General features: G+C 34.0%; 3 protein-coding genes and 3 long non-coding RNA genes across 7 annotated transcripts; 5 read left to right on the plus strand and 1 right to left on the minus strand.

The window, feature by feature from the left end:
• The first annotated feature begins 11,702 nt into the window (after window positions 1-11,702).
• LOC112776693 (uncharacterized) lies at window positions 11,703-15,915 on the plus strand. The gene is made up of 5 exons (XM_025820919.3): window positions 11,703-12,093; window positions 12,667-12,827; window positions 13,959-13,989; window positions 14,684-14,786; window positions 15,450-15,915. Exons 1-5 carry the CDS (start codon window positions 11,773-11,775, stop codon window positions 15,587-15,589), a joined length of 756 nt encoding a protein of 251 aa, XP_025676704.1. The 5' UTR covers window positions 11,703-11,772; the 3' UTR covers window positions 15,590-15,915.
• Window positions 15,916-18,225: 2,310 nt separating this feature from the next.
• On the plus strand, window positions 18,226-22,753 carry LOC112777303 (protein PEP-RELATED DEVELOPMENT ARRESTED 1, chloroplastic). The gene is made up of 9 exons (XM_025821645.2): window positions 18,226-18,665; window positions 19,139-19,294; window positions 19,817-19,885; window positions 19,991-20,161; window positions 20,882-21,025; window positions 21,222-21,353; window positions 21,740-21,805; window positions 22,026-22,085; window positions 22,541-22,753. The coding sequence occupies exons 1-9, from the start codon at window positions 18,378-18,380 to the stop codon at window positions 22,586-22,588; spliced, it is 1,134 nt and encodes a 377-aa protein (XP_025677430.1). The 5' UTR covers window positions 18,226-18,377; the 3' UTR covers window positions 22,589-22,753.
• Window positions 22,754-24,126: 1,373 nt separating this feature from the next.
• LOC112777316 (gamma-tubulin complex component 2) lies at window positions 24,127-32,370 on the minus strand. Of its 2 annotated transcripts, XM_025821661.2 has the most exons (20): window positions 31,975-32,312; window positions 31,740-31,814; window positions 31,248-31,382; window positions 30,374-30,505; window positions 29,963-30,046; window positions 29,783-29,881; window positions 29,549-29,640; window positions 28,766-28,838; window positions 28,525-28,677; window positions 28,276-28,395; window positions 28,106-28,159; window positions 26,522-26,605; window positions 26,282-26,356; window positions 26,067-26,198; window positions 25,845-25,970; window positions 25,641-25,748; window positions 25,238-25,300; window positions 25,052-25,126; window positions 24,579-24,763; window positions 24,127-24,485 (listed from the first exon to the last, which is right to left on the minus strand). In XM_025821661.2, exons 3-20 carry the CDS (start codon window positions 31,347-31,349, stop codon window positions 24,350-24,352), a joined length of 1,893 nt encoding a protein of 630 aa, XP_025677446.1. In that variant the 5' UTR covers window positions 31,350-31,382; window positions 31,740-31,814; window positions 31,975-32,312; the 3' UTR covers window positions 24,127-24,349. The 2 variants fall into 2 exon arrangements, with proteins under 2 accessions (XP_025677446.1, XP_025677445.1); XM_025821660.2 differs by lacking the exon at window positions 31,740-31,814 and having other exon boundaries at window positions 31,975-32,370.
• A 2,783-nt stretch (window positions 32,371-35,153) lies between these two features.
• On the plus strand, window positions 35,154-37,686 carry LOC112777437 (uncharacterized). Its single transcript, XR_003190427.2, has 3 exons — window positions 35,154-35,365; window positions 36,220-36,549; window positions 37,464-37,686. It is a non-coding gene; the product is annotated as an uncharacterized lncRNA (long non-coding RNA).
• A 26,906-nt stretch (window positions 37,687-64,592) lies between these two features.
• LOC112777236 (uncharacterized) lies at window positions 64,593-65,993 on the plus strand. The gene is made up of 2 exons (XR_011877427.1): window positions 64,593-64,830; window positions 65,006-65,993. It is a non-coding gene; the product is annotated as an uncharacterized lncRNA (long non-coding RNA).
• A 2,583-nt stretch (window positions 65,994-68,576) lies between these two features.
• On the plus strand, window positions 68,577-70,035 carry LOC112777284 (uncharacterized). The gene is made up of 2 exons (XR_003190366.2): window positions 68,577-68,889; window positions 69,640-70,035. It is a non-coding gene; the product is annotated as an uncharacterized lncRNA (long non-coding RNA).
• The last annotated feature ends 2,054 nt before the right edge of the window (window positions 70,036-72,089 follow it).

Raw genomic sequence — 72,089 nt, forward strand, 5'->3', positions numbered from 1 at the left:
ATAAAATTAAAATTAGTGTATAAAATAAATTAAGAGTTTTAAATTTATAAAAAAAATGAGAACAAACTGATAAAGGGACTAATTTGGTGCACGATATTCAATTTTAATGACTAACATGAGTCATTTGATGTAAAGTAAGGGACCAATTTGGTGCATATGTAATGATGACATAGTAAATGACATGTGGACAAATAACATTATGGCACGTGACAATATAGCATTGTTACACGTAGCATAACTATCCATATCAGTATGCCACGTGTTGCTGATCGACACGTCATCATACCGTTAGACGTGGCCAAATCATGAGGTGACACATGTCACCAAAGATCCACGTCATTAAGCCACGTCAGTGCGCTATTAACAAAAAATGGGTTAAAGATTAATATGGTGCAATTTTTTTTAATTTCAAAGACGTAATTGATGCCATTTAAATTTTAAAGACAATTTTAACGCACAAAGTGAGTATCAAGAACCATTTTAAACATTTACTCTACCAAAATGTTAACATATCATAAGCTTGATACTTGATATGACTGGATATGCCCAATATGCTTCCCTCCCACCAAAATTTTCTTTTGGGCTGCTATGTTCCTGGCTGGTAGTTAGGACTCAACATTAATTTAGTGTGTCAATTTTGTAATATTGGAATTGGTGCTCTAAGAGGTTTCTATATCATGTTAAAAGTTGCTCTAAAAATATATATATATAATCAAAGAAAGACTTCTTAAGTCTTTAAATAATTTAAATAATAATAAATAGAAAATTTCCCTAACATGGAAATCTATTTCATTTTTATGGAATGTTCGGGCAGAAATAGACCCCTTTTTATTAGAAAACAAAAAAGCTATCGAATGAATCGTTGTACATTTCAAATTTGAATTAAGAATTCGGCGTTCTTTTAATGGTTTCAGTACCCGCGGAAAAAAGATGTTAGTGAAAATACAAGATTTACTGGAAGAAAAAAAAATAATTTTTAGATCATCAAAAAAAAAAATTGGAATTCGAGTTAGAGACTCGAAATCAAGCAAAAGCGGAAGACACGAGTGGGGTGGATTTGGAATCATCTCTTTCAACCCAAGAAAAAGATATTGAAGTAGAGTCTACAGCATCAGGATTGGCCAGGAAAGAGGAAAAAAAAATACAAGAACAGAATGGAGGTCGAAATAAATCTCTTATTAACAAAGTTTTTTATTTTTCAATTGAATTGGAAGGGTTCCTTAAATCACAGAATAATGAATAATATCAAAATTTATTGTCTCCTGATTAGGTTGAAAAATAATATAAAAGAGATTGCTATAAGCTCTATTCAAAGAGGAGAACTCAATCTAGATCTTATGGCAAATCAAAAGAGTTTAAGTCTTACAGGATGATCAGCCACACTGGGACTGAGACACGGCCCAGACTCCTACGGGAGGCAGCAGTGGGGAATTTTTCGCCCTGACGGAGCAATGCCGCGTGGAGGTAGAAGGCCTACGGGTCGTGAACTTCTTTTCCCGGAGAAGAAGCAATGACGGTATCCGGGGAATAAGCATCGGCTAACTCTGTGCCAGCAGCCGCGGTAAGACAGAGGATGCAAGCGTTATCCGGAATGATTGGGCGTAAAGCGTCTGTAGGTGGCTTTTTAAGTTCGCCGTCAAATCCCAGGGCTCAACCCTGGATAGGCGGTGGAAACTACCAAGCTGGACTACGGTAGGGGCAGAGAGAATTTCCGGTGGAGCGGTGAAATGCGTAGAGATCGGAAAGAACACCAACGGCGAAAGCACTCTGCTGGGCCGACACTGACACTGAGAGACGAAAGCTAGGGGAGCGAATGGGATTAGACCCATTATTGGGTTATTTACACAGAGGGATGGAAAAAATTGCGGAAAATCGAACAATTATACAATATCTGCCTGGTCACTGCGACCCCCTTTGTGAGGGGGAACCCCTTCTCCCGAAGTTACGGAGCTATTTTGCCGAGTTCCTTAGAGAGAGTTGTCTCGCGCCCCTAGGTATTCTCTACCTACCCACCGGTGTCGATTTCGGGTACCTCAAGTTTCAAATTTTTATTCAGTTTACCTTTTAATAACTCATAATCAAATCTCGATGAATAAAAATTTGAAACTTGACAAGTTATATATATATATAGAAAACTTTTGAAATTTTGAATGTATTTAATGTAGCGTTTAAGTTGGATGAATTGACACTATTTTTATTTTTTTGGATGATTATTATTCATATAGTCAATATAAAAATTAATTATTTTTATTGATATAATATTATGTAATTAAATGTACATGTAAAATTATTTTATATTAACAGTGTATTAAATTAAATTCTTTAATGTATTGTACAAATATAAAAAATTTATTTTTTCAATAATTTTAATGAGATTTTTTCTTTTATAGCCTTTTCAAAAGCAATTTTAGTGTATTAACTAGCAAATTCTAAATTTATTATTCATGATTAAATTTATTATTTTAATAATTTTAGTGAATTTTTTTCTTTTACAGTGTTTTGAGGAATATCACTAGGACATTACCCTTTTTTTTTTAAATTAAATACCTCTTTTTTTTGTGTGCTCTTATTAAAACTATTAAATTTTATTGACTATCTACTAATTCAAAGAAGAAAAGATAAAAATATTTTTGTTTCGAAACGTACCTGAAACGATAAAATGATTGAGTCTTGAGTAATGAGATCAAAGATGATGGTAAAGGTATTTAAGATAGTTTTACGTCAATTTTAAATTTTTTAAGGTATATAAGTCAAATCTTAATCCGTGTAGTTTTAGTCACAAAAAAAAATTCGTATAATTTTTATTGGGTCAAGGCTCTATTTAAGAATTTGTCGTTGAGTAATGGGTTGCTGCATATGCAAGGTGAGATTCGAACTCCCAAATCTCAATACTTGTTTAAACAAATGAGTGAACTGACCATTCGATCAACATAAGTTAATTGACAGAACAAGGCTTTAATTGTCAATACTTGACTTGGTTTCTCACATTTGAAGAGAAAATTGTTGAGTAAAAAATGAGTGAAAAAAAATTAGTCCTATATAGTACATACATCATAAATAATTAAAAAAATAAAGGATATATAAAATAAAATACTTAGATTTAATATTTTAAGGTCTTGATTTAAACATAGTTTTTTTAAAATCATTGTATCTCCATCCGTATTTATTATTTCTCCACCAATATTATTACCACCACCATCACGGTCACAATTACACACATTGTCAACGATGGCATGGTGGTTGTTGATTTTTAAGGCGGTTGTTAGAGAAATATAGAAGACGAAATGATGGTGGTGGAAGATTGGAACGGTTAACGTGGGTGACAAAGAAAAAGGTTAGGGTGGCAGACTGGCAGTAGTGGGTGGAGTTGCAAAATAGGAATGGTAATAGGGAAATGGATCCTCTCTATTGAAAAAAATACTTGAGAGAATAAAGTGTGATCTTTCACTTTTAATTTTATAAGTGGGACCAAAATTAAATAAGAGAGAAAAAATAATGAAAGATTAGATTCAACACTTGACAATATCTAGTTTTTTTTTTTTCACTGGAGAGGATTCACTCCCATAGTGGATAGTGATGAAGTGTGGATGTGGGTCAGTGGGTAGCATGATCTATAGTACACAATAGAGCTGGTTAAAAACACCGCTTTTTAATTTCTATATGGAAGCTTGGCTGGTGTTGCACCCGGTTATGGGAAGGAGGAGGGCTGCACATTGGTGTGGTGTCAAGTGTTGAAGGAAATCGGACCGTGCGACATCCAAGTTGCAACACGAACGGTCCGAGAAGTAGCTACCAAAACGGACGATCCGTTTTGTGGCATGCTGGACACGCGTCACGCAAAGCTCACTCCCCAAATGGTGCCCTAAATACCAACATTGACCATGCAATAAGGACTCTCACCATCCGGGATATCACTCTCAGCATTTACTCTCAACCTCAAAACTCCATTCTTCTTCTTCATTCCTCTGCTGCTAGTGGGTGTGCATGGTGAAAAAAAAAAGAAAAATGCCAAAGAAATATAAAATTAAAGATGTTGATCGCCCTGAGTTTCATATTATACATTATCTCAGTCATTCTGATTATGTAAGTTTATTTTAATTTTTTTTAATTTTTATAATTATAATTATTATTGTTAAAAATTTAGTTGTTCTTATTGTTGTTAGGATCTGAACTTAAAAATATACATAAAATAGTTAGGACTATTCTTCAACGTTTTTAATTTTTTTTTTTCTGAAATTTTTTCACTATTTTTTTATAAAAAATATTATTGTTAGGGGGTTAATTATTATTATTGTTGTTAGACATTGAATCTAAAAATGTAAATAGAATGATGTTATATTTATGTAAAAAACGTAATATTTTTTTTTAAATTTGCTTAATATTTTTTATTATAATTATTAGTGTTAGGAAGTGAATTATTAATATTCAGAAAATTAATTATAAAATGTAAACCGAATTATTATTAATTTTTTTATACCACGTTTAGTTTTTTTGAAATCTTTTTTAAATTTTTAGTTATAATTGTTAGGAAATTAAATATTATTGTTGTGGTTGTGAGTAATTGAATTTAGGAATAAAAACTGAATGGTTAGTATTAATTTTTAAAAGTACGTTAGTTTATTTTTGTTAATTATAATTATCATTGTTAGGAAGTTAATTATTATTGTTATTAGAAAACGAATTTAGGAAGATAATGAGAATGATTATTAGTATTTTTTAAAATTTAGAAATATGTGTTTAATTTTACTTAAGTAATAGTTAATAGATAATTAATATTACAAATTATAATGTTATATATTAGAAAAAATTTTTCTACCGCAAATAAATAAACAGCATCTCTAATGTTGTAACATTTTTTAGAATTGATTAGGAATGTATGTATTAGTTAATGTTATTAATAGTTAGTTTTAAAAAATTTTAAGGATTAATAATTCATTTCATTTTAGAAGTTATAATTATTTGTTTTAGTTGGATTTAGTCAAATAATTTATGACAGTTGTGTTATTTCAAGTAATATGTGTTGTTGAGTTAATTGTGCAAATTTTGTTAATGAGTTGCTGTAGTTAAAAAATTTTTGCCTTTTAGTAGTAAGTTAGTAATAGTTAATGAATGAGTTGACTAATAATTTATTATATTTTTTTGTAGAAATTAAGAATGTTGACATGTGACCATCCAATTCCTCCGGATCGGTACAATGATAGCGTGGAGGAGCATTTACGAGTTACTGAATTTTATCATGCATCTCAGATTGGTGTAGTACAATGTCAGAAAGTACTGGTGAATGCTCTAATCGAACGGTGGCACCCAGATACACATACGTTTCACCTTCCCATTGGTGAATGTGTCGTGACTCTTGAAGATGTGGCTCTAATTCTTGGTCTTCCGACAGATGGTCTTCCAGTCACAGGGATGACAATGAGTAGTTTTGAAGCCTTGGAGGCAGAGTGTTTGCTTCAATTTAGAGTTGCACCGCGTAAGTCGGACTGTAGAGGTAGTTGCATAAAATTGACCTGGCTGCGGGATCTAAAAGAAAATTTAGAGTTGACTGATGAAACAGTATACAGAGGTATGTGAGGTGCCACATTATGTTGCTGATCGGGACGATTTTGTTTGGGGATAAGTCTGGGGCAGGTATGCACTAGAAATTTCTACTCTTACTTCGTGATTTTGTTAGTATTGGACAGTATAGCTGGGGATCGGCATGCCTAGCACACCTCTACAGCGCGTTATGCAGGGCATCTCGTTTTGATTGTAAGAAAATAGATAGTCCACTAACACTTCTACTCGGTTGGGCTTGGATCTGACTGCCATATCTATTGCCGCTTCCTAGGGAACCCCACAGTTTTTCACTAGCAAACAGGTAATATTATGTTACAATGTACCCGTATCTTGATATTTAAGATTCAGTTGAGCTAATTGAATATATCATATTAGGTGGCGTAACTGGGAGCGTAGTGACCAACGATATAGATATCTGAATCTAGCTCACTTTAGGAAGGCCTTTGATGAACTTTAGGAAGGCCAAGTGTGTTTTAATTAAAGAAGTATTAGTTTCGGGTTTAGGGTCTGGGACAAAATTATGAAGCATTGTTATTGTTATTGGTATTGTGGGTTGTAATCATGAGTTTCCTTTATTTTTTTCAGTTTGTGTGGGTTGCTTATGCTGTGGATCGCGTAGATCCGAGCATAATTCCTGCTGAAATCTACATGCAGTCGGTTGTCTGGAGCGCTACAGTTCCGTTGGTTTCATTTGAATGTATTGAGTGGCATGCTACCGATAGGTTTAGGCGACAGTTTGGTTTCGTTTAGGGAGTACCTAATCAGGAGCGGAATATGGACAAGGCGCATGGAGAAGACCTGACTGGTCCTAAGAATCTTAACTGGGCCACGGCATCGAGTCATTCGATTTGGGTGATGCATTGGACAAACAGGTATAACTACATTCTTTTTGAGCTTCCCATTCCTTCACAGCATCCATTGGATAGTTACATGTACTGGTACCGATCAAAATTTGGGGACCACTTGAACTTGTCGAATCTTGTGGGTCAAGAGAATGATGAAGGTAATCAGGATATGGATGAGGGTAATCAGGATACCGATGAGGGTAGTCAGGATATGGATGACGACAATGAAGAACAGGAGCCACATTCGCCGCATATATCACCTCCAAATCCGCTTCCACATGAACAACCTCAGTTCTCAAGCCAGTATGTACCTCAGACACATAAATTGTGTCTCTGTTTGGTTTTTCATAAATGATGTGGTATCTATGTTGGTTTGATTACCTAATGTGCTACATTTAATTGTTTTTTTAAATTGTATACAGATCAGGCACGCACTCCGAATGACAAAGCCAAATGTTACAATATGAGGATTGATCCGCCACATCGTAGCGCTAATCGCTACACTCCATCTGTCTTAAAAAAGGCAGCCAAGAAATGCAAGAACTTTGTGAAAGATATAAAGTGGGCAATCAGAAAGTAGTTATGGTGTAATGTATTTATTTAGGTATTAATGATGTGGACTATGATTAGAGTACTTTGTATCTGTTGGACATTATGTATTAATGACCTGGACTATGGTAAGTTTACTTTATATGTTTAGAGTATTTATGTATTAATGAACTTATTCATGTATTAACGATCTGGACTATTTATTAATGTTTCATAAAATCTTAATATATTGCTACAGATATCATATCAATATACCTCATTTAGACAATTGATGTCATATTATATAATGCTACAGATATCTTATAATACTAGCTTGTCATAATTTATAATGCTACATATATCAGGTCATGTTAACTCAATATGAGAATTCATGTCATATTATACAATGTTAGATATATCAGGTCATATTAACTCAAATGGACAACTCATGCCATACTATATAAAGCTACATATATAATATCATCTTCGACTGTGAACCTATTGAGCATCTCTGTCGGCATTTACACCAGCTGACTGGCGGCATCTGCTACGACTGTGTCCCTCAGCCCCACATAGCCCACATCGCCTAGGACGACGTAACATTCGCGTGTCCATCTCATTCAAGAAGTGTGTCATCCTGGGGCGACCTTTCATGACGCGTCTCAGGTACAGATTCGGTACGAACCGAGGTCCGTTGTAAGCAGGCCATGTAGTAGGATTACCTAGTGGCCTAAACCTTGCTCGGTACACCCGCCGAAATTGGTCCATCTTATACACATCATGCACATACAGTTGTCAATCCAGTCGCTGGTTGGCACAACATGCGAACACATGTCTACAGGGGATCCGGTCCACCTGGAACTCACCACAGTCACATCGAAGGCCACGTAGATCGACTGCAAACTCCAGTCCGCTTGGCATCTCACGCACCTCAAAGACCTCATTTTGCCGGTCAAAGCAACTAACCTGAATGTTTCCTGATGCAAGTTGGTTTGCATGAAACTTCGAGGTCACGACATCAGAAAACACATGGCCAGCATTAATCCGGGCTTCCGCCTCCGCTCTTTTTTCGGGTGAACAACTCGTTTAACCTGTAGAATGTGGCCTTCACAAGAGGAGTAATGGGGAGATTGCGTGCACCCTTCAATACTGAATTGATGCATTCCACTAGATTCGTCGTCATGTGACCCCATCGGTATCCACCATCAAATGCCAATGCGTACTGTTCGCGAGAAATTCGGTTTAACCAGTTTGTATACGCCTCGCCCCGTTCCCGTAAACGCTGGTAACACACTTCGTACTCCCGCACCATCCTCGAATATCCTGGAGGATAACAACATAAAAAAGAAAAATAATAGAGGTCAAAACAAATATTGAAGGTAACTCTGTTAAATAACTTACTTAAATTTACTGAATGGTTACCAATGTTGACGACCAATTTTTGGAGGTACGGTGCCTTGAACTTTCTCAGAAAATTCAACTATATATGCCTGATGCAAAACATATGAAAAGCTCTAGGAGGTGACCAAGCTACGTTACTGCGTTCCACAGCAACATTGATGGATTCGTGTCGGTCGGATATTAGACCCACACCATCCCGAGTGACAACATGTTGACGTAGGTTACTAAGGAAAAAGTGCCATGCATCAGAAGTCTCTCCCTCCACAATAGCAAACACAATTGGGACGATATTGTTGTTGCCATCCTGTGAAACCGCCACTAGTAGACAACCCTTATACTTTCCGTACAAGTGAGTCCCATCCACCTGGAAAATTGGCTTACAATGTCTGAATGCCCTAATACAGGGGTAATAACTCCAAAATACTCGATGCAGGACCCGAATATCACCCACCAAGTCATCGCCTTGATATGTAGGCATAGTCTCAAAATGGACAACAGCTGCTGGCTCCTTATGACACATGGCCTCAAACCACATAGGCAACGCTTCGTACGATGCTTCCCAACCTCCAAATATTTTTTCTACTACCCTTTGCTTAGCCAACCATGCTTTCCGATAACTAACGGTGTAGTTGAACTTCAATTGCACTTCTGCTATAACCGATTTTACCATTAAAGAGGGGTCAGCCTCAACCACTGGCTTTATTGCTTCTGCGATTGTGATAGAATCTAGCTTCGAATGATCCTATGAAATGGTGGCTCTGTTACAGGTGTGACTACCATTATACCTTCTTATAATCCAACAGTACTTCCTGCTGATCAAGCTAACCCTGATAAGCCAATCACACCCTGACCCATACTGTGTACACTTGGCATAAAATGTCAACGGCTCAGACTCATACATCCGGTAGTCTACGCTTCGTCGTATGATATACTCTTTTATCGCCTTAATAACAGCTTCCCTGGAACTGAACTCCATACCAACTGCAAATTCACCATCTGCGACAATAGGAATTTCTGCTGGGACAACCACCATAGGAAAAATTAAATTAATACACAGATATTTCAAATTCGATAATAAAGGTAAATCAATATTCACTGCATGTAGTATGATATAAATCCAAACCTTACATCATGTTATTATGTCACTCTAAACAAAATAAGAACATCAGCATCAGATGTAAAAATCGGACTGAACCGGTCGATTCGACCGTCAAACCCAATGAACCGGATCCTAACCGGTCCGGTTCATTGAGTTTGAACCGTACAAGGCATCGAACCAGTGCGAATAATAATTACAAACTCACGTAATTTTTAATAATCATATTGTAGAGAATTTTATTATTATTTTTTAATAAATACTTGTAGTATATAACAGTAAAAAAAATAAAATATTTATTGTTCATGTTCCATATTGGTTTAAAATAACTTCATATTTTTAAAATGTTAGCAAAGACATACATTTTGAAGTTTCTTATTTAACATTCTTACTATTTTTTATTTTTTATTTACATAGGACCGGATCAACCGGTTCAATCACTTATCCAGCGGTTGAACCAGTGACCCAGTCACCTAAACCGTTCGAGCACCGGTTCGATCCTGACAACTTGCACATCAACGCATGATTGAATAATGGTAAATAAATACTAATTTATTCATAACTAAATCAATAACTAACTAAAAAAAACTAATACGACGAATTACGTACCTGCAGTCATATATTCCGGAAACTCCGGAACATGCATGGTATCCAAGTCCAAAACTCGCATGAATGATGGCTCCTCAAACGGCACTTCGTTTGCGAGCGCATTTGCCACCTCTGTCACATCTGGAGCCATAGTTCTGTCACCGTGATCTTCATCTCCATATGGACCAACAAATTCGTAGTTGCTTTCGAACTCTTTTTCACTGTCACTATTATAATCTTCCCGTAGAATATTCCGGTCGGCCTCAGATTGTTCAAACTCAACATACAACTCGATGAACGAGATCTGAGCCCGGTTTTCAATATACATTGAAAACATCTCTTGCATGCTCGCTTCGTCCGTCACATATTTAGTTTGATACTGGACGAATCCACCAAACACCGGTATGGGATATCTGTATAGAATACAGGATATTTTTCTTGTCCTCTCAGAATCAATCTTTTCACAGATCACGCCTTTGAGCTCTTCAAATGAGATGATAAAAGAAATAACAACATCTAGCGGATTTTCACAAATAAATTTTACTCCTTCAGACGTTTGTAACAAAATCTGACCAAAATAATACACTTTTAGTAACACTCTGTCACTCATTTCTCTCAATCACAAAAAAAAGCATAACTTTAGCTACTAGATTTTCAGGTTCAAAACAATCAAAGAAGAAACCAAAAAGAAGAAATAGAAGAAGCAGCCGTTCAAGAAGCGAAAGAAGACGCAAGTAAGCTACCACCAGTTCACTTCACACTTTTATATAGGCCTCTTTAAATAACTCGCACCCTTCGACTAGGTTAACCTGATTAAAAAAAATATTAAAAAATAAAATCGGACCATGCGATTTCATGTACCAGTTCATATAAAAAATTGCCAAGCTCATGCAAAACGGAGGGTCCGAGTTCAATCTTCCCAAATTCAAATTCTTAGCATGGAACTCGGACCATGCGATTTGATGCCCCATTTCATATTAAAAAACCAAGCTTAAGCAACACGGAGGGTCCGATTTCAACCTTCCAAAATTTAAATTCTCTTAATATACAAATCGGACCGTGCGTTTTGTTATGCAAAAGTTTAAAACCAAAGAACTCGCACGGTCCGAGTTCTTCTACCTCACACTGCCAAAAAGCTGTCCCACATATATGTCTAGTCCTCATGAATCCATATCGAAGAATAGCACACATATGCCTTTCATTTCCATAAAATTGAGCCTAAAAACACTCCCTTAGCAAATCAAAATTTACTTGATGATTAATTAGACTAGTAATATTTGGGAGGTAATAGAAATTAGTCTAAATAGTCTAAAATTATCTAATTTAATATTTATTAATTATGTCTGAAATAAATATATAATTTTAGATGTTATATGCACATAATTATAGAATTTTAATTTTAATATACTATCAATATAAAATAATTTTACATGTGCATCTAATTAGTAATATTACATAAAAAAAAATTATTTTTATATTAACATAAATAATCATCCGAAAAAAGGATGAAATTGCATATCAAAATTAAACTCATAATAAATTATTATCTCAGATTTATCAGTCATGCTCAATTTTTTCAAAATATTACATTTGTTTCAATATTTCATGAGTATTTTTATTAGCATTCAAATATTTTATGATTAAAAAATAATTTTTATTATTATCTTATTCAAAATTTTCAAACCCAGTTAAAATTTCAAAATAATAGTTGATTAGGGGAAACAAGTTGAAGAGAGTGCTACAGTGAGCGTGTCCATGCTCTCTCTCACGAAGCGGCTACAAGCGCTTACGCCGTACCTCCTTCGCGGCCCTTGCCAGCTCCGCTATGCCCGAACCGACACCACTGCCGGCAGAAGCGGCGGCCACAGAAGGCGCCCGAAGTCGCCGCCACTTGTGCTGAGGAAGGTTGATGAGCGCTCCGAGTGGTGGGCGGTGGACGGCGAGATGCACGAGGTGGGCGATCACGTGCCGCCACGTGAGCGGTTCGTTATTCCGAGAGACAACATCCCTAACAAACGCCGCAAGCAGCTCAGGGAACAGTTCATGCGCAGGACTCGCCTTCTTCTCAAGGAATCTGTTAGTTCCTAATTTCTTTTCCCTTTTTTTTTTTGAAAAAAAATAATTCTCTAATTTCTGTTTGGTTTCATGATTAGTCTTCACATTTCACAAAAAAATTTTCATTGTAGGCATCAAATTTAAATGATTATGCTGTGATTTTGCTCTGCTGTTTGTTAATTCTCTTGAAATTGATGTATAAAACTAGAACGGTGTATCTTTATGATTTGCTAGCTCGTTGATAGATTAACATTGTGGTAATTGGAGTCCTCTATGTGCCGATTGAGTTTGCTTTTGACTCATAAGTTTATTTTATTTTTTGACTATTCTGTAATTTGATATTTCCCGTGTACAAAAGAGGACTTTTGTTGATATCATAGAGACAATAGGGGCACATTGTATTTTATCATTTCTTTACGGCTTAAGTAATCAATTTTCTTATTACCATGATAAATCTGATGGATCAACGTGAATCATGTGTTATTTGATTTGCTTGCTGGAGTAATGGAGCTGTTAACTTGTAATGCTTTTATGGTTGAGTGTGAAGTTCAAAACATGATTGTAGTCCTGAAATAGTTTTAATTGTAATGAAAGGAGCATGAGCCTTGGTGCAAGAAATATATGGAACTATATAATGAACTTAGAGAAAACTGGGAGCGGCTTTATTGGGATGAGGGCTACTCTAAGAAGCTTGCTCAGGATCATGCAAAGTATGAGTCTGCTGAAGAAGACGATGAAGACTTTTCCCCATACAGGTTTGCCTCCTTCACCGTTTCTTTCCCTCTATGCTAGTTGCTTTGACTGCGAAAAAATATTATTCTTAGGTATATTTTAGGGAAAGAAGGTTTCGTGCTAGTGGATTAATGAATCCTGTGTAGGCAAGGTGGGAAGTTGGACCTAATTTATAAACATGCGAAACATGTGGCATTTATTAAGGTGGGAAGGTGGATTAAACCATAAGAGGGGAAGTGAACATAAAGCATGATTTTATTTTTTTTTTCCCAAAAAAAGGGTGTCTAAGGTTGTGCATGGTAAGTGTTTCAGGACAAAAAATTATAGAGAAAAGAAAGAAAAGCTGTATATTTGTTCCCTATCATATTGTCCCTTGCTTTTGGGTAGATAGACAATTCGGCAAATTTTGTCCTAGGTCAAAGACTTTTTCTCTCTTTCTGTATGTTGCATCCTCTAAACGAATTTGTGTCTCTAATAACTCTGGATTTTTGTCCTAAGACAATTAGTTAATGGGGTTGGAGAGAATAGAGATGATGTCTTGAATGCCTTCAGTCATCCTTATTTCTCCCTTTTCTGCATACCATTTTCTAAATAAATATGTACATTCTGCTACTATATCACACTGATATCAGCTGCAGAGGATAAATAATACAGTATACTAGCATTTCATTGAGTAATCTGATGATTCTGATCCAATCTCTATCAGTCTATCTGATACATCTTTTTATTCACCTGCGAGTTTAACAGCTAAAGTACTTCATGATGGTCATTCAGATGGGTCTTATTCAAATAGATATTCTTCAATTTCTCTTTGGCTCTAGCTCTCCCTATATATAGTGCCGAAAAGTTCTGTTTAAAAGTTTGTGCTGGTCTTTAATTGACGTGTTGAGAGATTGAAAAGCTATGCTTTATACATAAATCTTTTGTTTGTTTTTCTTGTGTAGAGGAACTCTCATAATATTATTGTTCTTGTCATCTTAATGAAATTCTTCTTTTAACCACCCTCCCCCCCAACAAAAAAAAAAGGAATATATCAATTTAAAAATATTACGTTTGGATTAATCTGATTAATGGCTTGAACTGCTTCAGTGATTAAGTTATGGAGGTCATGGAGTTGGACTCTAATTTTGGTGTTGTCTATTATGACATTTCAGGAATAGAAGGTCCCAGATGGAGCATAATAAGGTACATTTAAGTGATTCAAATATAATGGGGACCTTTTTTTTTCTTTCCGGTATTGTCCCGTTTGTGTATCATGCAACTTTTATCCATCACTTCATGAGCCATCCAGAATAAAGTGCCAAAAGAAATGCATCATCTTGTAGAATGCATTTGCACTTGGCCATGGATAATTATAGTTCGAATGTTGTAATTCAAATTCAAGTTGTGCTATTCTTCTCTGAGAGGGGATAGACCTCAGCTATGCCAACTATAATGGAAAATAAATTATTAGAGGTTTAGCATCTATTTGGTCATTTAGTGGAAAGCTCATAATCTTTTTTGAGGGATTTCTCTTCCAGATTTTAAGAGATTGGGTAGCTTCGTTTTGTTGATGATTTTTTAAAACTTGTATGAGTATAGAGGATCTCTTCATTTTTTTCCCGCTCTTAATAAAATGTTATATAATTAAAGAGTTTTAACCATAAGAAACGTCATTCTATGGGGATAATGTGTAACTAAAACTTCTTCCTTTGGAAAACTCAAATTCTGCTTCTGTCACTTATACTGTTATAGCCTTTCTTTTTTTCATATTGTTACTAGTTGGCTCCAAAACTTGGATCTAATAGTGTGAGATTGTTGGAATCTATAACATTTGCAATATTGTTCACTATCTTTTTTTCTCTACCAATCCTATCTCTGACAATTTAATTCAATGCAGGAGCATAATTTTGTGAGAAACAACCAGTCTGATACATGGGAGAAAGTCAGCCTTATTCGGGATAAATTTGAGTATGACAGAGAGAAAAGAATGAGAGAAAAAGGTTAGTTAAGTTTCTAGCTGGTTATACTCTAATTCATGCAACCCCTCAAATTCTAGTAGTCACTGCATACAACTTTTCTCATTGGACATTCTTGGCGAAATTCTTCAAAATGGCCAATGCACTTCATAACAGCTGGAGTTTCAAGGCACTTAAATTTTTTAAAACCAAGAACCAAGTTAGAGCCATACTTAAGTTGATTGTAGTAGAAGTAACTCGTAAGCAAACAGGCTCCGTTAGTTAACAGTTGAATGCTTGATTGTATTTTATAGCATTCTTAGAAAGCAAAAAGAATTTATAAATTTCAATATCTTAAAGCAGTAGAGTTAACTTATTGAGATTATGTGGTAAGGGAGCTTTAAGTCAACATCAATGTCAAGATATATAATTCACCTGTTCACTGTGACTTCAGTTTCTGCTTATAAGTTCACTTCCTACTAACTCAAGCCTTAAACTTTTTGATCCAGGCATTGACATAAAAGAAGAGTTTATTGTTATTCACTTGTTTTATGAGTTGCATGAAGCTTATGTTCAAGAACATCTCTGAATCATACTGCGCTCTGTTTTAATGAGTGATTTTGTTCTGCGTGCTCGACTAACTATTTTTGTTCTTCAACAAAACTAATTCAGTCAGTTTTCATTGATCCCATTGACTTCTTTTTGCAGCATTTGCTCCCATGCATGGGGCTGGAACCATGTCTGACTTCCGCGATTCACATTCCTGGAACAAACATGATTCAGACTCCTGGAACCAACCACTAAACACTGATCGATATTTTGGCCAAACAGAAAGAAGAGAAGAATAAATGAAAATTCATTCGCCATCAAGGCACGAAACCGGATATTTTTTCCATGCATTCCCCCTCGGTGTTAATAGCTGTATCTGCTGCCAATATGACTACACCCAGTGATTCCATGAGAAATAGTTAAAAATGCCTTAACAGGAGGAGAATGTATCACATGGATGTTTATTTATGGTTTAAAACTCCATTGCTATGGCAGGAGCTTGTTTTTCTGAACCGAGGATATCATCATGTATCAATTACTTTTTCCCTGACCCTAATATTGCCCTTTGGACTGATGAGATATTGTATCTTACCAACTTTTTGATCTGTATATATCTTTATTTTCATGTGGTGTGATGGTTTTAATTGATGTCATCTTAGTAGCATCATGCGTCTTCAGCAACGTCAGAAACTTGTTAGTCAGCCCTCTCATTAGTTGGAAGAATGGATACGGACGAAGGTGGTTGGTATTGGAAATTTAAGAGACTTATTTGATTGATTGATAAGTTAAGCGACCAATTTAACAATCAAGTATTCAAGTGAAATTTGAGCCGTTATTTTGACAATTTACTACAAAAAAAATATGGGATTACATTAACAAAACTGTTTTTTTACGGGTAGAGTGAATACCAAAAAAAAGCTAAAAAAATTTGGAATTGTTAATCGGTAAAATAATGTTTGTCTTTATGTAAAATGAATGTTCAATATATTCACTGGTTTTTTTATTATGATTTTCCTTGACAGTTGTGATGTGTATGTTTTTTGGATTTTGGTAGGCTATGATCTTTTTCAGGTACATTAAAAAACACTTTGAGAGTTAAACTTCACAATAGGAAGATAGAAAGGTTCACAATCGAAAGATAAGAAGGAGGTGTACAAGAAATGCTTGGTGTGTTTTTTTGCAATTATCTAAAAAGTCTTAATGAAAATGAATAGAAAGATATTCCAAAACAAGGATATCCAAAAACAAGGTTGAAAATATATATTAATATTAATATTTCAGAACAAGGATATTTTACGAGTAATTATCCAAATTAGTCCTGAAGTTTTTGAAATCGAACACTTTAGTTTCTCAAGTTTTAAAATACACAACAATTCTCAACGTTACTTCTATTAGACAATATAATTCTTAGTCACTAATGATAACTGCTGATTTGGAACGTTCACTCATATACGTGGTCATTAAGTGTCCACGTGTGCAAATTAGACCGTTCTCAATGTGAAGTACAAAGTAGTTCCCGAAAAAATTGAAAAATATCAAAACAGTCCCTTAAAAAATTTTAAAAATTTTAAAATAGTCTCTTCGAATATTTTTAATCTTTTTCAAAAGTCGATGTTTAATAATATTTTTATTAATCAGAATAATAAAATATTATTTAAAATATATATAATAAATAAAAATACAAAAAATAACAAAATATAAACTAAAAGATAATTTTATTCACTAACACTAAAATGTCATAAGAAATAACATTATTTAATAACTAATATATGATACCTACATCGAAGTGATGTAAAAATAATAATAATAATAACTAAAAGGTCATTGCATTATAAAATGGATTTGATCAAATTTTACTCTTTAAAGTGAAATTCAAAATTTAGAAGATTCCTTATAAAATATACCTAACTTTTAAGATATTGACATCAAATAAACTTAGAAAAATATCTATAAGTAAAAAAATTTATTTTTTCTTGATATAACTATTAATTGTAGTAGCACAAATAGCTTTAACTGTAAGTCTAGTGTATGCAACTTTACAATCATGAATCCCAAAACTTAAAAAAAAAAAAAACATGAACAAAATATTTAAATTTGTCAAGACATTTCTTCTTCAATTATTACAAAATATTAGGACTTAGGAGTTTTCACATTGCATGCAAGTTTTAAAGTATTACCTTCATAAGTATTTGCACAAATATTCTCAATTATTTATGTAAATTTTTTTATGTTAAATGAAAATTCTCTACTAATAGGAGTTTTCACATTACATGCAAATTTTAAAGTATTACTTTCATAAGTATTTGCATAAATATTTTTAATTATTTATGTAAAATTTTTTATGTTAAATAAAAATCCTCCACTAGCTCATTTTTTTTTTCATCATTAAAAAATCACCATAGAATATGATACTTGTAAATTAAATTAATATTTTACATGATCAAAAATAAATAAGTTTATTTAATTATTTTAAATTAATTATTTTAAAAAACTTCAAAATTAATTTATAATATAGGATTTGAAATGCATAATTTTTTTTATATATGAATAATCAAATTAGAGATAAATAGAACAAAAATTTTAGAAATTAAAATTTATCAATTTAAAAATAATTATATATAAATAATTCAAAGAGACTATTTTAAATTTTTTAAAATTTCATAAGGACTGTTTTGAAATTTTTAAAATTTTTTGGAGACTATTTTTAGTGTTTTGTATTTCATTTTCGAGATTGAATTGTTCGCATAAGTGAATATTTAATAATTATGTGTGTGAGTCAACGTTTTATGTCAGTAATCACCGTTGATAATTAATAGAAAAAATTATATTATCTAATAAAAATAATATTAAAAATTATTTTATATATTTTAAAATTTGAGAAATTAAAATATTTAATTTTAATATTATTGTATATTTTAACGTGTATTTTATATTTATGTTAATTGCTGACCGTACTTTAAATTTCCTTATTTCTATCCAATCCAACATGTCGCTAAAACCCATGGCAGGAGTGTGAGACTTCACTTGAGAAAAAGAAAACCCCCACAGAATGAAGTGAAGCGGAAAGAGAGTAAGAGAGAGAGCGAAATGGTTGTGGCGTGTTCGTTCATCACAGCTTGCAGTCTCTTCCGATTGTACGGTCCAGCAGCATCAACTTCCTCACAGCAGCAATTTCTTCAGTTGCAGTTGAAGAATCCCAAGAGAAAGACCCAACTCTTCCTTTCGGGAACCAGCAGCGCAAGTTACGAAGTAGGTAACGGATACCCTAAAGAGGAGAATAATGATGATAACGGTTTTTCTTCGGAACAAGAACGCAAAGCACTTCTCAGAGGAGGGGAACAAGTCATCTCTGTTCTCGAAGAAATGGTCACCCTTGTAAGCTCCAACATTACACTTTCACTTCTCAGATTTCAAATTATTGCTAGCTTGATGATAATAATAATTCATGTGTGGATGCTCTCTTAATCTGTGTGCAGAGAATTCATGTGTGCGTGCATCTGTGCAAAAACAGATAGAATGAAAAAAAAAAAAAATATTTAATGTGTTGATCAACCTTTGGCCAAAACGTTGTTGGGAAATACTTAAAATCCAAATGTATACTTAAAGAAAAGTAATTTTATGTAATTGAAAATGCTGAAAACTTAAGAGAAAAAAAAAAGATCTCAAAGTGATTTTCTTTTTAAACACTCGCTTCATAATTATGTTGCCTCCTTGGCGTTGATAACTAATCCTGAGTTGTTATTGTTAAGACATTTATATGCAGCGTGCAATTGTTTGCTCATTAGTCATTTATATGTACTTCCTTCAGCCTTTGAATGACACTGTTCGATGTGTATGTTTGGCTTCAGTTGGAAGATATGAATATGGATGAAGAATCTGAAAAAGTGGCAGTGGAATTGGCTGCACAAGGAGTAATTGGAAAGAGGGTTGATGAGATGGAATCAGATTTTATGATGGCCCTCGATTACATGATCCAGCTCGCTGAGAAGGACGAAGATGATAAGGTATTGTTAATTCGGAACTTGTCTACTTATATTTGGATTTTAGAAAGGTACATGCTTATAGATTTTATTTTAGTGGCTGAATCTTTTTTGAACACGTACAAGTGCAAATTATTGGTCCTTCTCATAATTGGAAAAGTGAGAGAAAATTTGTCTTTCATTCGTCATCAATCATCATCCCTCAAATGTGTCAGATGAAGAGTAGTCCAATGTTTAAAGGTAGAGCTAAATTAATTGCAGTCATTAAGGTGTACTTAATTTTAAACGTCTAGTCATCAAATATGGTTAATGATAGATATTATATCGTCGATTGATCTATATATAGCTGATCTCCACCAAGTAGATAGTTTACTTGTTCTTCTTTTTATTCCTCAACCTCTTTTTCCCATTAAACTTTAACTTGAAAGGTTGATTAGTTAGTTAGTAGTATTCGATGCCACTATAACGTTACTTTATATCCTGTTGAGCATAGTTACTGCATGAAGTAAAGATTTTGACTTAACTGCGTTTGTATTTTCCATTTAGCGCAAGTCACTGTTGGAAGTTATCAAGGAGACTGTATTATCACATCTGACAAAAAAGTGTCCGCCACATGTAAGGAACCTTATTTTTGCCACTTCTTTATCAATACTCTGGCTGAAGCAATGTTCCACCTTTTATATTGGATATCAATGTGCGTTTTTCTCCTTTATATTGTAGGTTCAAATTATTGGTCTTCTATGTAGAACTCCCCAAAAAGAAAGTAGACATGAATTATTACGCCGTGTTGCAGCTGGTGGTGGTGTATTCAAAGGAAAAGATGAATTAAAGATTCATATCCCAGCGGCAAATCTAAATGACATAGCTAACCAAGCTGATGACATATTAGAGGTAATCATAGTAACTTCTAACATTCTATGAATTACCAGGCAATTATTGCAGCCTCTTAAAGTAATATCAATGACCGTCATATGTAACTAGATCAAAATAATAAGTATGGAAAAAGCTGAATCATATTTCCACCCCTACGATACTGATATCGGACAGAATATCAGTAATGGCGGAGCTAAACTGTGTAAGATGGATGGATAAGAGTAGAAAAATACAGATGGCTCAGGCCATTTACAGAGTGCCTGATTATCTTTATCACTAAACCTCACATCTCTTCCTCTCCTTAACACAGTCTCTCTTCTCTACATACCCCTCTAATGTAACTGAATTCCATAACACCCTGTGACATAGGCTATCTGAAGTAGCAATGTAGCCTTGCTGCCTTGGGGCTTAGATATATCATTCAACTTTGAAAACAAAAATTGAATTGTTCTTTAAAATATATACCTATATAGTTATATAGTTTATATAGATCAGTCATTTGACAAAATATGGAGTCATCTTCTGTGTCCTCTCTTTCTTTTATAGTTAAGATTGAAATTTACTTTTCCTTTTGACTTGCTCTTCTTTTTTATTAATTTTTTAGAAGCAAAAGAATATTGTCTTTCAACTTCAAGTATAGCTATTAAACATTCCTTGACTCTTGACTTGGAACCTTAATATACTCTAATACTACTTTGTTAATTATAACTTATAAGGTGATTATCAATATGTTTGCAGACAATGGAAACTCGTCCTGTTGTCCCCGATCGAAAACTTCTTGCAAGGCTTGTTTTAATTAGAGAAGAAGCACGGGATATGATGGGAGGGGGAATTTTGGATGAAAGAAATAATCGTGGATTATATACTCTTCCTGAGCCGGAGGTGTGCTTGATATGTAGTTTATGTATTTTGATTTTGCCATGGTGCTCATTTGAAGGGAAATATTATTTAAAAATACTCCTTTTGTCTTATTTTATCTATACATAATGTAGAGACCTAAAAGTGTACTACATTTTATTTGTCATTGTTTAAAAAAAAAAACTTTATATATGCATTTTTAAAACTTCTGTCAGTGCAGGTGAACTTCTTAGCCAAACTAGTGGCTTTAAAACCCGGAGATACTGTGCTTGGCATGATAAGAAATGTAATGCAAGGAAAAGATGAAGGTGCCGACAACGCTGGTAATGATTATGAAGGAAATGCTGAAAGGGTAAGTTGAATTGGCAAATGTATTACTTAACTGGAGTATGCTAAGTGTGAGTAGTAAGAAGTAAAAATTAGAAATGGGGTAGAAAAGCCTAAGATAGAGGAGAATGCACTGTGTTATGCAAATGTTAGGCAATAAATATATTACACGCAGCATATCAATGTGAGCTTTTTCTTCTGTCATTTAGTTGTTAGGGGGGTCTTTAGCGAATTCTTTAGGAAAATAAATCATCTCTTTTCCTGCATGAGAACTTATTTAAAATTGTATGCACAAATCTCATCTATGAAACATTCTCCCTCATCTTTATTCTGTTAGCATACTCACCCTAAGTTTTATGCATGAATGCAAATTATAGCGACATAACATGTATAACTTTCCATTATAATCAGGTGAATGCGACAGGAAGGAAGTCGCATCCAGTACGTCCTGGCATGTTTCTTGAGACTGTCTCCAAGGTAATGTCAAAGTCATGCTTGTTACATTGCATTCTTTGGTATGAAGCAAACTAGACCAAGATGATATATTTTATACACTCTTTTGGGGGGTTTCTTCACCTTTGCAGTGATATTTTCCCCATAGGCAGTTCTATATAATTGATTTAAACATGCTGATCTGATCACTACTCCACTACACATTAGATGTAAATTATCTTTTTCTGCATTATGGTTCTACCAGGTCTTAGCTGGTATATATACTGGAACTGAGTCTGGCATCACTGCACAGCATCTTGAATGGGTAAATTCTTTGCTTCTCTATCGACTAATTAGCATTATGTTTATTTATATAGTATAAATTAGTTTACACCTAAACTTCTATTGAATCTTCTTGTTATCCGTGTACGCTTTTTTCATATATCGGGTAGACAATTCCAATTGGAGAGTTTGATAATCATCTTTTATTTATGAAAAGGAGGGACTGTTGATAATGTAGAAAGTAGAAACCTACATATGCTAAGTGAAATGGTTGGACTAATCAAGTTTAACATTAAATTTTATGTTTGAGCATGCATTATGCATAAGTTCATTTCCGAATTATTAAATATCTTGTTTGAGAATCCTAAAGAATGGTTAAACCTTAGATATCACTCCCAAGGAGTAGGTTGGATAATCTCCAATACTAACTAGAAGCATAGTAACCTTTATGCTTCGCTGAATGATGTGGTTTCTCTTGCTCATTTTCCTTGCTTCCAGGTTCATAGAAAGACACTTCAAGTTCTTCAAGAGATAGCATTTAATTAGTAGTACCTTTATTTTTATAAGATCGCCAACTTTGTAGCCTTATGTAAAGACATGGTAGGTTGTCTATATGATAGCTCAGGAACCTTTGTAAAGTGGTAAGTTCATCAATTTTTGTGTGCTTTGGAATCTTTGGTTCATCTAATGATCAATATTAACTTTGCATAATTTATGCTACCCAGTTTACAATATATTGAATCTCTTCAGTCAGGTGTCTCGGTGTTCTTCCAGGTTGTATTTGAATTATGTCTCAGATATAAATACAGAAACAAAAAGCCAAAGAAATGAAAACTGATATTTTGTTCCTTAAAGACTGAAAGATTGTGTCTATATTTGTGTCTTCACAACTAAATAAGTTTATGTAACTACTATTTCTGTACTTTTGTCTTATAGATAATATGTAAATACAATCTTAAAAGTTGGATGATATATACTAGTTAATTTATTATGCTTACAAAAGTTAGCATTACATTTTATAAAATAATATGTTATGGATAATATCTTTTAAATCTCGAGAGAAATCAAGGAATTATATATTATTCTTAGCCTTACAAGTTAATGTAACTAACCTTGATTCTTGAATCAATTTATCTAAACGGTAAAGAAGATGAAATGCGTCGTTTATCATGGATCATCAAATGAGTAAATATTGCTGTAGTTCCAAATCTTTCGTGAGCTAATACAGCAAAAGCTGTCGTTATAGTTAAGATACTACAAAAACATGGTCTTCAATAATTTTGAATGATGAGTAAAGTATTGTTTTTGTCCCAAACGTTTGGGGTAAGTCCTATTTGTGTTCCTAACGTTTAAATCGTCCTATTTGTATCCTTAACGTTTATAAAAGTGATTCAATGTTATCCTACTACCAATTATACTAACAAATCAGATTATATTTTTCAATTATTCTCACTTGGATGTATTCATTCTCAATTAGGTCTCAGTTAGATGTGGTTGATTTTAATATTATACCCACTATTTGTGTTTAGATTCAATTATGTCTTTAGAAAAGTGAATTATGTAAATGTTGTAGGAATTAGTTTCAACATTTGATGAGCTATTTTTCGGAGTAGATAATCGATTCTATCCCAGACATTTATATTCTAACTTCAAAAATAGATTTTTAAAACTCAAACTAAAGCGCTCATGATGTGTAATTGACGGCAGGATAACATTGAATCACTTTTACAAACGTTAAGGATACAAATAGGATGATTTAAACGTTAGGGACACAAATAGAATTTACCCCAAACGTTGAAGACAAAAACGATACTTTACTCTTGAATGATCGTTCGATTCAATTGATACGCACATATACAATAGCTAACCACGTTATAGTCACAGTTAAGGGAGGTTCTGATTGAAGTCGTGATTTTGAATAATTGCTATTACTAATACTTTTTTAGATGTCCTTACGTAAAACATTCCTCTATTTGGTGCAAAGAATGTCGTTAAATAAAATTATAAAAAAAAAAAATTCCCCATCTACGTTTCTTGAAGAATAGAATTCACAATGCAAAAGCCCAAAGATAAACTCTACATTGTTTTAGTGCAAATTGAGAAAAGATCTTATATCATTTGAGGAATCAAATATTGACTTGGCGGGACAAATTTTAGCATCTCAACAAAAATACCATTCTTAAATATTCATTTGTTGCTAAGAAACGTGAAGACAAGCATTAGTAAGAATGACACAATCACACAGCCCATACTCGAAAATTACAATCACGTATTGAAAGCTTGCATTACTTTTTACAGAAAACCCATTTAAAAACCATTCTGTTCGCTTTTAACACCAAGGATCAATTGTGCAAGATGAGCCAAATATGGCTCTGCCTGGGAACTACTACTCAACATTGATCCAAGACTCTGTAGCTCAGCATTGAATTCCTTTTCAAATTTGCTGCAATTGTTCATTTTGGTTAGAATACCGAGTTGAGAGGAAATACAAGCGCATAGAAATAATGTTTGGTAAATGTAGTGTTTTTGGACATACAGAATGGACTCGGTGACTGCCACATTTCTGGTGGTTGACTTTAGAACCTGGCCAGATTTCCGTTGCTTGGCTTTCGTCGAGGATTCAGTTGGTTCGTCTGGATTGTGTAATACTATAGAAGATGATATAAGCCACTGAGTTGCTGCTGCATATTGTAGGCACATGGATTCAAGTTTCTGCACCTTCTGCAATTGGGAACATAAACCAATAACCAATCTTGAGAGTCACAAACCTATATGACATAATGGGAATGATCCATCTTGAAAGAAAGGAATCAATAAAACATGTTTCTGAATAAATTTATTCTACACATCACAAAGGGTATATAACAACTACTTTGACTTGCATATATTTCTTTCACTTGTTAAGGGAAGATGATATTTATTATTTTCTAAAAAACACTGAAAAACCATTGAGAAATAACAACAAAGAAAAAAAAAAACTTATCTGGAGAAGTGAAAATAGAAACTAACCTTGAGCAGCTCAGGTAAAAGAAGCAAACATTCTCTCAAACATTTATCGAGGAAAAAATCATGATGCTGTATAACCTGTTTCAAAGAGAAAGCATCAGAATCTATCAAGCAACCCCACCACAGAAGTAAACAGAATTGGATGCAAAAAGTAAACATGTTAGAAAATTTATGCGGACAATAACTTACCTCATCTATGCTATTTGCTGATTGAAGTCTGTCATGCATCACATGCCAATTGGGTTCAATAACCTAATAAATATAGTCATACAACAGGGACCCACCAAACTGCTTAGATAAGTAAACAAAATTTAAGGAAAATAATGAAGCAAATGAAATGTATTATGCAATCCTATAAACTCTGACAGGCCTAGTAATGATTTATCCTTTTGAAGTTTGTAATAAGAAAAAATAATATATCTGAACTCAAATATCTGGACCTTTTCAAATTAAATGCAGGAGAAGAGATAAAAATATAAAAAATAAATTTAAAAAATTCCATAATAAAATAACAAACAAAAAGAGGCTAGTTCCTGAGAAATTTAAAGGTCCAAAAAGGTTAGCAGAGAAATCAAAGGAAAGTAAAACCTGCCTCAAATGTCAGATAGTGTAAAAGGCTATTGATGAATTTAAGCATACTACGGCAAAGAAGGGATGATCTGGAGAGAGCAGTTCCACGTGTATTGAGAGCTTTAACACCCTACATGGGACCACGGATAAAGGTCAATGGAGATAAATACAATCCGATGAATGGAGATTAGCACAATCAGATTAAGTGAATCGTATAAAGCCATACTTGATGTACTTGCCATGCTCCACACAGTTGACGCTCAACATGTTTACAATGGAAAAGAAATCGAAAAATTAACTGGTATCTTGTAAGGGCTTTTCGTGATAATACTATAGACAATGGCCATTGCACCTGAAAACAGAAAATAATAATAATAAATAATAAAAGAACTTCTGAAAATGATGCAATAATTAGCTCTTCCAAATACTTAAAAGGGTATACAAAGACCTTATAACTAAGTGAAAATGTTTCAAGGCTAGTGATGCTAACTGGCTCCTCCAGGTCATTGTCACCCGAACTTCGCTGGCTAAGTTCAAGATCTTTGAATGTGCTCGACCTTTTCAGCAAAGATGACCTTTCCTGGAAAAGTAATTTTTTTATCATTCATAAACATTGAAAATTAGATCCAAAGAATTTTCATAAAAACTGAGTCAGTTACTTGCCACAACACAGGTTACGCCTTCATGAAGAGGATCTGCTGCAGCTGCTGTAGTACGCAAAGCAAGGTCTAGAAGAGACTAAACCATGCCAAAGAAGAGAGATAGAGAACAAAACAAACAAGAGAAAAGAACATAATAAGAACCAAGGTCTCTTTTAAAAATTAAAATAGGCAAACTCTGATCTGATACAAATTTACTAGGACAAAAAAAGTTTTAAGTGTGAAAAAAAATCCATTACTATACCTGCAACTTCTCAACTGAGACTTCATCAGGCTTTTTGGCTAGCTCGTCTCGAGCAATATCCATAAAATGTACCAAGAAATCACCCTATGTGATCATAACACTACGATGTCAGCCAGAATCGACAGTGAGAGTTTACTTCCAATAGAAAGAAAATCACTCTTCCATAAGCACATGCATAAGCACAACTACATGACCCATGTATGTCAAACCAGCTTAACATTTTCTTAAATGTAGACACTTGGGCAGAATACAAAGCAGCAAATAGACTAAATTATGCAAATTATATAATAGCAATAGGTTCAGAAAACTATGGCAATGTAAGTACTGTATGTAGACTAATTTTGAAAGAACAATCTGCACAAGCGATGTACAGCTTAAAATTAGCCTCGTGCACCTGTGCACACACACATTTTTATATCCTTAATGAGATGAACAGATGATGAGCTTACAGCAAATAAACTAAATTATGCAAATTATATAATAGCAATAGGTTCAGAAAACTATGGCAATGTAACTACTCTATGTAGACTTATTTTGAAAGAACAATCTGCACAAGCAATGTAAAGCTTAAAATTAGCCTCGTGCACCTGTGCACACACACATTTTTATATCCTTAATGAGATGAACAGATGATGAGCTTATTTGATAGCAGAAGGATAATGACTTGCAAATCATTTCTGATTCTTCCAAATCAACCCCACATAACTCCATGATTATGAACAAAATCAGGTCCTTTTCTGGATAAAAGCTAAAACTCTTCTACTTCCAAGCATTGGATATCAAGAGCTTTGCTTTAATTTAATATAGCATAGAGCAAACCAGAATATCAACTATTCTTGCAAGAGTATAATAACCACAAAGATGGTAGGACACAGATGGCAATTTTTTGCCTATTATATATAAGATAGAAGACTGACTAGTGAAAGAAATATCTAAGCTTCCCTTGAAGGATAATAAAAGTTGTAGTGGAAGAGGCAAAATATACCAGGAGAACTTTTTTCTTTTCTTTTTTTTTTTTTTTTTTGTAACACACAAGTAAAAAGACTAACTTTGAAACAAATCTTTTGACAATTTTGGAGGGAACCGAACTGAGTTTGTCACAAGGACCCACATCAGCTTCTTAGTAAATTCAAGAAAGGCTGAAATTCTTTAGCAATCTTCAGTTTTTGTTACTAATGCAGTGTTTTTGCACAAGTAATATTCCTTGTTTCTAGAAAATAAAAATTCTTTGAATCACTATGCCAACAGCAACACAAAAGCACAAATCAATTGAATTACTTAGTCTCATCAAAATTAAGTATCATGATACAGAGGAAACACAAATCATTGCAATCAAACAAGATTTTTAGCTTGTCCAATCTGTTCAATAAACACAAATACAAGGAACAGAAAATTATATTAGCAATCGCTACATTATTAGTTTGTTCCATCCAAAACCATCCTAGGATCTCTAGACTCAACACTGGAAGGAAGAAGAGAGATGATACTCAAGTCATCTTTAAATTTGAGCATTTAACAATTTAAGCTTTTCCAGCAAGACATGTGTCTCGAAATTTAAATAATATAAGATGATCAAGATCATACCTGATCAAGAAGAAGGTAGTGCTTTATAGATCGCAGCTTTCCCATTAGATCATACTAGATAAAGAAAATAGTTCAGCATTAGAACTTAAGATTTTTTTTAATAGTAATTATTGCAGAAACACAAGAATGTAAGCTGAGAATTCTATCACCTTATGTGAATGCAATCTTACCTTTTCCTTAATGAGATTCAACAGTTCACGACTAGCAAAGTTATAGGCAGCCTTAATACATTCAAGATAATGATGATTTGAACCAGAGCTCATTAGTTTTGAATTTTCTGATTGAGGGACCTAAAGAAAAAGTAGCCACTAGTTACAAAGTAACCACTCGTGAAGAAATAACATATGCATGCAGCAAGAAACATAAAGAGTTGCAAATTATTAATCTATTCAACATTCAAAGCATAATAGCCACAATACCTGAACGTTGTGCCCACATTCTCTCATGACATTTAGATATTTTCCAGTGGTCAAAATTGTCTGAGCAATATTTGCTAGAAAACTAGGAATTCCATCTTTGAGGCTGTAACGCTGTCCCCAATACTTGGCATCATAATCTTGAGTGAGGCTCTCCTATAGAGATTTTGAAACTACAACCATGTTAAAAACAAATTTCAATATTCATTTTGGGCCATGTTAAGCACAGAAATATTTCATTGACCTTCTGAAAAGATTTGTCCTCTGCAATGAAAAATTCTCCGTATGGATCGTCAATAACTCCTTCATAGACCCATCTAAAATGGTTAAATTCCCAAAAAGACAAGATAAGTGAACACAAATCGGAGTCAACTAAAGCTTTATAATAAGAGCACACAAGACAATGGCAATGTTTTGCAATAAGTGCTAATTGGCAAATACTGTTAACTTTATGCATTAGAATAGTGTATTATAATGCATCGATATTATTCCTCAAATATGTGTTTGCTAAATGATATCCTTTTATTAAATCAAGTTGACTAATCTTCCTTTTTCGTTTTTTTTCTTTTCAAATATGGGATGTTAAGACCGGGTAAGAAGATGGGGAAGGATTGTATTGTAAAAAGGACTAAGCTTCTAAGTGTAAGCATTAAGACTATGCTCAGCTAGATGAAATGGAAGGAGGACAAATGTGGTGAAATGAAAATCAAACTTTCCTTTTGTTTTGACACATCAAAGAAATCAGGGGAAGAAAATGAATTTTGAACTTTGAAGTTATCCTCCAAAACCATCCCTTATTGTATTTGCAGTGAAAATATGTATGATCCCCCAAGTTCAGAAAATTACAGACATGTCAAAGGGAGAAACATTTTCTGAACCCCTCAGTTTCTTCCATTCCTTTGTTTTCCAATTTTTCCTTTAATTTCTTCCATTACTTTCTCCTTATAACATCCATACATACTATAAAACTCAAAGGAGATGGAACCTGAGACCAAGTGCTTATGGAAGGAGGGAGAAAAGAACCAACCTTTCCAATATGCTCATGTAGGCATTGCTCGCACATTGTGTCATTTTCTCAAGCAATAACCTGACAGCATTGTCTCCAGCCATAGCCTTTGCCTACACAAAGCAGAAGCCATAGTGGGAAGAATTCAATGCTTAAGAAACTGGTTGATGAAATTAAAAATGAATCTTTTAAGACATACAAGGTAGTGTCAGTTAGAATCACTGAGAAATGTGGAAACCTTAATATAAAGTTTACCTGGCTCTGCAGTAAGTTAAGAACAGCAGATCCAGAAAAATTGTTGGATGCAGCCTTCTGAATAACAATGGATAATGCTTGCATTGACCCCATCATGGGCTGAAACACATAACCAAAAGTGACAACATCAAGTAACTGACAAATTTTTATGTTAACTGAACACCCAAGACCAATCCATACCTGACAATAGAACCACAATCCTTGAAGGGAAAGTCTACCAAGCCGAAATTGGTGTTCGAGCTGTGCTACCATGGCTTGGTAATCCTGAAAACATATCCTATAATGGTAAAGGTAGGTTCTTATTCACATTGTATATTTTAATAAAAAATAATAGAATCTATATAGAACTCCAATAGAGCAAAAGAGAGTCTGAAATCACATATCTAGACTGAAATTTCCAACTCAAAGGAACAAGAATGTACCGAACAGGATGGCATTCAACAGTAGTAACTAGTAACTGCCCACTATGCCCATTATATCAAACAGTATACGTTATTTGTAGGAGTAAAAGACGTCTGGTAAAACTATGGCACATGAAAGTTTATGTATCTCTCTGTTAGAACTCATTTAGGCATGTTCAGAAAAACCTACAAGAAGAAGAGCCCTCAGAGCAGCAGAGAAAGCATGATTAACAAGGCCATTCTGGAACTGAGACCTTGACTCCACAAACTGGTTGATCAACAAAAAGCTCCTACAAAGAGGGAATATCCGTTTTGCCAATTCCTGCAAAAGCAAAAAATAAGACAGTAACATCGTAACACTATATGCTTTATACATACATCTTTTGTTTTCTGTTGCTTTTGTTATCCTTCTCCTCATCTTAATGAAATTCTTCTTTATCAAAAAAATCTTTGAAGTCAGTCCCAGTCAGGGAACGGGGGGAAAATAAAAAATGTAACAATCTGCTATCATTATATTGCCCATAATATTAAAGTTACACTTGTATAGAATAGGCCAACCTTTCATTTCCCCATTAGCTTCCCACACTCTATCTTTGTCAAAAAATGCAACCACCTTATTGTGGCAGAAATTGCAGTTGTGGACAGCAATTTTAAAGTTAAAATATAGACCAAAACTATAAACTACAAAACAATTACCTCTATTTGGACCACTACCAAATAGGAGGGGTACATTACACGTTTAAATAAATAGAAGTGCCCATCGAGTAACCTAAACAAAGCCAGTTGCTTCACATAACATTACAAAAAATTCACAAAATTGAAATAAGATATTTAGAAAACACAAGACTCTGGATGTGAATAATAACATTTTCACTTTGATGCATGGCACTAGGTTGGGATACAGTACATATTGAGCACCCAATAAAGTATATAAGAATCCTTTCCAACATGAACACACTACCATATTATAACTAACACCGAGGAATAAAATGTGGATATTTAACACCTCTGTTAAATTGGAAACTAAATTGCAGCAACTTGCGGCTGAAGTCAATAAATCTCACCTGCAGTGCCAAATCCATAGATGGGTCAACATGGAAAGTAACATCATCCGTCTTTCCACGAACTGTTCTGATTAAGATGTAACGTCCTTCGACCCCAACCATAGCCGAAAGCACATCATCAATAACAATAAGCTCCTGCATTGTAGGAGAACAAACTAATATATAAACTCATGTAATGAAACGAGATAGCATCATAAACAACCATGTATACATACAACCATACATAAATTCTAAACCTATCCAAGATGGCATCGTATAAAGGACACAAATATCACAAAATCATAACAACAATAAAAAGAGCAATCAGGTGCACAAATATCTCAAGTATCTCATGCTAGCGCAGGGTGCGAGAAGGCTGCACCCGAAGAGTGTAATGTACGCAGCCTCACTGGACAATTACATCAGTACAAAATAAAAAATCATAACAACAATACTTATATATATAAACAAGAGAAGTTCGTCTCAACACAAAGTTTGATGAAAAAAGCGCACAGGTTAGGCATTGCTTAGTCAAAAAGTTTCACCACAAGTCCACAACATTATTAAGCATTTTCAAACGAACCATATCTGCAACACAGAACTATGAGAATTAAGTATTTTTCGAATGAGTGAGTATGGAATCGAGCAATGCTGCTTTAGATAGAAGCAGATATTCTATAAATTTACTCATTAATCAAAGAATCAAAATGAAATGAACAAGTGCGAGCGAGAGAGAAAAGAGAAATACTTGAACTGAAGCAGCGTAGTAACCAATTGGTTTCTCAAAGTCTACGGAGGAGTGATTCATAATTGGAAGTGAATGCAGCAATGAGCAGATCGGAGGCTGAAGGTGCTACGAGTATGGGAAATTAGGGCTCGAAATGGGTTATCGAAAGAGAGAAAGAAGAAAATGGGGATTGGAGGGAACAGAGTAGTGAGTAGTGAGTGAGATCAAGATGATGAACACACAAAATCACTCACTCATATGCTGCTCAATTTTAAGTTTACAAGTTAGAACAATTCAATGCTCATGTACGCTATTTGGATATTAATTCTAACCCGCTTTTTAAATAATATTTGCGAATTTCACCCAATACTTTTTCTCAAATTTGAAAAAAAACCCTTACCCGCCGCTGGTTCTCGTTATGATAATGGGTATCCTTCTCTCGTCTCCCACTAGAAAGGGAAATAGGCCATTTTAAATAATCAATTTAATTAAGTTATTTTTAAAAAAATAATTTAAATAATAAATATTATATTATAAATAATTTATATAAATTATTTTGTATTTAGATTTTTAGTTTTAAAAATATTTATTTTATAAAAATATAATAAAAAATAGTAGTATTATAAAAGAAATTATTTTTTTAACTTCTCTGTTAAAAAGCTGAAATTTGATTTTAAAAATTATACTAAATATTAATACTACTACTTTTCATAAGTCAAAAGCTCAAAAAAGTTACTTTTGAAACTTCTCAAATTCCCATGGTAGATTATTGGGTTAACCACCAAAAAGTCCCTGAATTATTTAAACATTGATAAAAATATACGCGAATTTTACCATCGATAAAAATATCTTTAAATAATTTAAAAACACAACAAAAATATTCAACAATAAATATATATTTTCAAAAAATACGTTAGAGATTGAATTTTGATACAAATTTTAGCAAGCATGATTATAAAATATATATATATATATATATTATACTTAAAATTTGATAATTTTTCGTTAAGTATATATTTTTTATAACTTTTTTGTTAACAACTAATAATACTTTTAAAAAATCACAAACAATATATACTAAACAAAAAATCACTAAATTTTAAGAATAATAATATCTCATTTTTCTAATCATACTTGCAAAAAATCGCATCAAAATTCAATCTCTAATGTATATTTTGAGAAATACATATTTAATGTTAGTTTTTTTGTTTAATTACTCTATTAGTTCCTATAGTTTCACAAAATTTTCAATTAGGTTCCTATACTTTTTTTCTTTTAATTGAGTCCTTGTACCAAAATTTTCTTTTAATTGGGTCCCTACACTTTTTTTTCTTTTTATTTAGGTCCCTGAACCAATTCTTTTTTTTAGTTGGGTCCCTATAAAATTAAGCCAATTACTACTAAGAGGGACTTAATTGAAAAAAAATTCGGTGCAGGGACCCAATTAAAAAGAAAAAAAGTATAGAGACCTAATTAAAAATTTCACGAAACTATAGGGACCACAGAGTAATTAAACCTAGTTTTTTTTTTCAAGATTATCTAACATTAAATATGTATTTCTCAAAAAATACATTAGAAATTGAATTTTGATACAATTTTTTTCAAGCATAATTAAAAAAATAAGATATTATTATCCTTAAAATTTGGTTATTTTTCGTTAAGTATATATTTTTTGTAATTTTTTTGTTAACAATTAATAATACTTTTAAAAATTATTAAAAAATATATACTTAGAAAAAAATTACCAAATTTTAAAAATAATAATATCTCATTTTTTTAATTATTCTTGCAAAAAACTACATCAAAATTCAATCTCTAAGACATTTTTTTAAAATATATATTTACTGTTGGACATTTTTGTTGCGTTTTTAAATTATTTAAAGACATTTTTGTCGATAGTAAAATTCAGGTGTATTTTTGTCCGCATCTAAATAATTTAGAGACATTTTTAGTGGTTAACCCTAGATTATTATAAGAATTTATTATTTTTTATTATTATTTTTAGTTATTAGTCTAATTTTTTTGTTTAATAATTTAATAATATATTTTATTCTATATTTTTAAATAATAATGATCAAAAATAAATAAATTTTGATTATTCTCTCGTATTTTTTGTCTAGAAAAATGTCCTTATTTCTATCTCATTTTCGTTACAAACTTTTTGTTTTTTTTTTGTTTTTTTTTGTTTTTGCAAAAAAAGACAGATATTTATAGATATTTATGAATATTAATTTAAAAAAAAAATCAACACAAAACAAACTATAATATAATTCAATACAATTCAACCATATATTGATGTATTGAAAGTTAAAACAAATTTAAATATAATCCATATATATCACATACACATTAAAAAAAATAAAATTTAAAAATTACCAATATCTACCAATGAGAGCATTTTAGTAATTTCTTCGTTTATCGGGATTTAGCAAATCCTATAGAGCGAATATTTCTGCTTTTGTCTTCGTCTCCGTCGAAATTTTATGGATTTCCATTAAAGTCCTGTGATGAATAATCCTAATTAGTCAAGCTGTTAACTCATTTGTTTACGATAAATTTTTAAATAAAATTCTAATTTACGATAGATTAGTTATAATTTGTTAGATTGTAAAATATCGTATGAAAAAATAAATAAATTTAATGAAAAAAATTAAAGAATTTAAAATAAGTTTTAAATAGTTAAAAGATTTATAAAAGATTATTAGATAATTGTTATCTGTAGGCTAATGCATCGCAAAGGAGAAGGGGCAAGATATCTTATATTTTATGACAATACAAAGGTAATTTATACATTAAGGAAAAATATTTTGGATTAACTACTAAAAATGTATTCAAAAAATTTCATCCTCGACAAAAACTAATCATAAAAAGTAAAATAACAAATTCAAAAGATAGTATTAGTTTTGACAAAAGTAACAAACATACCTTTTATAAATAAAAAAGAATTTTTGTATTTGATAAATGTCTTATGTATTTTATCCCAATTTCTTTGTGTAAACATTTTAATAGTTATGTAAAAACTAAAAAATGTATGTAAAAATTTGGAATAAAATTAGATCTCTAGACTCTTTTATAATGGTAACGGAATATTCTTCCTATTATAAATTTTAAATAGTATTCTTTTATATATATATATATATACTTAACTCTTGGCTTTTTATATTGGCCAAGTTCGTATGCATCTTTGCATTATATAATGATCCCTTGTATTTAGCTGCCATTTCTGTTAGATCACAAAAAAAAAAAAAAATTTTTTTTTTCTTCTTCTTCTTCATTATTTGTTTTTTAAATTTTTTATTTGAGTTTCCGATGATGAGCACAGTGATCATATGTAACTCAAAAGCTTATTTATCTTTTGCTTTTTTTAGTTTTCTCTTATCTTTCCAAGTCTTTGGTGATGAATTATCCCAAGGTTAGTTTTCTCTTCACCGCTATTATCCATCTATATTAATATATATTATGAATGATTTTTTTTATTAAATGTGTGTAATAATAATAAATATGTGATATTAATTAAAATAATAAAGATCTTATAATTTAATTAAGAAATTTTTTATTCAAGTCTTTGAAATAGTAAAAAAATTTTTTAATAAATATATATAACAAAAAACATTTTATTAAAAAAAAGTATAGATCACATTCCTCTAAATTTCTATTATACACGGTAAATGATATAATTTTCATATTTCGTTAGCACATTTCATATTTTTTGCTTTTCTTTTGTTTCTATCTTGATAAGTTTTGGACTTCAGGCTGTTTTCTTTTTTTTTTTTTTTTTTTGTCTTTCTAGCATATATATATATATATATATATATATATAATTTAAACTAGAAAATCTTTTTATCAAGAAAATAGCACTTTAATAAAATAATTTTATTATAAGTAGAAACTGATTATTTTGACATTATATCATTTTTGTTACTAGCAAACCATTAAGTAGTGCATGCTATATAATTATACACAAATAATTTATATTGTGAATATAAGTGATCTTTTCATACAAAACTACAAACACACATTACCATTGCCATTATATATATATATATAATAAAAAAGATAATTGAAATATAATTTTAATTTCACATTTAATCCAAGTATGGCTAATTTCACTGTCAATTATTCCCTAGTTCATAACAAAATTGCCATTTAACTTTGATGCCTTTTCATCATTTCGGACAAATGTATCTTTTAACTTCGATTTAAATATTCTAAATATTGCTGTAGAATATTAACACTTTCTTTTTCTAAAAAAATATATAATAACAGAGAAAATAGTTCCCACAAATAATGTGGTGTTTGGTGAGTTAGAAGGTTCAACAACAAGTAATTCTGGTGAATGGGATACTCCTTGTGGCTATTTTTATCATCCTAGGGCACGCCGTCGTGTCCGTTCGCCTCCGCCTCTACCTTCGTCGTCTCGGCCACGACGTTCTCGGCCTTGTCCGAAGAAGGCATGTCCTTCTCCGCCTCCACCTCGGCCTTGGCGTCGATTCCGTGGTCCGAATCCGAATAAAATTATTGAAAAAGATTTTCCATTTGTACCTGAACCTAGGGCCTTGCCACCTTTGCCCAGACCTCCCTCTTACCCTTAGCTAGGTAAGTTGCTTCAACATATTTATTAGGTATATAAAAGTAGGTTATACTTATATATCATCTTAATTATAATATATATAAAATAGGCTCTACATATGCTTTAATTTTTGAATTTCTATTCATTGATGTAAGGAAATTAAAATTGAACAATATTCTTGATATCATTATCAAAAGGAAAAGTATAGGCATATAGTAATAACCTTTCTTTTTCACTTGTGATTTCCGTAGAGGTGTAGTGTGTTATTGTTCATATTATTTATGAAAGTCATTATCTACTTAACAAAACCATTATAAAAAATAGTGATTTAAAATAATTTTGAATTTGTGGTTTGGTATCTTAAATTTAAAAAAGTTTTATTTCAATATTTCAAAAATTTGTAACGCATGACTAATTCAGTCTTTTTTTAATATATTATTTCTACTAACACTTATTTAATCACTACTAACTATACTTATTAATAATTTGCAAACATATATATATATATCATTGTTCTTTCAAAATATATTACAAAAATATTTAAGAAAAAAAACCAGTCTAAAATAGTCTAAATTTTTTTTATATTTTTAATTACTGTTTATTTTATTCATTTTTTAACTAATGTTACAATAATTGAATAATATTAAATGCAATAAATATATAACTATAGATATTATATACACAAAATTACAAAAATTAAATGAAATAAAATTAATTTATATTATTATCTCTCTAACCTTACCCATTGAAAAACTAACGTGCCAAGTTTGATTCACTAATTTTAATTAGTGGTTTCGATCTTATTTGAACATACATGTCCGTCCCATGTTAGAATATTTTGATGAGTTGTCAAGAAAATTAAACTTTTAATCTAATGTTTTCATAAAATATGTAAATTTGAGTATATTCTAACTATGATAATTAATTGATGACTATACAGGGAACTATGAAGGACCTTCAGAATTTGATGATTTGATCATTGGATGCATATTAGTCTCTATATCAATATATTAATCACGAGCATAGTATAGGTTTAAATGCTCTATATATAGTACCATTTGTAACAATTTCATGCTATAATAATTGCTAAAAGATTATTTCATCAAATGTCCAACATAACTTTTTGAGCATATCAAATATATCCAATAAAAATTTTGTGAAAAGATGTATCGATTTATTCAAATTTGTAAATTTTTTACTTTTTAAAGATAATTTATCAACATCAAATAAAAGATAATATAAAAATTGTAGTATTTTTATGTTTAGTAAATTATATTAAATTAAAAATAATTTTTAATAAACATAAATAACAAGCCAATAATTATTATATTTGATAAAAAAATAACTTTTAAAATTTTTAAAAATTATAATTGGCAAAAATATAAGGAAAATTTAGATAATTGTTAATATATAAGTTACATTAAAATTTTGGGTAAAGTATATTTTTTGTCCTATCAGAAGTTTCAAAAGTATTCCTAAGTTTTATTTTGTTTTAATTGTGTTTAAAAAGTTTTCGATTTGCATCAAATATACCCAAAATAGCTAAATAATTTAAAAAATTTAAGACAAATCCTACAAAAATGTATAAAAATTATGCTTGATTTGCTTATATTGGAAGGTTGTTCTTATGAAATTATCGTTGCATTGGTCTTAAAATTTTTGAAAAATTAGCGGCAAAAAATATATATAGTTGATGCAAATCAAAAAATTTTGGAACAAAATTAAAACAAAACAAAATTTAAGGATATTTTTAAAATTTTAGCCAGACTTAAGAGAAGAAAAATATACTTTATTCTAAAATTTTAAATTTTGATAAATATAAGTTAAATCTTTAAAGAGTATTATCTTCGTATGTATTTTCAAAAGTGCCATTAATTTTTGAAAGTTGTAAACACAAGAAAAAAAATTAGGAATGACAAAAACTTATAGAAATGGGTATCCATTGGAATTATTGGCGATGGATTAAATAGGAACCTGCAAAATTTTTAATTTTTATAGAAACGGAGACTCGTTTTCACGAATAAATGAAGGGAGATACTCTCATAAAGACGCTTAAAACATCTTTTTGTAAAGACCCTTATATTTTGTATTATTATTAGACGTATTAATTAACCAGTTATTTTAAATTTCTTAACAAGTTAGAATAAAATCGATTTTTTTATAGCAATAACAATAAATCTATTTTTTTAGAGATTTAACTGTATTTTTAAATTTTTAGGAATTTAAATGTCTACAAAACAAAAAATCAAGGATATATTTGTTTTTTTATCAAAAAATTTAAAGATATTCAGTTTAGATTGTGTAATTCGATCGGATCAAATCAAGTCTAATAATTTTTTTTTATCAAAGATAGAAGACTCGAACCCACAACCTCTTAATTGAATATGGGGAGACTATGCCGTTTGAGCTATAACTCATTGCAATCGAGTCTAATAATTATAATGCAAACAATTAAATTTATTATTATTGCTATAATGAACTGATTTTATTCTGATTTATTAAAAAATAAATTATTAACTAATTTAATAAAAATATCCAATAATAACATGATACATGTAAATATTTTTTTTAAAAAAAATATTTTTGGTATCTTTATTAAAGTGTTCTTCATAAATAAAAACTAAGATAGGGATTTAGAGTCTTACATACACTACGAGGATCCGCAAAATTTCGGCGAAATGAAAATATACATTTGCTTATTATATAAAAGTTATAAGTTACCATGTTAATAGTATTTAATATTTGTAAGGATTATATTAAATTGTGTTTGAAATTTTTGATTGGGTTACATTGTGTTTTAAGGAATATTGTGTTATTACCGCATATTAGTAGGCATGATTATCAAGTTTATTATTTTTTAGTTATTATCCTAAATGCTAATAATATGGCATTAAAATGGTATCCTCGCTCCTTAAACTTTCTAAGTTTTTCTTATGCTTAATAATATTATTTTTTTAGTTATTATTTTTTTGTTTGGATATTAAATTTTTGTAATTTTATTTTTAGACCGTTTCATCTGTACTTTTTAATATTCATTATATTTTGATAATTTGTTCTATATTTTGATATTTTTATCTGTATTCCGTTCTAATACTTCACTTCTCTTCTGACAATTTTATTTGTATCCATTTCAATAATTTTATTTGTATCGCATTTCGATGGTTTAATTTACATTTTAAGTTTCAGTAGTTTCGTTTGCATCTTAATTCCCATAATTTTTTATTAGTTGACTGATTTTATTAGAGAATATTAAAATATTTAAATATTAATTATATTAATCTTGTTAATACTCTTGTTAATGATAAGATATTAATCATATTATTTTGTGGCTTGCTCATTACTTATAAATAGATAGTACTTTGTATTATACTAATAGAGTATCCGATTATCAAGTTTATTATTATTAAATTAGAGATAATGACCAAATCAGTATTCGAAAGATTCAAACGTAACATTTTAGCAAGGTTGCGAGAACCGGACCGATCAATAAACCGGTGAGGTCACTGGTTCAATGGTTCACTGGTTCGACTGGGGTTCAACCGGAGTTCAACCGGTTTAATTAAATATTAAATAAAATTATTAAACTTAATAAAATTCAATAATTTATAACTTAATAAAATTTAATATTTCAGAAAAATTTTGAATGAGCTGCATAATTTCAAATCGAAAAGCATCAGATCGGCAGATCCAAATCAAACACCAAAGGCAAGAAGCAATAAGAACAAAATGACAAAAAAATAGAAGCAAACAATGGATGAATCATGAATTACACCTATACTTGTCACTGAAGCAAACAGAAGCAACAAAACCCTATTTCTAAACAGATTCATGAAGCAGCAAACAGAAGCAGCAAAAAGTACAAATATTCTCAAAGCCACAGAAATTTTGAGATACAATTCAGTACATTATTACAAAAATTGTCAAGCTAATAGATAACAATCTAACAACTATTGGCTATTGATTACAAACACACACAGTAACAAGAAACAACTTTATAAATAAGCACACATAAACACACAGAGAAAAGAAGGATGAGAAATTCCCCAGCTGCCTTCAACGCCCCAGCCTCAATTTGCTTGCAATGATCATCATTCAATCCCAAGTCACCAATAAACGCATCATAATAGAAAGCCAAAAACAGATTGAAGATTCATGAAGCAGCAAAAACAGAGGAACTAAGAAGCATGTTCAAACAGAACAGGCGAGCTCAGAATTCAGTAGGAACTAGGAAGCATGTTCAAAATCAAGAAGACAAGAAAATCAGTCTTACCGGCGAATGAGAGGCGAGCTCGGCGAGCTGGTCGAGGTTCGGCGACGAGGAGGCAGCCTCAACGCGGTGGTGGTCGCGGCTGCTGTGCAGTGGTTTCGGTGGCTAATGACAAGCGCTGCTGGGTGGCAAGTGGCGACTGAGGAGCGTTGCTGGGTGGCGACTGAGGAGCGCTCTGGATTCTGGTCTCTGGAGCTTGGTGGGCGGTGGCGCTGCTGGCCTTGGTGAATGGTGGGTGAGGGGGGAAGAAAGGGGAGGCTGGGTGCTGGGAGCTTGGGTGTTGTGTTGCTGAGTGTCGAGTGATTAGTGATTAGCAGATTAGGGTTAGGTTCCGCCATTTTCTTTTTTTTTTTTTAAATAGCCAAAACGACGTCGTTTTGCTTTTGAATTTCCAAACCACTGAACCGCCAAAAAACCAGACGGTTCTTCCGGTTCGCCGGTTAACTGCCGGTTCGACCGGTTTTTTAACCGGTTCTTTGCCATTTGGTTTTTGAGGTTACCCGGATCGGCTAGGTAATCGGTTCCCAATTTTTCCGGTTGAACTGGCCGGTCCGGTCCGGTTTTCAGAACCATGCATTTTAGTATCTTATTATTGTTATTAATAAAATGGTACTTAAATGATTTAAAAAAGAGTTTCGTTAGAGAGACAATGGCATATGTATACAATAGCTACAATGGGCTGTTTATTGGGCCCAATTAAAACTAACACTTTGTTTGGATGGAAGAAAGAAAATGGAAGGAAAGAAAATGAAAGGAAAAGTTAATTTTCTTTTATGTTGTTTGGATGAAGAGAAAATGATGGAAAGAAAATAGAAGAAAAATTTTCTTGTATTTGGATGAAAGGAAAAGTAAAAAGAGAGAAAATCATAACCAAGTGAAATTACATTAATATCATTCTTTATGTTATATATAAATTATAATATACCAATGTATTTAAATTATTTTTTTAATAAAAAAATTATCTAAATTATATTTCAAAATTTTAATGTGCTATCTTCATTAACAATAATAATTTTTTGAATTCATTCTTTTCTATTATCTTTTAATGTCATAAATAAAAATATATTTTATTCTTTTTAAAAATATATAAATAAATAATCCTGTAAAAAAATAATAAAAACTACTCATACCTTACATCATTAATCTCCTTAAGCATATTTAAAAAAAAAGTTTCACTAAATTGTATTTACAAAATAAAATATTATCAAAAGTGGGTAGTATTTCTTTCCAAGTACGTACGACCAAAAAGCATATACAATTTTTATAAACATATAACAAAAGCCCAAAAAAGTAATAACCAAAAGAACTCCTAGAGAGTACTATTTTATCACCAGACAACACTTTTCAAAAGGGTAATTCTTCATGGTCAGCGTCATCACCTACTTCCAAAAAATCAATTCTACATAGCTTGAGCTATCTGTACACACCTACTTCAAAAAAATAAAGTTTCTACGAGTCAAAAATATTAACACATGATCGATAGCTACTTGTACTAAGCAGTGTACTTGTTGTTCCCAAACATTTTCAAGTATTATGATTCCTGCACGAGCATATACAACAAAGACCAATTAATTCAAAGATCAGAGTTGATCATGATAATCTATTTTATCGATGTCTTTCTATCTAAACAACCAATCAATCTCAAAGTATATATAAATAATGTGATTTTCTACCATGATTAACATAAATAAAACAGGAAATGATATCTTCTTTAAATACATCAAGATATACCCATAGTAGATGACACTCAGAAACACATAATCAATTAATGAAAGCAATAACCTGAAATTAATCAGAAATTAAATGCGTATAAAAGTTATACCTCTAACGGTTAACGTTTTATGGAAGTACCATATCTCCTAAGCGAACACCAGCAGCTGTCATGAAATGAAAAAGAGCATCCAATCGCATTTCAAGTGGAATCCCAAAAATTTGGCGCTTTTTCTGCTCATTTTCACATAAAAACTGATAACACTGTATTCGAGCTGAACCAATCAGACCCAATTCAGTCAACATATCCCATATATCTGATTTGCTATAAAGGCGATGCCTACTTTGTTGCATAATAGCTAACCCTTTTTCAGCAATTGCAACTTGTCTTTCAATTAACGACACTTATTTTTCGGCAACCGAAACTTGCCTCTCAGGCACGGAAGCTTGTCTCTCAGTTTATTCAACCTGCCTCTGAGCTACGTCATGTAGCTTGCTAGATAGATAACTACCCTCTTTGACAGCATCGGCCATGGTAGTAATTCCCAAAGCAACTTTCTCATATTGTGCCTCCAAAAAATCATTCATAGGAGACTTACGCTTTGTTTCTCTTGACGTTGAAGTCCCACCTAATTGATTTGGTTGACTATGAGGAGCATTTGGTGAATCTAAATTAGCAGAAAACGTTGGGGTATCATGTCCCATATTAACATCTATGTCAGAAAATCCAGTGTTTTCAAATGAATCATTCAAATCAATGTGATCTCTATCAAGTTATTGAAGTCTTTCTCGTGAAGTAGCAGTCCCTTTACCGGTAGCTCTATCAGCTCCGAACAACTCCTTCAAAGTATCATAATGCTTAATTTGCATTTTCTTCCATTTTTCTGCATGTGGTTTCTCTTGCATAAAGAAATGTTAAAGTTATTGTGACTAACTTGGTTATTCGTATAAGTAATAAAAAAGTATAACATACCTTAATAAAGTCTTGCCACACTTCTTCTTCAGCTTCAAACTTTCTAGTAACAGGATTCCATGCAAATCCACTTAAATGATGAAATAATTCATATGCCTCAACAAAATTATCTTTCAATGTCTTCATTCTATTCTTAATGTTGTTCTTTGTTATGTGTGGGCCTATTGCTAAGCTCAAAGACTTCACAACATTAGCATATGCTTCAGTTGTCCACGAGCCATCGTGTTTATTACCTTTCAATGCTTCTTCTGCTAATGCATTCAACAGAACTTCATCCATCTCATAAGACCATCTTAAGTTGTCTTTAGAAGGTTGATTAGCTTATGTTGTTTTGTTTCCTTTATTTGGCATTACTTGACCTGTAAAAAAATCCCTCAAAAAAATCTAATTAAACAATTCTGACTGTAAAATACAGATATTTACATATTCATATAAAGGAAACATATAATCACATAATCACTTATAAAGTTTGATACACATTCCACATTTCAGCTGCAATATTATCTCGTAGCATTGCTGCATATCTATATTCCTCATCTCGTTGTTGATTTGATTGTGATCTATCTATGTTGCGTTCTTGTAGCAATTCTCGATCAACATCGACACCCATAAAAAAGTTATACAATATACAACATACCAAAAAAATGTCTCTCATAGTTTCAAACGAATAATAAGGTTCAGTGTTACCAGCTATAATTGGAAATCTTTTCTTTAGAACTCCGAAACATCTTTCGATTACATTTCGTAATGAAGAATGGCGATGGTTGAATAGTTCTTTTAGATTTTGGGGCTCACGTACTGAATACTCTTTTAGGTGATATTGAACACTTCTATATGGTGTAAGTACCCCAGGCTTTAGCATAAATCCAACATCGCCTAGATAAAATTTTCCTACAACAGTTGTATACACAAATTAAAGTATGACATACTGTCTCTATGAATTTGAATTTATGTAGACAATTTTATAAATTACACTATTACAGACCTTCGGGGATTCGAAGTGGATATTCCCTACTTAGAGCATCTTTTAAAATTCTCGAGTCAGAGGCGGTTTCTTCCCAACCAGACAACACATATGTGAATTTCATATCAAACCCGCAGGCAGCTAACACATTTTGTGTGGGGTGATCTTTTCTTCCGCAAAAATGAGGGGCTTCCATCCTTGGTACCTTCACACGACTATGAGTACCATCTATGGCTCCAATGCAGTCCTTTTTTAGAAAGTATATGGATATATTAACATAACAGTTTCATAATTATTTCGTTGACAATTACATAAAATTCACCAGGTAAATCAAAAGATTTAGTACCTTGAAAAATGGATAGAATCGACTATTATGAAGTATTTCATAAGGAACATCCTCACCAGAAGGTTGCTTGAAGAAGTCTCCCTCTAACGATAAAATAGCATGTAGGACGTTGTGAAAGTGGCGACTGATTGTCTCCCCTGAGCGGTGAAAGAAGAAAGACATGGTCCTAGTTTTCACATTGTGCCCTATAATATGTAGGGATTTAGCTACTTGCTCTTCAACCGTAGATCGAGTTGAATCATTTACTTTACCAGTTCCTCTTAACTTTTGACACAACATTTGAAATGCTTCAAGGCTCATACGTATGACATCTCGACATTTGTCAGACTTCAATAACTGTATCATTAACTGAGCACGCCTGTTTTCTCTTTCCAAGTTTTCGTCATTAATTTGCCTAGGCCTATATCGTGATAATAATTTCAAAGTACACAATGCATGCACCGTAACACATGTAAGAGATGTGACACAAATATTTTGTCTTTTTTCTAACTCTTTCCTGACACGAGTTAAGATTTGTATTGGTTCAGGTTGATATACGTCAATAGAAGTGACTTGATGTACTTGAATTTCTAAGTCATGTATGACGTTCGTTCTATCTTCTAAATTAGCATATTCGATATTTTCGTTATCCATCTATGAAAATATAATGTTTAGAATGGACATATCGATAGTAAAAGTAAACAGAAAGTAACATATCTTGTCACATTCTAATAATTCATTTGTTGAAGAAAAAAAAACGAAACTAAATGCCGAGAAAATATGGTTTCACCTTACGCAATATAAACATACCTTTATGAGACACTTATCTCCAACGCCTAAATGGCAAACTCAATGTTAAAGCTCTCTGCCATAAATAATAAACACACTGTAAGGCATATGGCATATTAATTAATGCATTGATTTATCACCAAAATTAAGTGGACTTAGCTACCAACAACACTTATTAATTTATACGGTAAAAAATAAGTTAACCAACACAGGATTTAGTATAATTTTTGAAAGGATGGATTCAAGATACGTTGAACAAATGCTTTGTAAGTGCACCAATGAAACAAGCACACTATTTTGCTTAGCTATTTAGAAATTAGTAACAACTAAACCATCGACAATTAATAACACATTCTAGCCAGAAACAAGTAAGAAAAGCCGTTTAATTTTAAGAACTTTTGTATAATTTGAATTTCATCATAAAAAGCGAGATGAACTAAAATACTCATGATGACATTCAAAATAAATATAAAGTTTCAGCATGTATGTGCTATGCTCTATGTCCATTAATTTTTTTTTTAAATTCTATCAAAGATCCTAAAGAGAGGAATGTCCAAATATTTTGTACCTATAATAATGGTCGCTTTTTTTCACGTTATTTTAATACAAAAATTTAAAATAAAACAATCATAAAGATAAGATCTAACCAGTTGAAAAAATGAACATACTTTCACACAATAAATGTTTTTAGTATTAAATTTTTAACCTTTAATTATTTACCCTATAATTCATTAATTATTTCATTTACCTCATTTCAATTTAAAAATTCTTAACCTAAAACAAAACTAAAAACTCAAATAATAAATAGCAATTTACAAACAATTTCTAAAGATAAAGGATGATATGTACTCCCACGTAGGTACTCTTAAGTTAGTACATTCTCTTTGAAGTTCGAACACAAAGTTTGAACCTTTGAACTTGAACTTGAAACTAAAAATGATCTGATTCACAAATAAAATAAAAAAAAATTCTAACAAAACTTAAGCATTCTGTAAACAAAGTTTTTCACTTCCAATTCAACCACTTCCACTCTCAGCTAATTCATTTTTTTCCCACTATTTGGTTAAAAGAAGTGACCTTTTTTCTCTTGTTATTACAGTTTTTTGGCTCTTTCATGATGGGGGATTTGGGACTGGGTGTATTCAATTTTAATCATATTTTATGCTTTTGGGTCATCAAAATTTTTTTTAATTTATGAATTTTTTTACCATTTAGGAAGCTTTGAACTTTTGTATAAACTATAACTATAATATTGGTTCAGTTAATCACTACAATTGGTTGCAAATGAAGCAGGTAATGAAGAAATCAAATCAATTAAAAAGAGGAGAAGAAATAAAAAATAAAATTACGAAATCAAACATGCAGATATCAATAAAAAAAATAATTCACAATATCATATATATTAATTTAGCTTTTGAATAGAACAACAATACCCAAACGGGGATCACCAACACACACAAGCCAAACACTAGGCAGCAGGCACCCTCTACTGTCGAACTCTATGGAGTATCCATATTTCACAGGCCAAACCCTAGCAAGCAAGCATGCACAAAACGGTAGATTTGAGGAACAACAACAAGAAACCAAAGCAAGAGGATCTCAGTTGAAAAAAAAGAGCACATACTATGTTCATGATTATTTTTACAGTTTGTTTTTGGAAAAGGTACAAAATTGAACAAAAAAGAACTCACCTTTGGCTTGAATTTGCAAGGATGAAGAGGAGAAGGAGCTGTCACGACGATGACGAAACTGCTGTGGCTTGTGGAGAACGAAAATGAAGTCGCGGTAGCACTGTCGAGTACAACGATGAAGATGCGGTGGAGAAGAGAAGTCTCTCCAAGTTTCAGAAACAGATAGCTTACATTAGGAGTTTTTCTTCGATGTTAACAGTATGGGCAAATTTATCATTTTACTTTCATTGTAGAGTGGTCATTTGTTTCTTCGCAACTTTGGACGGAAAAGTTGGATGTGAGTTCCACGCCACTATTTTCCCTTTCCTTCCGATTTCCATTCGCATCCAAACCACAGAAAATGAAGTTTTTTGTGCATTTTCCTTCGTTGCATTTTCTTTCTTTCTGTTTTCTATTGAATCAAATAATGTGTAAAAGAGTAAATTAACCCTCAATAACCCTAATTCCTCATGGCTGTTTAATTTACCTCACCCCCAAATTAATCCTATTTCAAATTTTTCCCTAATTACCCAATCCTTTTGGTTCCCACGGTTTGTCTCCCCTACCCAAAACCCTCCCAGTCGCTGCAGAGACACCCATCGACGGAGAACCGCGTGCGCCGGAAGCTGCAACATCGGAAGGCGACCTGTCCTCGTGAGCGTACCTCATCGCTCCCCTCAAGTCCCTCGCCCTGTTGCCGTTGCACATCTCCCCGTCTCCGGAGCCCAGCCCCTGCGCGGTCCGCCTCCGACTTGAACTGCAGCCAAGCCTCGCCCTGTTCCGTTGCACATCTCGTCACGCGGAAGCCGTCATCTCCAACAAACCTGTCGCACTGGTGGCAGCTGAGCATCCAATCGTGGAAGATTAGCCGCCTGCTCGTCGACCATCCACCGGGACCACAACGAATATCACCGCCGGCAGTAGGCTAACCATCCAAGGTTAGTGGGTTGAGTTGTTCCTTTATTGAATCGTAATCTCTGTTGCATGTTGTACTATTGACTAATTTTGCTTCTGATATGAGTGATTATACGTATTGAGAAATCATTAGGTTCAATTTTAGTATCCTGCAGCATATGGAGTATGATGTTGGTTGAGATTGTTGCAATTCATTATGATCTAACTTTAGCGCGGGAATGGTAGAAAAAGTTTGGTAATCTTGTATAGATAGCAGCTAAATTTTCAATTTTTTTCCCCACCCTGTGCGGATCTGTGCATGCAATGTGACGTAAAGTAGTTGACAAATGTTGAAATTTGGTTGATATTTATAGGATGGTTATTTTTGTAAGGTATTTGATGGTTATTTTAGTAGGGTATTGGATGTTTGGTCTTCATGATAGATTTTTTTTGCCCCTTTATAGGATGGATACTTTAGTTGGTTTTCACAGTCGCATGTATCCATGCTTGATTATAGTTTTTGTTTTATTTAGATATGCTTACTATATGGTCAACTGGAGGATTAAATCGGTTGTTGTGTTTTTTTTTTGTTCATTCTTACATGGTTTGTTTTTTTAAGTAAACTAATGCATGTATGATACGAAAACTGGATTCTGATATGAGATAACAAATACTAATTTAAGTGAAATTGGTGGCTAATTTAATATGTATTTGCGTTGATGTTACTAGCTGTAGACATTGATTTATGGGGCTGCCATTTTGTTGAATCGAGTGAGAATATTTTACATTAATGATTGTTGTGTTGGTAACTGTTCATACCCTGGGTCGAGCTATCCGACCCGGGATGATCGACGACAAAGCGACCAACCTCTTCAGGTCAGACTATCCGACCTCTTCCCAAAAGAGCTCGGCCAAATCGACAGGAAAGCCCAAAAAGGGTCCAACTCAAGGAATACGACCCAGATCCAAAGGCAGTCCAAGCCTATAGAGATAAAGGCGGTTCCATTGAAGATAAGCTGACCTCACCAAAAGATAAGATAACTAACTTATCTTATCTAAAAAAGTCACTCTACAACTACTATAAATACACTAAAGCACCCAGGTATAACTCATACTCTGATTATACTAAAAACCTGCTTAATACCCGTGCTAACTTAAGCATCGGAGTCTCTTGCAGGTACCCCCCACCCTCCGGTGCCCAAGGATCAGCAGTGCAGCAAGTCCAACAAGTCAGACACAACAGCTCCGGCCGCCACCAGCCAGCCGAACACGCCATCTCCGACCAATACGGAAGATCTCATCTGAGATCGACCTCCAGTTTCAGGTAACCCTCGGAACATTGGTGCCGTTGACGGGGACCCTGGAAGTCATCCCAACACCATGGCGGACGGCCATGACAACGACCACGATTCAGATCTGGAAAATAGAACACCGCACAAGAACGCGGACACTACGCTAAAGGATACTCCAGAATCTAACGGGGACAAAAACTCATCAAATCCGGGGGTAATAGAAGCACTTCAAGACCGCTTAAAGCAACTTGAAAAAGAAACTCAACAACAACGAGAGGTCGGAAAGGATCTACAAAGAGAGGTACGGCGGCGACGAGAATTGGAGGATAAACTCCTACAATTAGAAGCCGGTCTCAAATCAAAAACCCCTCGGACCACTCCCGAGGAAAGTTCACACAAAGAGCAAGATCCATTCACTAGGGAAATCATGAAAACCAAAATCCCCAAAGACTTCAAACTCCCAGATATGATTTTGTATGATGATACCACAGATCCCAACCATCATCTCAGCAATTTCAGAAGCAGAATGTACCTCACCGACGCCTCAGACGCCGTTCGTTGCAAAGCTTTTCCAACAACTCTCACGAAGACAGCAATCAGATGGTTCGACAACCTACCTCCAAAGTCCATCTCAAACTTTGACGACCTGGCCAAAAAATTCCTAGCCAGATTTTCCATCCAGAAAGATAAGACCAAACACGCCCCCAGTTTACTAGGGATCAAGCAAGGAGATCGGGAGAGCCTCTGCAACTACATGGAAAGATTCAACAAAACATGCATGGACATACAAAGCTTGCCAATAGAGGCCGCCATCATGGGACTCATCAATGGCCTACGAGAAGGACCTTTTAGCCAATCCATATCAAAGAAGTACCCTACCTCCTTAGACGAAGTGCAGGAGCGAGCAGAAAAATATATCAACATGGAAGAAAACGCTCGGTTAGGAGAAACCTCAAAATCCGGGGTCCCCTACCGAGATAAAGACAAGGAATCCAAAAAGAAAGAAGATCAACAAGGAGAGAAAATAAAAAAATACCACAATTACACCCCTCTCAAGGCATCCCTAGTCGACGTATATAAAGAAGTCTGCCATACGGAGAAAATACCCCCAGCTCGACCACTCAAAGGCAAAAGAGGAGGAGGAAATTGGAATGAATATTGCGAATATCATCGAGTGCGAGGGCACTCTACCAACGAGTGCTTCGATCTAAAAAACATCATAGAAAAATTGGTGAGAGAAGGAAAACTAGATCGGTTTCTAGCCACCCGAGATGACGACCAAAGAAAGAGACGAAGGGACGAAGATATCGGACGAACCGCGCGATCACCTCGTACACCGGAAAGACACGTCCACATGATACACGGCGGATTCGCAGGGGGAGAAATCTCAAAGTCATCCCGCAAAAGATATCTCAAAGAAGTATATCATGTCGAGGGAAAGGAAGAAACACCCGACATCCCTGCAATCACATTCACTAAAGAGGACACATCCGGTATCATCTCGGAACACGACGACCCCATGGTTTTTAGGTTTCATGCTCACACAAATTTTTAGGTTTCATGCTCACACAAAGAGGAATTGAAGCAAATCCGGATAAATGTCAAGCCATACTCAACATGAAAAGCTCAACTTGTGTCAAAGAAGTACAGCAACTCAATGGGAGATTGGCCGCCCTATCCAGGTTCTTAGCAGGATTAGCGATAAGATCTCTCCCCTTCTATGCTACTTTAAGAAAGGGAAAGCAGTTCGAATGGATAACAGAATGTGAACAAGCCTTCCAAGACTTCATGGATTTCTTTGGACGGCCACCTATCATATCTCGGCTACGAAAAGGAGAACCACTCATATTATATCTCGCAGTAAAAAGCCGGGCAATAGTCTCAGCACTAGTCAGAGAAGACGAAAGTGGGCAACAACCCGTCTACTTCATTAGTAAAGCGCTACAGGGATCCGAGTTGAACTACCAGAAAATAGAAAAATTTGCCTATACTCTCGTTCTAACATCTCGATGACTTCGCCCGTACTTCCAGGCTCACACAATTAAGGTTCGAACCAACCAGCCCATAAAAGGAATATTGCAGAAAACAGATTTAGCAGGCAGAATTTTACAATGGGCAGTCGAATTATCCGAGTTCGACCTCCAATACGAAGCTCGGACGACCATCAAATCACAGTATCTGGCCGACTTCATCGCAGAATTCACAGATGCCCCGAAAATCCCCACAGAATGGAATCTCTATGTGGATGGTTCTTCAAATAAGACTGGAAGCGGCGCATGTGTGATAATAGAAAGCAACCAAGGAACCCAAGTTGAGCTCTCCCTAAAACTCGGGTTCCCGGCCTCAAACAATCAGGCGGAATATGAAGCATTATTAGCTGGTTTGAAGCTGGCTAAAGAGGTTGGAGCTCAAAAACTCAACATTTACAGCGATTCACAAGTAGTCACCTCACAGATAACAGGGAGCTACCAAGCCAAAGATCCCACCATGAAAAAGTATTTGGATAAAACCAAAGAACAGCTCGGACAACTCCGGGAATATAAGATCCGCCACATACCCCGCGAACAAAATACCCGAGCTGACGCACTCTCGAAACTAGCCAGCACCAAACCAGGAGGCAACAATAGAAGCCTCATCCAGGAAATGCTACAGAACCCGTCAATCTTGGAAGAGGAAAAAGTCCTAGCCGTAACAAGTCAGGACCAAGGATGGATGACCCCCATAATTAACTACCTCAAAACAGAAACACTCCCCACAGAAGAAAAGGAGGCAAAGAGGTTAAAAAGAGAGGCACAGTACTACACTATCATAAACAACATCCTGTACAAAAGAGGGATCTCAATACCATTACTAAAATGTGTGCCGACCAACAACACAAAGGAAGTGCTAGAAGAAGTACACGGCAACATTTGCGGCAATCATCTCGGAGCACGAGCTTTCGCCAAAAAAGTACTCCGGGCGGGATTTTATTGGCCAACTCTACAGAAAGAAGCTACAGAATTTGTAAAAACATGCCCACCATGTCAGAAACATGCCAACTTTCACATCGCCCCGCCAGAAGAGCTCATCAGTGTAACTTCGCCTTGGCCGTTTGCAAAATGGGGACTTGATCTTCTCGGACCCTTCCCCCAGGGATCAGGACAAGTTAAATTCCTCATAGTAGGGGTAGACTATTTCACAAAGTGGATCGAGACAGAGCCCCTAGCCAACGCCACTGCTCAAAGAAGCCAGAAATTCCTATATAGAAACATTGTCACAAGGTTCGGGGTTCCACACTCCATCACCACAGACAATGGCACTCAATTCACAGATGCAGGCTTCAGAAAGTTAGTAGCCGACTTGAACATAAAGCACCAGTACACCTCCGTGGAACATCCGCAAGCCAATGGACAGGCTGAAGCTGCCAACAAAGTCATATTGGTTGGGTTAAAACGGAGATTACAAGACACAAAGGGAGCTTGGGCAGAAGAGCTTCCACAAGTTCTATGGGCGTATCGAACGACGCCACACTCCACCATAAAGGAATCCCCCTTCCGGTTAGCATACGGAATAGAGGCAATGATTCCAGTAGAGATTGAGGAAGGATCGCCTAGAGTGGTTCATTACAATGAGGAAGCAAATTTCCAACTTCAAAGGGAAGAGCTCGACCTACTACCTGAAATCCAAGAAAGAGCTCGGATCAGGGAAGAAGCACTAAAGCGTCGAATGGATTCCAGATATAATCAAAGGGTAGTGCCGAGAAGTTTCGTAGAAAATGATCTCATCCTAATCCGAAATGATATTGGAACAGCTCGATCAGGAGAAGGAAAGTTGGCAGCAAACTGGAAAGTACCCTACCGAGTCGTAGAAGTACTTGGGAAGGGCTACTACAGACTGTCCGAACTCGATGGACGAGAGCTTCCCAGATCATGGCACGCCTGCAACCTAAGAAGGTACTACAGCTAGAAAATGTAAAGATCTCACTACTGGATGCACTCTTTTTCCTGAAAAGGTTTTTTAATGAGGCACCAAGTTGAGACTCAGACACTATCTGACTTAAAGGGATGAAAAATTCCCACATGTATATATTTGCACTTTCCTTTAATAAAATATATTTTAGATATTCTACAAGTTTTCAAGACGCATTAATCTGAAGCATTCATCGTCCGATTATAAAGCAACAGATCGGCATAAAGTGAAAAGCAACTTCACTGCACGATCACGATAAAGACAATCGTCCGATAAAGGTGAAAACGCGATTCACCTAAAAGACGATCTAAAGATAGCAACCACCTTCTACAAATCGGCAAAGATGAACACAGAATAATGTAAGAAGTTATCAAAAGTGATCCGAAAAAGAATCTGACGAGGTCTTATGGATTGCTAAATAATAACTTAAAGACTGGCCGACGTAAAGAAGTCGGACCAAGTCAACCCAAGTTACAAGTAAACCCTGGAAAGAGGTCTGGCCAACCCTATTAAAGAGGATTACTTTAACTTAGAAGGGCCCGACATAACAAAGTCAGCCCAAAATGAAAAAGTTATAAAAGTAATCCCTGAAAGAGACCTGACAAAGGTCCAAGAAAGAGGATTACAAAAATAACTTAGAAGAGGACGACGTAAAGAAGTCGGCCTCCTACAAAACAAGTTATAAAAGTAATCCCTGAAAGAGACCTGACAAAGGTCCAAGAAAGAGGATTACAAAAATAACTTAGAAGAGGATGACGTAAAGAAGTCGGCCTCCTACAAAATAAGTTATAAAAGTAATCCCTGAAAGAGACCTGACAAAGATCCAAGAAAGAGGATTACAAAAATAACTTAGAAGAGGACGACATAAAGAAGTCGGCCTCGTACAAAACAAGTTATAAAATTAATCCCTGAAAGAGACCTGACAAAGGTCCAAGAAAGAGGATTACAAAAATAACTTAGAAGAGAACGACGTAAAGAAGTCGGCCTCCTACAAAAACCAAGTTATAAAAGTAGTCCTTAAAAAGAGATCTGGCAAAGATTCAAAAAAGAGGACTACAAAAATAACTGGAAAGAGGACTAACGTAAAGAAATCAGTTATGAAAGTGCTACAGATACAAGCAAAAATGAGAAAACCGAAAAACAAGTTGGACCCACACAGCCACAACCTCAAAGGATCCAAGCTACAAACAATAAGTACAAAGCAATCCAAAGAGGCCGAGCCGCAAGATTCCAACACTCTCAAAAACCAGAAGAGATACCAAGTTAAATGCAAAAAAGCGTGATATAATCTACAAAAGTTAGAAAGCTTCAGAGGCCACCAAAATCTACCTCAAAAAGCTAGAAAGCTACCTTTGTTTGTCAAAATAAAAGTTGCTAGGCAAGCGACTAGAAAGTGTCAGTAGTTAACAAAACAATAAAGAGTTTAAAAGCCCACAAGCCGGGCTAGCTACACAAATTTTCAGAGAGAAATCAGCAAACATCGGGAGCCTCCTTGGCAGCATCATTCGGAGGAGAAGGAGGGCGAGTCTGAATAGGCACAACATCCACAATTCCATCCTCCCGGTTCAAGATCTGGCAATCCGGATCGGCTACAACCGAAGGAGCTGAAGAAGTCGACACTTTGACAGAGGACGCAGGGGGAGGTTCAACATCATCATCCTCGTCATCAGGGACAATCTTGCCATCCCTGACAACGTTATCCAGGCTGAAGAGGGTAAGGTCGGCCTCGGGAGCAATAACCCGAACTTGTTCCTTCAGGTTCTCGTAAGCAGCAGTCACACTGCCAACGAGATGACCCTGAAGCTCAGAGTAATCTTCCCGGGCACTCTCCAGCTCCCCCCTCAGACGCATCACCTCCCGATAAGACGTAACGTAGCTATCCTTATGCATCAGTGCCGTGTCCTCGGCCAGCCGCACAGAAGCTGCCAAAGCAAGAGAATTTGCCTTCTCATTCTCCAAATCCTTCTCCAACTTGGCAACCTTTACCTCAAGCTCCTCTTTAAGGCCCTTCATCCGGTTGAACTCCTGCTTTGCCTCCTCCATAAACTCTTTGGTGGCATGGAGAGGAATATTCTGAGCAGTTCGGTACAAAGCAGCCCCCATATACGCCATTTTTACACTGTTTCGGGCCATAAATTCCAGATGGCGAAGGATAGACACATCGTCCATAGGAAGAGCACCGTAAGGACCGATTTGCTGATCCACGAATTCGATCGCATTGAAGTCGGGAGCATCAAAGTTGAAAGACTCAGCCGTTTTTTATTTCTTATTGGGAGGAACGCCAGAAGGAGTGGCAGAAGTTGGTGGAGGGTCAGCCATATGAACTCGGGGAGTGGGGATCACCTTCCTCGCCCCAGGAGAACTCGGCATGGATGGCTTCACACGCACTTGGGAAGATCCCTCCCCGGCCGCCTTGGCCGAGATATTTTTAGCAGTAGTCGCCTTCTGTGCTTTTTTAAAAGCCTTCTTGGATTCATTATTCTTCATCGCCTCTGCAAATAAAACACAACAGTAAGAAATTAAGCTGCAAGTCAGAAAGGCACTTCCAAGCAATATAAACAGATAATAAAGGGAAAACCAGGAACGCAAAATACCCAACTCGGTTTGAAGAAGAGAAGGATTGGTTAGAAATTTCTTTGTATCAAGATGGGGAGGTTGCCCCCAGTATTCTTCCAAGACGGTCACAAAAGCTCGCTCAGTTTCATCCAACATCTCCCACGTGTATCTGGACACTCTCACATCTTTTTGCCATTCCAAGGGAAAGGCGGGCTCATCATTTTCATCCAGAAAAAAGGGCCGAGCTCCTTCAACAGCTCGGACCTTGAAAAGGTAATTTTTAAAATCACGAAACGATTCGTCAAACATGGAGAAGACCTTCTTCCCCTGGGAAGATCGAAAGGAGACCCAAGCTGCCTTCTTTTTTACTACTCCAGGCTTCGTCAAAACAAATAGATAGAAGAAGAGAGATTGCGAAGCAGGAATACCAAAACCATCACACAACAATTGAAAAATTTTCATGAAACCCCAGGAATTAGGGTGAAGTTGAGAGGGAGCAACATTACAAGACCATAACAGGTTGGTCTTAAATTCAGTAAAAGGGAGGGTGATACCCAGCTGACCAAAGAAGAAGTTATAAGCATAGAAATAAGGGCGATCTCTAACAACCCGAGTAGAGAAACAAACTCTCTCTTCAGAAGAGGGAGGGACAAGTTCATAATTCTTTTCATCACCTGCACTACTACAGACCCTATGAAACTGCCTAAGCTACGCACAAAACTCGGAATCAACCAAAGAGACACACATAAGAACCATTGAGTCCACCCAATCGGCCATGCCCTCGGGAACCTGGGAAGACATCTCTACAACGTTATTGCGAGAAGACATGAGACCAACTAATCCTACGATAAGAAAAAAAGAATGGATTACTAAAAAGCATCTCGGACAAAGGATGAAACAACTCGACTAATATGATACAGAAGAACAAAAAGGAAAGGAAAACCCCAAGACTCAAACCAAGGTCCTGGGGAATCCTTTAGAGGCAATAACAAAGCACCATTTCAGGAAAAAACTACCGCTCACATTCTAGCATCTCTCAAAATAGAAGACCTCAAACAGCGAGCATTTTCATAGGAGAAAGACAAAACGCAAAAAAGCACAGAAAGTCATCAAAACCACTATCTTCCTACAGTCTATCAGTAAAGAACAAGCATGCATCCCCAAACATCAAAGCACGACAAGTAGACAGCATCAAAGATACCTCCTTTTTAGGATCAAACAAAATTATCACTCAAAGCATTCGAAACCAAAAGCACTAACAACAGGCAGAAGCCCTAAAAACAGCAAGCAACAGGAAAAGCAAAAAATCATGCAAAGAGGCAAAGAAACTACAGAACACACCACGATCAGTCATAAGCAAAGGCAGAAAGATCCAACCTTTCTCCAGTCAAAATCAAAACTTTCTCAAAATAAATGGCGTAAAGGAAGGAAGGAAGAAGAACCAAACCTGGAAAATGGGAGAAAAGCTGCAAAAGAAAGTAGAAGAACGGAAGGCGAAATCCAGAATCACCCCTCTTCCGCAAAAACAGCAACAAAGCAGGCGTCGTAGGAAGGAGCTATGGACTCAAAGCCAGAAACAGAAAGCGAGAGAGTAAAGGGAGAAGTTACGAAGAAAGAGTGAAGAAGAGAAACCGTTTCCTGAGTGTAAAGTTTAAAAATAAAGAAGTTAAGGGAAATGGGGCAATTAATGCCAAATTAATTGGGGCATTAAACCCTCGCACGTTCCCCATAACAAGGCGCTAATACAAAAGCGCGCGCTTTTAGAGGAAAACGTTCTACATTCAAAAAGGTTCTACAAAAGAAGAAGTCTACAAAATGCTCGAGTTCGGCTTCACCCGAGAAGGATCGAAGTCCTAAAACCAAGACTCGACCTCCAAAAGAAAGACTGAGCTCGAGCAGGGGCACTGTTCATATCCTGGGTCGAGCTATCCGACCCGGGATGATCGGCGACAAAGCGACCGATCTCTTCAGGTCAGACTATCCGACCTCTTCCCAAAAGAGCTCGGCCAAATCGACAGGAAAGCCCAAAAAGGGCCCAACTCAAGGAATACGACCCAGATCCAAAGGCAGTCCAAGCCTATAGAGATAAAGGCGGTTCCATTGAAGATAAGCTGACCTCGCCAAAAGATAAGATAAGATAACTAACTTATCTTATCTAAAAAGGTCACTCTACAACTACTATAAATACACTGGAGCACCTAGGTATAACTCATACTCTGATTCTACTAAAAACCTGCTTAATACCCGTGCTAACTTAAGCATCGGAGTCTGTTACAGGTACCCCCCACCCTTCGGTGCCCAAGGATCAGCAGTGCAGCAAGTCCAACAAGTCAGACACAACAGCTCCGGCCGCCACCAGCCAGCCGGACACGCCATCTCCGACCAATACGGAAGATCTCATCCGAGATCGACCTCCAGTTTCAGGTAACCCTCGGAACAGTAACTGATTGACCCGGTCTGTTGGACCAATTAAATTGATGCTGATGGAATCCTTTCTGTTTATGGGTGTTATACACGTATTGGATGGTTGGTCTTCATGATAGATATTTTTATCTATTTAATGGGTGGCTTAATTGAGTAAGCATTCGGGTGGTTGGTTTTCACAGTCGATTGAGTGATTGCTTGATTATGGTTTTTATTTTAATTAATGATGTGTACTGTATGGGCAAATGGAGAATTGAATCGGTTGATGTCTGATTGTTTTTTTTTTATTTATGCCCCTATGTGGTTTCTTGTTTTTTGGGTAAACATATGCATGTATGACGGAAAAACTGGGTTCTGATCTGAGTTAATAAGAACCGATTTTAACTGAAATTGGTGGCTAAATTAGTTTTTGTTCGCGTCGCTATTCGTTGAATATAGTTTTCCTCCTAATTAGATGTGCTTACTATAGGGACAAATGGAGAATTGTATTTGATGATCGTGAATGGCAGTTTGATGTTATTAGGTTAAAGGCTTCATTGAGTCGGTTGATGTTTGATCATTTTTTTTGTTCTAATTTTATTCTGGGTTGATTTTGTTAGGTCAACACACCCTTGTATGATGTGCAACCCTGGTTCTGATCTGAGTTAGAAATAACCAATTTTTACTGAATTAGTGGTTAATTTAATATATATTTGGAACACTATTGCTGGCTGTAAACATCAATTTATCGGGCTGCCATGTTGTTGTAAGGAATAAGGAATCGGTACCAAATATTGACTGGATTGTTAAATGTTGCCTTGTCGTGTTATCTATCTTTTTTCTTGGTTATTAAATTGAAAAACATATTGCAATGGATTGCAGGTGTCAGCGGCGTGACATCCATCCAAACTTCTGGAGTCGATAGGAAGAATCAGATGAGTAAAAAGGTATGAAACTGTTTACGGCGTCGCCCATACATACATGGTGTTAGTTGTGATGTGGTTTTTTTTTCCTACTCAACAGAAACTAGTCGAGACGCGATGCTCACCTTGTTATGTGAGCAACTTGTTTTCCCATTTTGAAGAGCATAACGATGATGTAAAATTGGCTGATATTGAAGCTATTGGATTTGGTTTCCTGCGGCGGATACCTTTATGGCATGTGAAGCAAAGCATCATGCTGCCACTTGCAAAGGCATATCACGTGGATTCAAACACTCTGAGAGTAGACGCTGGTGACATCCGTGTTACTGCCAAGCTTATTGGCAAGGTTCTAGGCATACCTTCAAGCGGTCAGTGGCTTACATGTATCATTTGAGAGTTTTTCAGCTTTTTTTTTATTCTGATATCCCCATGGTGTATTTAATTTAAAATTGTATCCTGTTTCGTCAATTCTAGGGGATGGCATTCTGGAACTGAACAAGGAAAATGCCTCCCATGTGGCACTGAAAAGGCAATTTCAGAAAAAAAAACAACACAATTGCGTGACTTTGAGTATGGCTGTCCGATGGATACCGTGGAACAACGGATGGCTTTTAGACGGCATTTCATTTTGGTGGTTTTAAAAATGTTTCTCAACCCAACAAGCCAACAGACAATCTCCCCGTGGCACATCCCTCCAATTCTGGATGTCTCAAACCCCAGGAGATTCCAATGGCCACAAAGTATTTTGAAGTGGTTGCAAGATGCAATTCGGAAATTCCAAAATGAGAAACGTGAAACATGTGGCGGATGCATGTTCATTTTGCTGGTAACGCAATTAGCTAAATTAATTTACCTGCATATACGGATTATATGTAAATTCATAACTTTTGGGTTACTTCTATTTAGATTCTATACTTCCAGCGATTGAAGCATGGCCCGTTAGATGCATGTCAAGCACCGGAGCTATGGGTTGCTGAATGGACCGCTAGTGAACTGGATAACAAGGCTAGTCAAGTTATCTCCCAGGTACAACTCATAATGTATCGAGAAAAACCCAAATCAGCCCCTGACAATTACCTTGAAAGACAACGAGGCCCTGACAAAAAAAAAACCCCAATCCGGCCCCTGACAAAAAAAAAAAACCCAACCCGGCCCCTGACAATTACCTCGAAAGGACAACGAGGCCCCTATGCCAAAAAAAAAATTAATGTTATTTTTTTTGGAACAGGGGCTAATCAGTCCCAAAAAAAATTATCAGGGACCGGATTGGGTTTTTTTTTTCTTGGGGGCCTCGTTGTCCTTTCGAGATAATTGTCAGGGGCCGGATGGGGTATTCACTCTAATGTATCCAGATTTCAAATCAATTTGATTACAAATATATTAGTTATTTAGGTTTACCATTTGGGATGTACGTTGTTCCACATTGAACATACAGGGCTGCATTGTGTACAATCCCAAACAAGGAAAAAAAACCAAGGAAGCAGCAAGAAGCAAAGAAGAAAGTGTCCAACCAAGGCGCCGACGCGCGCAATCAGTTTCCGCAAAGCAAAACAACAAGTGTGTGCGGAAAACCGCCAAACCACACAAGGTATATACATGCATTGCATTAAGATAGGGTATCTGTGCTTTTAAAATGGTCAATATATTGTTATTCCATTATTCAGTGTGGGGTTGGCAGCCTGGTTTGCTCTGTATTTAGTTACTATCTCTTTGACCACTACAGCATGTTGGCAAGGCTAGCGGCACAAATAAACGGCCCCGAATGAACGCAGAACAAGGGCGATGTACCAGGAGCAGGACCGGACTTCTGCAAACAAATAAAAATGAGGAAAAGGTGCTCTCCCTTCAGAATTACTTCTTGATTTACTAGGCTTCATTGTTCATTTTAATCTCTTTCCCCCTGATTTTAGAAACTAGTTATGCTGATCGTCCTTCATGTTATTATTTTTTTAATTATTCATAGTTTGTTGATTTAATTGGGTTTATTTTCGTTTGGAATGTTTCCACGACAGGAATGTGAGCCTGGTAGTAAGAGGAAGTTGCACATTCACAGAAGTCGATCCTCTGAAAGAAACAAAAAAATAAATACATCTGTGACTGTTCCGCAATGCAAGGGAACACCCTTGATTGTCCCAGACTATGATGATGGGGAAAATGAGCCGCTTGTGAGAAGAAAGAGCCGATTATTCCATAAAAAGGCATCAGCACCTGAAGAATTACAAGCGGATACGAAGGAAAATGTCAAAAATGAAGGGGGTAACGAAGACCACCATGGCTCGAGGAAATCACCTCCACGTACCCCCGTCTTCTGCAGTTGTCCAACTTCCTGAGTATAACTTTGACAGGCAAGTTGTGTGTGGTTTAATTTCTTGTCGCATTCTCATTCTCCCAAGTATTTGACAGATGTCGTACGATGAATAGCCTTTTGTTTTAGCTAATGTTAGTTTGCACTCCTTGCAGTGAGTTTGACGTCACCATTATGCAGTGTCCTAAATTTGAAGAGATGTTGGCAAATGTGGAACAAGGGCGACACAGAAGGCCCGCAGTCATGGAGCCCCTTCAAACAGTTATTTCATTTGTCACTTTTAGTATCCAAGGTAACTACAGTTGCATTTTTAATTCATAGGCCATCTATCATGAATAATCATACATATATTTCTAATCTAAACATGCAGGCCTCATTTTATTCTATTTAATTTACATTTTTAGAAAAACTCTTAATAATAACAATGCAGTTAGTTCTATTTTATATTATTTAACAATATACTACGCTAATAAGATTCAAGCGGGTCTCTAAGCATCATGCACAACATCATGGGTGATTACTTATTAACTAGCCAGTTGTCCAGTGTACCAATTACATTGCTTATACATGCTGGTTTAACCTTGCATATTTAAATTGATACATCCATATAGGATACTCCACATAAGAACTATTTTCATCGCAGGTAAAGTCCACATTCCATGACTAATTAACGCACTCATATCCTCCATACATAAATGCGCACCATGAATTTAAAACCACCACAAATATGGTTAATTGAAGAATATTCATGTTCCATTGAACTAAGCAATTAACATAAAATAAAACACTCCACCTGCACTAATGATGAACATCTAAATCTTATAGAAATAACCATCCATTATGAACAATTCAACGAACCATTCTCACCTTATTAGACTGCTCACCGTCGACGACTAAATGGTCGAGAGCGTCTTCATGTGGCTTCGATGAATTGTGATCAACAACGGATGATGGAATCAGCCCTGGCGACTGCACGACATTGCACGCCATTTACGAACTACCACACAGTGATGGACGTATCAAAGGAGAGACACTCGTGACTCTTTTATCTTGTACCGTCAATAAACAGAGGAAGGCACACGCTGGCTGCGACAGAGTCATCGCAGGTGGACTTGATGCGGTGCCGCCAGAACGAGCCACACGCTCAGAATGCGCTGCTGGGCGTTCACCAATTCAGACTTCGACGTCAGACAGAACGACTTCCGGTGATAACACATGAGCCAAGGAGAAGATGAGATAACACCGTCGGTGAGAGGGTACCCGTTTTTGGGTCTGTCCACGCCGTTCAGAGAGAGATGGTTGTGGTTTATGTTTTCAAATAACTGAATCCTAATTTTTTAAAAAATTCAAATTAGCAAATCTTCATAATTAATGATTGTACCCATAATTTAATTTTAATTTCAATTAAACCCCATTGTATACATTGTACAATAAAGGTATTGGCTCCTCATACTTTTTTTTTAAAAAAAATTGCCAAGCGTGTCCTCGTGCTTGCCGAGCCACAACTCCGGCGAGGATGATGTTGAGTTGGACATCGGTTTTTGCTGACAAGATAGGTTTTATTTGAGTTGGAATTTGTAATTAAATAAGTTATTAGCCTAATAGGAAATAAACCTAATTGAAATTGATTTTGCCCCAAATCAAATGGATTTGCCCTAAGCCCTAAAATTACTCTCCTCGTTCACGCGTAGTATATGAACCAAAATTGGAAGATGCATACAATTAGGGCTCATGAAAAAGCTACAACCGTGAGAAAGCAGTCATCGATGCAAGCTTTCGACGTGGATGGTGGTTCAGGTATTGTGAGCAGATATGGACAAATAACATGTCAAGAGAAGATATGGATAGATAACATGTCAATAATAATACATGAACCATATCTGATCATAATACCTAAACTACCATCCACGTCGAAGGCTTGCATCGATGATTGCTTTCTCACGGTTGCAGCTTTTTCACGAGTTCTAGCTGTATGCATCTTCCAATTTTGGTTTCTGTACTACACGTGAATGAAGAAAGCAATTTTAGAGTTTAGGATAAATCATTTGATTTGGGACAAAATCAATTTCAATTAGGTTTATTTCCAACTAGACTAATAACTTATTTAATTACAAATTCTAACTCAAATAAAACCTATCTTGCCAGCAAAAACGGGTGTCCAGCTCAGCATCGTCCTCGCCGGAGTTGTGGTCCGGCAAGCACGAGGACACGCTTGGCAATTTTTTAAATCATTCAGGTATTATTTTGTCAATAACAATAGTCAGGTACCAAAATGTCAGCGTTTGAATCTTTCAGGTACTGATTTGATTATTACCTCTTTTATTATCATGAATTTTAACCCATTGAATCATGAATTTTTTCAATTTTTAATGTGCAATACAAAAATTTTTAAAAGATTACATACCAATAATATTAACTCATCCAACTAATAAAATATACTTGCAGCTAAAATTTATGTATTATATACAAAAATATTTACTATTTATATGAATAAATTTATGTTATATACAAAATTTTTGTGTTATATCAATAAATTTTTTTATTCTTTAACTAAAATTTATGTACGATAGAAAACATGAAAAAAAAGAAGTGATAACGCATGTGCGCTTTTTTTTTTCCGCTGGACTAGCACCAATTTAATTAAAATTGTTTATAAAACGCTTATATATGTAGCATCACTAAAATAAAAATATTAATACATGATTAATCATTTTTCATAACTATATTCAATAAAAAAATTCACTTTCCACTAAAACTTCACCTACTATATATATTTATGTAAGAAAAATATTAGAAAATTATCAAAATGTATTATTTTTTATTATTAATTAATTATTAATATTTAAAAGTGTAAGTTAAAATATATTATTAAAATACTAAATTAAAAAGATTGAATTGATGATTACAAATAATGACCAAATAAATTTTTTTTTTCGTAATATCAATGATAAGGAAATTAACCTAATAAATTTCTTCTAATATATACTTATATACACTTAACTCTTGGCTTTTTATATTGGCCAAGAAAGTATGCATCTTTGCATTATGATCCCTTTAATGTAGCTACCATGCATTTATATTGTTATTATTTTATATATATAAGGGTATCCGATCACTACATTTCATACAATTTTTTCTTTTGTATCTTTAATTTTTGTTTTCTTTTTCTTCTTTTCTAATTTGCCTGGCCAATGATTGAGCAGATGACTAACCCAAACGCTCATTTTTCTTTAGTTTTTCTTGCTTTTCTCTTATCTTGTCAAGTCTTTAGTGATGAACATTCCGAAGGTGAGTTTACTCTACTTTCTAAATTCTCCTAAATCATTTATATTTTTCATGATCACATGCCTTTTTTCTTATCTTGGAAAAAACTTTATTTTTTAAAAATCAATTAAAAAGTTTAGTTTTAACCACAACTACAATCTTAACACCTTTTTTTCTTTATTTTTATTTTATCTATTAGAGAAAAGAATTGGAACACATAATAATATGGTGCTTGATGAATTAGAAGGTTCAACAAGTGTTGGCTCCCATGACTTTCAATCTCGGATTCCTAAAATTAAAACAAATTACAATAATGCTACTCATTCATTTAGATATTATCCTACTGCAAATCATGCTCCTCCTCCTCCTCCTCCTCGCCGTCGACGTCGCGATCGTGCTCCCAATGCCATCCGCCGACACCGCCTCCGTCCCCGTCCACTTCCGGAGATAGATCCATTATTTCCATGGATACCTCAACCCAAGGCTTTGCCACCTCTGCCAAGGCCTCCATCTATGCCTTCTCATCATCATGAGTAAGATGCGTCCACTTATTTATTAGTGAAAAATGGATAAATAGATCGTTAACTTTTTTATCCGTAAATATTTAAATTTTTAAAAATTTAAAAATACATTTAAGTATATGATTCTTTTAAAGTTTGGACATATAGATTTTTTATATTCACTTGAGTCTGTCAAACCTAATGAAAAAATTAAACGTGACTCCTGTTATATTTGACCTGATTGATATGGATGCACATGTGAAAGAGTTTTTAAAATAGAATAAATTAAACCCAGAAATCGATGCGTCCAGATTTTGAAGAAATTACAAACTTGAATGTATTTTTAAATTTTCAGAGATTTAAATATCCACAGACTCAAAAATTAGGGATCGATTTATCTTTTTCTCTTTATTAGGATTAACATTTTACTCGAATGATCAAAGAAGTTCTGTTTAGTAGCACTACTAAGTTAATCAATAGTTCAATACACTTTTATGCTTATGTTTGAGTTGCATTTTAAACATTTTTTAGTTTAATTTTAATTCATTTATAGAATAACATCTGTTCTTTTGAATTATTGTTCATGCGATCATTGTAAAAAGATTTTTTATTGACATGATATTGTAATTGAATACATGTATAAAATTATTTTGTATTGATAATATATTAAAATTATTTTTTTAAAAATTATTTAAACATTGTTTTAGTTAGAAGACTGCTGAAGACGTCTTCTTATTAAAATATTAGATAAACCAATTTAGGTTAATCAAGTAATTAACTTATTTGTCCACTTAAGAAAATGTTAGAAATTTAAACTTTGACTTGTGTATGCAACAATCCATTATCCAGTAACAAAAACTCTTAAATAGAGTTGATATTCGCTATAAATTAATCATCTATCAGATTGAGAATGTCGTGAAAAACAAAAAATATTAAATAAAGTATAGACTCAAATGATAACGTCGTTCAAGAGAAAAAAGAGGTAAAGTAATGACAACAACCAACAAAATCGATAATACTAGAAGAAAAAAATAGAGAAAACAATCGATAATAGTAAAGATTTTTTGCATGATAATTACTAACGTACTTTTAATATGGTGCCTAATTATCAAAAAGATAAATAAATAATATTTAATAAATTTTAAATATTTAATTTTTTACGTAAAAAAATAAGTTAGACAAATTAAATACTATAAAATTAGTTTTTTTTTTTGCATAAACGAATAAAAAAGAAAATAGGTTCAAAATAACTCCAGCCAAGCGACTATGGCAAGAGAGGAGAGATCTATATATAATAGAGATGGCCTGGGAAAATAAGCCAAAGAAAAATATATAGAATAATGATAGGCTTAAAGTGTGAAAATCTTAATATTCATTCATAGTTATTAAAATTGAACTAATAATTAGTTCAGCACTAGTTTATTATTGTGAATTATAATTTTGCGGAATATATTTTTTAAATAGACTCGTTAGTTTTTGGGCTTTTTAAATAAACCAAATTCAAACTTAAAAAGACTATAATAGATAACAATATTAGGATTGGGCTATATATTTATAATATGATTGAGTTAAGTTTGTCTACGGTTATATTCGGTTCGACTCAGTCTATTTTCACTCTTGTTATGATTTAGGATTTAAAATTTAGAGTTTAGAATTTAAAAAGTTATTTTGTTACAATCCTATAACCAATTTTTGTTAAAAGAGATGATAATATGAAAAAAATAAAATAGAGCATAAAAAATTAATTTACATAAAAGAGCCGAGTCACTTTTTTTTTTTTTTTTTGTTAATGGATTAAACAACTTTTAATTTTAGAAATTTTTCATTCACGCATATCACACTCACACACAATACAGATTTTATCACACCCAACTATAACTGTAAATCAAACTTGGAATATAACTATATGTGGTCAACAAATAAGTCATCAGTACAAAATTTCTACCACAGAACCGAATAGGGGTGGCAATGAGTAGGGTAGGGTAGGGTTTGAACCCAACCCTAACCCTACCCGTACTCAATCCGCGGGTATCCAACCCTACCTGCGGGTTGACAAAAATGGAGGCCACTGGATTGTTAAAAATTGTATTTATATCTCATTAAATGAGAAATATATTTTATAAAGATAAATGAGTAAAGTTTATAAATTTATAAATTTGGTTCAGTGGCCAAAAGATTTTTGCACATGCTTAAGGTTCTTGGTTCAACTCTCATATATAACATTTTTAATCATATATAACATATATTATGGGGGTGCGGATAGAGCGGGTGGGGTTGAACTCAACCCGCATCCTATCCGCTCCGCGCCCAACTCTATCCGCAGCGGATTGGGTTGGTAATCCTATCCGATTGGGTTGGATACCCGCAAATAGGGTCCATGCTGCCAGGCCTAGAACCGAGTCTCTTTGAATAGTTTTGATAAGGGGGCCAAGTCAAATTTAAAGAAAAAAACGAAAGAAAATCCAATATACAAACCTTAAAAAACTGTCACAATAAACTTTTTTTTTAATTTTCAAAGCAACAGTATCTTCAATACAAACCTTAAAAGGGTGTTAATAAAAAAAATTAGAAAGGCCGTACAAAATATATATTCATTGGAGATTGGACAATGCCAATACGTATTGTGAATTTGTGGCTTTCATTTTTCAAAAGCCAATGTCAAATAAAAAAATAAAATATATAAGAAAATGTTATTATATATTGCCGTGTAGCATTTCAGGACATCCAATAGTGCTCACATTAATTTTTTATGCTTTGAGGACCATAGTAGCCATTATATTAATTAAGGGGTTTTTCCCCATGCCATGTAAGGATTGAATTGAATTGAATTTCATTTAAAAAAAATGTTAACAAGTGATAATAAAATTAATAAAAAATTATGGTGGTAATCTTTTTTAAAGAAGATAATATGAAGAGAAATGTAAATTTTAATTTTTTTTTTCATATCTTTCAAAAAGCTTTGTACAGTATTCTTTTTTTTTTTTTTACAATACATAAATTCCAATTATGTATCAAAATAAATGTAACAATCATAAAAGATTGAAAGAAAGAAGTTTACAAATTAGATATCACAATGTGAAATTACTAATAGTTCTCAATTATATATTATGTCATAGACTGATTTTGATTTGCACACAATTCAAATGCTTTATTGTTACAGTTATATATTCTTCTAAATTCTAATACTAATAAAAGAAAAAAATATTATATATTCTTCTAGTATATATACTTAACTCTTGGCTTTTTGTATTGGTTAAGGGAGCATGCATCTTTGCATTATGATCCCTTGTATGTAGCTACCATTTATAATTTTATTTTATTAAATATTCTAAACCTGAATATATATGTATAATTAAGAAGGGTGTTAGATAAAATAATTTATACTTTTTTCCATTGCCTCCTTTACATTATTCTTTTTATTTTCTATATATATATATATATATATATATTCTCTTCTTTCTTTTTAGTTGCACCTGCATGCTGATGAGTAGTCATATGATGACTAATTCAAAAGCCTATCTTTCTTTTCTTATTTTTGCTTCTCTCTTATCTTCTCATGTCTTGACTCATGAATTATCCGAGGGTGAGTTTTCCCTTTGCTTCTTTAATTTCACCTACATGATATAATTCTCATTTTTTAATTAATTAGCACATACATATATTAAAAATATTATGTACACATACAAATTTAACCATCAAATCAGTCATCATATATTTATGTATAAATATATAATATTCAATTTATTTTTAATATATATTTTATATCTATATTCGGTTCAAAAAAATTATATGTTAATATTCCTTCATATATAGCATATATATAATTACACATGTATAGTTTTAATTCCTTCTCAGCATAATACTTTCTCAATTTGCTCATAATTGGAAATTTTTTATCAAAAAATACTTTTATTTATAATAATATAGGGTATTGGTAATCTAAATTGGTCCCTTCTATCGAACAAAATAATTTTTAATTGAAAATTTAATAATTAGAAAATGAATAATAAAGAAAATCAATAACTTCTTATAAGATAATTGAAACGATTTTATTAACTTCACATGCTGACATGCATATTATTATTATTATCCAATTATGTATGCTCCCTTCATTTATTAATCCTTCCTGAATAATAAAATTCCCATTTTCATGCTCATGTAGTCATGTATGTTTAATTATTTTGAAAGCAACTTTATTCTTTAACATTAGGTATAATTTTTTTAAACATTGCTACAATCTTAACTTTTTTATTTTCTTATTGTCTTATTTATCCATTAGAGAAAATAATTTCAATACATAATATTACATTTTATGAATTAGAAAATTCAACAGGTAGTTATAGTGGTTACCATTCCAAGGATTTTCAATGGACTATGCTTTCTGAGTTACCTAAAGCTAAAAAGGATCAATATACTACTTATTCACTTGGCTATTTTCTCAGTCAAAAGCGTCCTAAACGTCGTCGTATTAATCCTCCTCCTCCTCCTCGTCGCTCTCCTCTCCAACATCCTCATTCTCCTTCACATGCAGGTCGTCCACTTGATCCTACGCCTATGCCACCTCTACCTACACCTCCACCAATATCCGATCTTAACCATTAGATGATTTTATATATAGCGAGTTCTACAGTGTAGGATCATATTTTTTTCTACAAGTATAAAAAACAAATGTAACAAAAATATGAACTTCTCTCCGACAATTTATTAAAAAATGTTGATGATCTAGTAAGTACTAAGTGTCTTGTGAAAAAAATAAATTCTGTCATTTATAGAGACATACAATATATAACAGTAGTTATTATTAGAAAATAAAATCATTATTAAGCTTGTGGTTAGATTAAGTTGGTTAATTAATTTTAATTTAAAAAATAAAAAACAATATTTATATATAATATGTAATTAGACTGGGCCTAAACAAGACTATACTATTGAAAGCTAAGGCAGGGCAATAACAATGTTTTATTTTAATTATCTTTTCTGGACTAAAGCATTGTGTCTTCGCTTCTACTTTTTTTAGTCTCGAAATTTTTATAACTAGTAAAAATAATTTAAATTGGGATTTAGCTAAAAAGTATTGTTAAAATACTTGTTAAGGAAGTAAAATATATTTCTTTCATTAAAAAAGTTATAGAACAAAAAATATTTTATCAATTATTTTTTAACATTTTTAACAAGTTTCTTAACATAGGACCTTTTAACTTATTGGTCTTACATGCACTTTTGGAAAAAAATAATTATAATTAGAAAGTTGTTGTAAAACAACTAAATAAATAAGGAAGATGTAAATATAAAATAAAATATGTAAATAGAAGACTCTAACATTAATATAATTAGCTTAATAATAATTTATATATATACATTAATATTATATGTTGTAATATGTATATATATGTAAAGATAGAAAGAAGTATTAAAAGTAAAGAGAGAGAGAATTGCATTTGTTTTATTACTGTAAAGAGAGAGAGAGAAATGGAAATATTTGTAATTGTGTGCTTGTATTTCTCTCAGAGGCAAAGGCCTCTATTTATACATATATTGGGAGCTTAATTTCAACATACATTTAATGTCATTCCTTCTTTGAAAATGTGAGTTTTACATGGGAATGGGCATCCACGTTGTTCGTTCTTATCACAACACTCCCCCTTGGATGCCCATTTAGGATTGTTGCCTCATTAAAATCTTACTGAAGGAAAACCTATGGGAAAAACCTTAGTGAAGGAAAAAGAGTACAATATCCTTTGTGATGGGGACTGCCTCATTAAAAACCTTGTCAAGAAAAACCCAATGGAAAAAAACCTGACCAAGGAAAAAAGAGTACAATCTCCCCCTCTTGCCGACATCATTTAATGTCTCGAAATCAGTGTGTAACGACCCAATTTTCAGTACGCCTAGGACATACCAGAAACTGAGTGCTACCAATTTGTCATCCTAATTATTATCTATTATTTATCATATGAGCCTGATTCGTTGTTAAAAGCGTAGTTAGTTAGCGAGGTACTTTTTTTTTGAAAACGTTTGAATTAATAAACAGAATCATTTATAATCAATTCACAAATAATAACAGATAAAACAGTTATAAGCAACCACACATAAATACATCACAAGCAGCTAACAACATTTAGTGATCCAGCCTTTATTAGAGTATAGACTTTTAGTTAGAACACCCCTAGATATAGCTAGATAATAACTATATACATATATATACATACAACATCCCAGGTCCTGACCTGTTCAAGAGGTCCCTAAGCTGGCACCTAGGCTAGCCTAGACTCTATACTTGCCTAGTCCCTCTAAACTACTAAAGCGAGGGAAAGTGCGTTCTAAGTCTTCAAAACTCAAGTCAGGTGGAACGTCACCAAAAGATGGAACATCATCTACTATTCCTCTGCACGATCAGACGTTGCCATATGATGTCTCTCTGGTACCTCATCAGGTAGCCACACAACAAGAGTCTCGTACACAGGATTTAGGCTAAAGTGCGCATACGAACGGGGTGCAGACATTGGCTGGTCTCATAGTATATACATATAAACAGATAAAGAGATTCACCCTAGACTCGGAAGACTATCTAGAGCGGAATCCTCTTTGCGAAACGGTCATCAGTAGATTACGGAAGGGTACTCCTGCTTCCATCTGAAGGGGGAAGGGAGAGAGAAGGGGTAAGAACTGGGGAGTTCTTAGTAGGGCCGGGGTTATTAGTTACGTTCATTAATTCCGTGTTGTTTAGCAGATAAATAGCAGAATACCGAGAAGCAATAGACAGAAGAAACAGATAAATAGAGA

The sequence above is a fragment of the Arachis hypogaea genome, chromosome 19 (assembly GCF_003086295.3).
Source record: "Arachis hypogaea cultivar Tifrunner chromosome 19, arahy.Tifrunner.gnm2.J5K5, whole genome shotgun sequence".
NCBI lineage: Eukaryota > Viridiplantae > Streptophyta > Magnoliopsida > Fabales > Fabaceae > Arachis > Arachis hypogaea.

Coding starts and splice junctions, on each gene's coding strand:
- LOC112777303 (XM_025821645.2), top strand. CDS start 18,378: ATGGTTGTGGCGTGTTCGTTCATCACAGCTTGCAGTCTCTTCCGATTG. Junction 19,295..19,816: donor AGAAGGACGAAGATGATAAG/GTATTGTTAATT, acceptor TTTTCCATTTAG/CGCAAGTCACTGTTGGAAGT. Junction 21,806..22,025: donor TTCTTGAGACTGTCTCCAAG/GTAATGTCAAAG, acceptor TGGTTCTACCAG/GTCTTAGCTGGTATATATAC.
- LOC112777316 (XM_025821660.2), bottom strand. CDS start 32,034: ATGAATCACTCCTCCGTAGACTTTGAGAAACCAATTGGTTACTACGCT. Junction 28,839..29,548: donor TACATGAGCATATTGGAAAG/GTTGGTTCTTTT, acceptor TAACCATTTTAG/ATGGGTCTATGAAGGAGTTA. Junction 25,301..25,640: donor TACACTATCTGACATTTGAG/GCAGGTTTTACT, acceptor TATATTTATTAG/GTTATTGAACCCAATTGGCA.
- LOC112776693 (XM_025820919.3), top strand. CDS start 11,773: ATGCTCTCTCTCACGAAGCGGCTACAAGCGCTTACGCCGTACCTCCTT. Junction 12,094..12,666: donor GCCTTCTTCTCAAGGAATCT/GTTAGTTCCTAA, acceptor TTGTAATGAAAG/GAGCATGAGCCTTGGTGCAA. Junction 13,990..14,683: donor CCCAGATGGAGCATAATAAG/GTACATTTAAGT, acceptor AATTCAATGCAG/GAGCATAATTTTGTGAGAAA.